Below are 71,157 nucleotides of genomic sequence, written 5' to 3'. Positions count from 1 at the left end.
GAGTTAAATTGTTGATGTGTCCTATCTCTAGTGGGATGTAGCTGGTCCAAAGGACTTGATGAGTCTATTCTCTGTTTGACATAATTGGCCATGCAATTGAGGATGCAGGGTCCAACCATTAGCCCGAATGGCATAAGAATCAGCAGTCCAGCTCATGCTAACAGTAAGGTGGTCAGACTTGGGGACCGGACAATTTCCTTATCTATGGTTTGGTCGTTGTTGTGTTTTGTCTTGTCTTTCTTTCGCTGAGGTTTGGTCTGCCCATGGCAAGACTTTTCCTAATTACCAGTGACTGGTTTATAAAACCCTTTTTTAAGCTTTTGTTAAATTTTAAGTGTAAGTTCTTATTAGCCACGTGGGCGCCATTTGTAATGAGTACGGTTTTTCCGCCTGCCGCCGCTGGTCTTGTCCTGCTGCCGCGCCAGCCCCAAATAATACACAGAGACTCTGTATTTGATATTATACTGTTGGCCAGGTACTGGTTTCTTATTGGCTAGCTTTGTCTTAAGTATTAACCCATTTCTGCTGATCTATGTATTTTCAAATGGCCTTCTCTTACCGGGGAGGTGGCTGGCGTCCAGATCTCTCCAGACTCTCCATCTTGACTCCTCCTTACTACTTCCTATTTCCTCCTTGTCTCTCCTATCTTCCTTTCCTATTGGCCAACAGTGCTTTATTATTAACCAGTATGAGAAACATATACAGAATGACATCTCCCATCAGATCCGAGGCCATCCTTGGAAGATGACTCACCATTAGCAGGGCACGCGTAAAACGGAAGCCCCTTTTCTAGCCAGTCTTCTCCACCACCTGCTTTCCTGGCCCCCATTCTTCCCCAAACCCATATTATTCTACCTGTGTAAGAAACATAAGAGAGCAGAGAGATAGTTCCCCGTGCTCAGCTTTTCTGAATCCCCATATCCAGGTTTGGGGCCGATGGGGGTTTCTGTATCCCAGGTTGGTAAACTCTGGTCTGTCTTATCTTTAAGGGGTCCAAGGTGCGAGTGACTGTCCTGGTCCCCACTGACCTATTTTTCTCTTCCTCCCTCCCTCCCTCCCTCCCTTCCTCCCTCCCTCCCTCCCTCTCTCTTACTTTGTTTTGTTTTTTGTTTTTTTTTTTGAGACACGGTTTCTCTGTAGCTTTGGAGTCTGTCCTCTGTCAATCAGACTGGCCTTGAACTCACAGAGATCTGCCTGCCTCTGCCTCTTGATTAAAGGCTGGGATTAAAGTCACGTGCCGCCACCACCTGGCCCACTGACATATTTTCAATGGATGACACCAGCTATTGTAAGACCCTCAGAATGAGGAGTCTTCCAGGTTCGGTCGATACCCCAAGAACTCAATGTCCAGTCCAGTTGCTGCAAAACGCAAGAGGCTTTAATGAACAGGAAACGTTTGCGCAAACGGGCTCCTCCAGCACGCAGGCTAGAGAGAATCCCCCTCCCCTGGGCCCAGGTGTTTTTAAAGGCTTAGGGAGGGGGTGGGACCCTCTGTCCATTGAGTACGTGACCCTTGGAGGCCGGATGGTCTCGATATTAGGGTCAGCAGGCCTTAGGGCTTCAGGTGTGTTAATTAATCTTGTCTGGGCAAAGCAGAGTTACAACTATCTCTTGACCCTATTTACCACCTGTTGACTCACAGGAAAGGAGGGACAGAAAGGAGGGGCAGTGTGAATTCTTCTTATCTCAGGGCCTTGTGAGAGGAAGCTAGCAAATTCCAAGGAACAGATATTGATTTCCAGGTTAGTCCATCATTAACATTACTTTTTAGGTCTTTCATTCCCCCCTTTTTCTCTTGTCAATAGTTTTAATCTTATAACTATGGAATTAAGAAGCAGCCTCCTCTTGGCTCCGGAGGCTCCTGTACTGCTATCTGAGCACCATAATCTGGACAGCACTCATAACAAAAGTCATAACAAAAGTAACAATTTTTCCAATAGTAAGCAACAAGAGAGAAATTAAAATGGGCAGTTTAAGAGGCTGTCCCTGGGTCCTATAACCTGGAGTGGCGTGGGGGTGGGTCTAGAGGAGGAGGACCGAGTCTCAAGGTTTCTGTGCGGTGACATCTAATGTAATGTGGATCTCCAACTTGGAAGTGATGTAAAACTTCCGAGTCTCCCGCCGCGTAGGTCTCTCAGAGTTGCTTCCATGCTCGCTGTCTCACCCACTCGAGCACCTTAAGCCTAGCAAACAGGCTTAAGAGAACAGCACATCAGCACTATGTACAGAGGTAATTTCCACCAGTGGAGGGCCCCCACAGAGCCATTTACAGGGGTTCAACCTAAATGGTCCAGGGGTGTTTCTAACCCTGAAAAGCATAAAGGGTAGGAGAGCTATCTGATCACTAACGCCAGTCTCCGAGGTCAATTTAGTGAATGGTTTTATTTATGCTTTCTACCTGAGCTTTGGGGTCTGTATGCACAATGCAATTTTAATCAATCCCCAATATCTTGGCCAGTGACTGATTTACCTGGGCAACAAAAAGCTGGACCATTGTCTGTTACGTGAACGTGATGGGGTAGGGTCCTGTCCAGACAGGTTCCCATGTCTAGGAAGGGTTGCTCTTTGTCAAAACCGGGTCTCCTGGCTGGAAGTGGTGGGCAGGTTTGGAGCTGGGAGATGACAGGGTCCCTTCACAGTCTGGCCAATGGCCTGGCCAGCATCCTGAAAAGCCTGCAAGACCTCGAGAAGGGGAGGTTAGACATTTGTGCCCGAGGAATGTCCTAGAGCTCGGAGAGGATAGGATATGTCTCCCAAACATAACTTCAGAGGAAAAAGCCTCTCCTTCCAGCAAGGAGTACACTGGACCCTGAGCAGGGCAAAGGGGAGGAGGTTGCCCAATTTTTTTCACCAGATTCTAAGACCAATTTGGTTAATTTCTCCTTAAGAGTTCTGTTCATTCTTTCTGCCTGATCTGAGCTCTGTGGCTTACAAACACAATGTAATTTCCAACTAATATTTAATGCCTTTGTCAGATTTTGATACACTTTGGCTTTGTCAGACCTCAAAGATAGGGGCAATCCAAACCTAGGAATTATTTCCTGAAGAAGTTTCTTAGTAACCATGGGGGCAGTTTCTGTTGGGGTGCAGTAGGCCTCCACCCATCCTGATACGGTGTCTATAAACACCTGCAAATACTCATAGCAGAAAACATTAGGTCAGATTTCAGTAAAGCCCAAGTCCAGAAGTCCCCCCAGGCCCATTTCCTCGAGCTCAGATCCCTTGTGGGGGGGTCTTCCTTTCCTCCTTTGGGGGTTCACCTCAGCACAGGTGGCAGGCACATCTAAAAGTAATGCCTTTAACCAGGCTTTTCAAATTTGGAAATAGTACCTGGGTCTGAGGAGTTGGGCAGTTTTTATGGTCCCCTAGGGAAGTGGCTCGGTGGGGACCAGTTGCCTTCCCAGACTCAGCATCCACGATCCTTGTCTCCTCTATCTGGCAACTTCTTGTTTAGTGTGGCCCTGGGCTGTATTCTGGGAAGTCTGGTGAACTGTCTGTCCTCCAGCAGAGCTACCGACTCCTGGAGAGGCTTTACTGGTTTTAGGGCCTCTTCTGGGTGGCCAGGTCAGCTTCTCTTGGCCTCTGCCTCCTGGGGAGCTCTTTCTGGTGTCCTTTGCAATGGACAGTAGACACCCTTTTAGATAACCAGATGTCCTCCAGTGGGGCTAGGATTTCCTCTCGATTTGTGAAGAGTCTTCTCTGTATAGAGAGAGTTCCATGGGTGTGGGCCGTAGCTAAAGCATATCCGTTATTGGTGTATATGGTGATAGCCTGTCTTTCCCAGGCAAAGTGCTTAACTCAAAGCTGAAAGCTGTTTGTTGAGTTGAGGTTCCCCTGCTCCAAGGTGGCACCCAGGGAGTCTTATCCTGGGCTACCATCACTGCCCCTGCATGGCTGGTCCCGTTTTTTAGGAGAAACTGCTCTAAACTGGAACAGAACCTCGCCCATGAGATGTCCGTCAGATCAGGCCAGTCTCCTCCAGACAGTCGTGCCGGGGACCTGGGGGATCATCATCCAGCAGGAAGCTGGCAGGGTGGAGGGCTGGTGTCTCGTGGAACTGAATGCAGGGTTGATTCAGAAGCAGGGGTTTGCTGGTATTGGGTGACTTGGGAGTTAGACATCTGTCTGTCCGATGCTCCCCTTAAGAGGGCCTCAACAGAGTGTGGGACTGTCAGGAACAGTTTGTGCCATAAAGTTAATTTGTCACTACCTTTTATCAGCACAGTGGTGGCATCTGTGGCTCATATACATGGCATCCATCTGGCCGTGGCCAGGTCAAGTCTCTTGGAACAGATATGCCACTGATCTGCCACTGATCTTCTCCAGGGTCCCAGGGTTTGTATGAGAACCTCCTAGGCAACGCCTCTGGCCTCATCCACGTACAAATGGAATGGCTTAGTAATGTCTGGGAGGACCAGGGTCGGGACAGACGCCAGGGTCTTTCTCAAGGCTGTGAAGGCCCCTGCTCAGTCTCAGACCATTCCTGAGGGTGCTTATCCCTGGTGCTGCCATAGAGGAGATTTGCTATCTCACGAAGTTCCCTTGTCCCCCACCCCAGGAATTCCCGTACTTACTCTATATGGATGCCAGGATTTTCAAGATGGCTGAAACGTGGTCCTGGGCAGGCCCCCTTCCTCCTCCCCTTCGTTATAGCCTAGGGAGGTGAACTAAGGGATACCCAGCTGAAATGTCTTGGCTGAGACTCTGTACCCCAGGGCTGGAGGGTTTTTAGAAGATCTGTTTCCTGTCCATTTTCTTCCTCAGTGGCGGGAGCTATGAGGAGGCCATCTACACATCAGAGCAGGGTGCTTTGTGCATATTTTGTCTATAAAGTCAGACAGATCCTGTACTCGGGGCTTCACCAAACAATGCTGGTGAGTCCTGAACCTGTCTCCACTTGTCTCTTTCCCCAAAGGCAGTGAGCCCAGCAGGCAGGGGGAGTTTCTTTCCCTGTCTCATTTCGGCCGAATCTACATTGTTGTAAACCTTCTGAGCAATCTCCACAGGTTGGGGACCCCTCACCCCTTCAAATCTCTCTAGTTTCTGGAGTTTTTTCCTTATGTCCGGGGCCACCGGCATGACAAAGGCAGTACAATTTCCGGGGCACGTGGGTCTACAGGAGTAAATATCTGGTATGTCTCAGTTTTTCCAGAGACCAAGCAGGTGACTCATCGGGTCATTGAATAACCTGACCTACCTGGGTGAGTTGGCAGGTTTTCTGACTGCTGTTTTTAATCCTCCCACTAATGTTTGACAAAAAGAAAAAAGCCATCCAGTACCCTCTTAACTTAAAACAATTTTGAACAGGATGATCAGGGCGCATGCCTTCTCTAAACATAGAGGGCTCTGAGTCTCAGGTGTACAAGTCATTGGTAGAGAAGGAAGCACTGGCCATGAAGGAAGAAGGAGTTAAACTTGTACTTTTCCTGCTGCTGTGACTCAGCTGCTTTGGCCCAGGGAAGGAGCAGAGGCCTTGGGCTTCCAGGCCTTCTCCTCCTCCCTGTGAGCACCCTGAGACCCCCAACTGCACAGGAAACAGGCCCGGCAGGCCCAGGGCCTCAAATGGGGGTCAAGTAACTTAAACACACCACGAGTTGTGGGGGTGGGGGAGGAAGGTGGGGGGCTCCGGAGGCGGGTCAGTTTCCTCTGGCTAGTGCTGAGAGAGCAGATGGAGATTTTGGGTTTCTCTAAGCAACCTGACCAGGCCAAAAGTATCCAGGTCTCCAAAAAAGATGGCGTAGGTCTTAAGTCAAGTGTGTGTGTGTGTGTGTGTGTGTGTGTGTGTGTGTGTGTGTATGTATGTGCGCGCGCACGCGCCCTTGGGGCAGCTCCATAGGATACTAGACAAGACTATTGGAAGCTGGGTGAGATGATGTGAGCGAGTGGATTAGCAGAAAGCAAACTGGCTGTCACAGGTTGGCCTTGAACAATTGTCACAGGGCAAGGCTTGGGTACATCTGGGTGATGCCCAGGAGCTTGGCACCCCCTAATTCCACTAGGGCTGAGGCTGGGTGCCTACCCAGCTGTGGTGGGGGTCCAGCAGAAACAAGGCAGAATTGCCACAGCAATTGGGGGGGAGAGGACATTTCTTTCTCATGTCCATAGAAGATGCTGGGCCTGTGGATTTCATTCAGAGTGCATGAGCTTGCATGTTCCGGGGACCACGAGTTGGAAACTCCCTTTGGATCGGCCTGCCCCTACCCTAGACATATCTAGATCCCATTTGACAGAGAAAGCCAAGGTCTGGGGCACCGCCGGGACAAGACGGTTGTACGCCATTGGTAGAGTGCGTGCCTAGAACACAGGAAGCATAAACTAGGAGTGGTCCTATAGGACTGTATGTAATTCCAGTATGTGGGGGGTAGAGGCAGAAGGATCAGAGGTTTAACACTGTTCTAGCTACATATAGAACTCGAGGCCAGCCTGGGATATGTGAGGCACTGTCAATAAAACAAGATAAGACGATATCAATCCCTCACCGGGGAATGGAATTCCCCACCTCACAGACCACTTCTGAGGGGCCCTTGTAGTAGCTGGGAATGAGAACTATCCGGCTTCCCCCAGCAGGAGGACCCCTTATGGGAGGCCCACCTGTCACTAGCAGACTCTACCAGTGTCCGTCCAGAAGTTCTGCAGGTCCCCGAGTCCTAGTGTGTAAGGTTTGGGGGGTCCTCCTCCTCGTGAGGCTGACCAGAGGTCAGGCTCATTGGGCCATTTCAATGGATAAGGCGACCAGAGAGACCCTGAGCCAGGGAGACTGGTCCCCTTTCAGAACGGTCAGTGTGCAGAGGGCTCCAATAGAGCAGGGTATGAGGACAGGCTAAGGTGGAGAGAAGGCAAGACCCAGCAGATCCAGTCGAGGACCTGGGGCAGGGCTGGCTCATGGGTTGGTGGCAGCTGGCCTTGATGCAGGAGTGGAGGGCTGTATTAATGGGAACTCAGAGTCTTAGTGGTAAAGAGATGGCTTCCAATTTGCTCAGATCTCATCCCTTTCGGCTTCTCCAGGGGACCATGTCTGTCTCTCTTGGGGTCCTCCTTGTCTTCTGGCTTCTCTGGGGTTGTGGATTGTAGGCTGGTGATACTTTGCTCTATGTCTAATATCCACTTTTAAGTGAGTACATATCATGTTTGTCTTTTGTATCTGGGGGTGGCCTCACTCAGGATGGTTTTAGTTCCATCCATTTGCCTGAGAATTTGAAGATTCCATTGGTTTTGTTTTTTGTTTTTGTTTTGTTTCCTCTGAGCAGTACTCCACTGTGTAAATTTTCTTTACCCATTCTTCAGTTGAGTTGCTTCCAGGTTCCGGCTATTACAAATAATGCTGCTGTGAACATAATTGAACAGATGTCCTTGTGGTATGAATGTGCATCTTTTGGGTATATGCCTAAGAGTGGAATTGCTGGATCTTGTGGTAGACTGATTCCCATTTTCCTGAGAAACCATCATACTGATTTCCAAAGTGGCTCTATGAGTTTGCACTCCCACCAGCAGTGGAGGAGTGTTCCCCTTTCTCCACATCCTCTCCAGCATTAACTGTCTTTTGTGTTTTTGATTTTAGCCATTGTGGCAGGAGCAAGATGGTATCTCAGAGTTGTTTTGATTTGCATTTCCCTGATGGCTAAGGATGTTGAGCACTTTCTTAAGTGTAGCTAGGTCATGGTGGGGCTCCTATCAGGCCTTCAGGGCTATGTGACAAGGCAGGTAAAAGCTAGGCTGGGGTGACAGGAACCTCTTTTGTTGGACATAGGAAGACTTCATAACCCTCTGCTTTATAGTAAGGAGGAATAGTTGGGTGAGCCCTCCATCTTCAGGGGAGGAGTTCAGGTCTGATTTTACGTAGAAAGCTGAGTAGGACCACCAAAAAGATGAAGGGCATTTTCATCCAGGGTTCTCCGAAGAGGAACCAAGCTGAGAGGCTTACTGTTTACTTAAGAATTCTCCAAGTGAAATGTTTGGGTGGGACAAAGCTGTGGCGAGCTTTGAGAGCATCCAGTGCAGTTTCTCTTAGTTTTTTTTTTTTTTTTTTTTTTTTAAATGATTTTTCTGAGCTGGGCATTGAAGGGACACTAGCCCTCTGGAACACAGGCTTCTCCTTCTCCCCTGTTCCCTTTGCTTTGCTAAAAACCGATTACATTCTTGAAGCCAGCCCACAAGGTCCATTTCCTTATTTGTTGGCCACTTCTTCCTCCTGAGGCTGACTACCAAAGTACAGCTATCAAAGTGTTAAAGTCTCCCAGTCAGAAGCCCCCTTTGGCTCACCTAATCAACAAGCCCAGTCAAAGCATTCCTCCACACCCTAGTCCATTCTAACAGACCTCCCTTCCCTTCTCAAAAACATACCTGCAAGGCCATTTGCTGCTGTTTCCTGCCCGAGCCAGAAAGCAGCCACTTTTACTTTCCTTCCCCACTTAATAAAGATAATTTGCCAGTCAGTGGTGGCACACGTCTTTAATCTCAGCACTCGGGAGGCATAGGTAGGCAGATCTCTGAGTTTGAGGCCAGCCTGATCTACAAAGCGAGTTCCAGGACAGGCTCCAAAGCTACGCAGCGAAACCCTGTCTTGAAACAGACAAAAATAAATAAAGAGAAAGAAAGACGTGTGAAAAGGGATATTTGGGTGTGGTTTGTGCCTAATTTGGAGTCGGAGAGAGTCCCCTCTGCGTGTGGATCTTCTTCAGGCATAGTGGCACACGCCTTTAATCCCAGCACTGAGGGTGAGGAGGTGTAGAATAGAGGCAGGCAGATCTCTGTGAGTTGGAGGCCCGACTGACCTACATACTGAGTTCCAAGCCAACCAAACAGACTGTGCGATCTGTCTTACTACTTTTTGGCTTGCTGTGTGTAGCCCAGAGGTCCGTGTTAGAAAGTGATTGGCTGTTTTCCTGTTGCTGTGACAAACCACAGCCAAAGCAGCTTTACAGACGGAAGAGTTTATTTGGGCTTACGGCTCCAGAGGACTAAGAGTCCATCATGGCAGGGAGGGAGGGCATGCAGCAGGTAGGCCTTGCGCTCAGAAAAGGAAACAGAGATCACATCCTCAACTACATGCATGAAGAGAGCGAATCAGAAGGCAAAGCTATATTCTTTCAAAGCCTGGTCCAAATGACACACTTCCTCCAGCTGAGCCACACCTCCTAAGCCTCCTCGAACAGCAACACCACTGGGGAGCATGCGTTTAAACCACAGATGTCTTTTTTTAAGTATTTATTTCATGTACATTGGTGTTGTGGCTGCACGTATGACTGTGTGAGGGTGTCAGATCCCCAGGACCTGGAGTTACGGACGGCTGTGGGCTGCCATGTGGGTGCTGGGAATTGAACCCAGGTTCTCTGGAAGACTGTGAGCGCTGAGCCACAGTTGCCGCCATGGATGTCTTGATTGCTCTCCACGTTATTTTTGTCACAGTTGTTTTTCTTCTTTTTAAATGTGTGTGACCGTGCATGGGCGTCTCTCTGTCTCTGTCTCTCTGTGTATGTGTGTACAACTTTTGGGAGGAAGTGCTTTCCTTCCTTCTACCATGTGAGCTCTGGGGATTGAACTCAGGCCTGCTATTTTAGTCTCATTTAACTGGGAGGTTTCCACTGGGCCAGATTAGCTGTGCACTGACCCCCAGGGGTCCTCTTGTCTCCTGCCCCCAGTGCTAGTGGGTTCTGGGAACAGAGCTCAGGTCCTCACACTTGGATGCCAGGCACCTGAGCTATCTGTCCTTCCAGCCGGGACTCTCCTTAAGACTTGGTCAATCCTTTCCTGTGTGGATTCAGTGGTCAAGGACAGAAACCTTGGGCTGAAGTGAGGCTGGGTTCTCGTCACGAATAAGCTTGATGAGAGGCCCCAGTCAGTGACAAGGGCGGCTCCTTCTGCCAGGTTCTGCAGGCAGAAGTCCCTGGGGTTCTGCAGGGTGGCTGGGGTTCTTTGTGGCTCTTTGCCCTCTCCTAAAGGAAACCAGTGGGGAGGACCAATGCTCAGCGTCAATGGACCCTGTGTGTTGTTTGGGTTCAAGAGGGTTAAATGATTGATTGGGGCGATGGGACGTGGCTTGTGAGTCTTTTAAGGGCTCAGTGCGTGTCTGCCATGCGGGTGTGAGGGCCTGAGTTGTCAAGACTGGACACTTAGTATCTGTCATGCTAGCACTTCTGGGACATGGACATTGGAAAGAGGAGAGTTCCCCCACACACATGCATGGTGGCATTCCTGCCCCTTCAGTCACACATACACAATATCAGCAGTTTGCCGAGAACCAGAGGCACAGAAGTTAGTGCTTGGGTCTGAAGGCATTTGTGGAACAAGGCTGTATTAGATAACAATCCTGCATCTGGGTTGTGCTTGGGGGAAATGGCAGTTGGGCCGCAGACTGTAGTGGAATGCCGTTTCAGTAGGCCAAGGTGCAAGCGTTTAGGGCTAGAGGAGGCTGATATTTCAGAAAGTGTGAGTGTGCGTGTGTGCCTGTATGTAGGAGATGGACGATGGGACACTGAGCAAACATGTGATAAGACATTGCCTCACTGAACTCTTGGGTTTGCTGTGGCTCCGCTGTAACTGTGGTGTCCCCTCTGGCTCTATGTATGGAGTGACCCACAGTGGGAAGTAGTAAGAGGGTGGGGACTCCCGCTGGCTTCGTGACAAGGGACACCTGGGGGTCACAGGCCAGAGTCCCAGGCTTTATTAGAAGACATATACACATGTGCTTTTATTTTATGCATGTGTGTTGTGTGCACCTGTGTGTGTGTGTGTCTGTGCACAGGCGCGCATGTGTGCGCTTGCTTGCTTGGGGAGTCAAGAAGGTCATCCCAGCTGTCTGTCATTCCTCAGGTGCCATCCTTGTTCTGAGCCAGGATCTCTCAGTGGACTCGAACTCACCAAGTAGGCCAGGCTGGCTCTGTGTCTCCCTCAGCAGTGGGATGTCAAGCTGCTTCCATGTCTGGCTTGTGTTTGGATGTAGGTTCTGCAGGTTCTCCAGATCCTTCCAAATACAAGGCGAGCAGTAGCAACCGAACCAGGCTTTCAAGTTCTAGCTGGGGTTTCACCATGCAGCTCAGGCTGGCTTAGAACCTGTCATCTTCCTGCCTGTACATCCTGAGGGTTGGGAGACCAGGTAGGAAACGGGACTGCTTCATGCTGGGCTCACGTGTCTCTCGTCTCCTGTGTCAGGCGGGCGGAAGGGCTCTGCCAGCAAGGCTACCGCAAGCAGCCCCCCTAGTTTGGATCAAAACTGGGGGCCACACCTGGCAAACCTTTGTCATGGGGTTGAGTTACTGGCAACAGACAAGGAACTAACAGAGCCGATGGTCTCTTAGAAAGTTCTTGTGCGTGCGCTCTCTCTTCTCTCTCGTTTTTTGGAGACAGGTTTTCTCTGTGAAACAGTCCTGGCTGTCCTGGAACTCCCTCTGTAGACCAGGCTGGCCTCGAACTCACAGACATCCTCCTGCCTCTGCCTCCCGAGTGCTGGGGTTAGAAGCGTGAGCCACCAACGCCCAGCCAGTTCTTTCAACATGAAAGTTTTTCTTGTAATTTTTAAAAGTGTACATTGGTGGTCTGCATGTATGTATGTCTGTCTGTCAGTGTCAGGTCCCCTGGAACTGGAATTACAGACAGTCGTAAGTTGCTCTGTGGCTGCTGGAACTGAACTGGGTCCTTTGGAAGAGCAACCAGTACTGTCCCGGGTCCTGAGCCATCTCTCCATCCCCCGGAATCTTTTCTATTAACTTGTAGTTTCTTATAATGAAGAGCATGCTTAGTTTTATCGAGACAGGGTTTTATACAACTGACTTCAGACTTGCTGTCACCAAGGATGACCTTGAACTGATTCTCCTGCCTCTACCTCCTGAGTGCTGGGACTCAAACCTAGGCTTCCTGCATGCTAGACAAACATTCTGCCAGCGGAGCCACACCCTTATAGGCATCTTTCCCTTTGCCATTTGAAAAATTTCCAAGTTAAAGCTGAGCAGCAGAGGAAGTGGTGACAGATGGCAGTGACTGCTGTTGGTGACAGCTCCCTTCACCTGGTGTCACCTGCGCGCACGCTGTAGTAACTGACAAGTGCGTCTGGCCGCTGTGCTTTGGTTTGCGCGTTTTTACCTAGCAGCTCACTGCGTCCTGGGGCCACTGTATGTGTGCAGCCGGCACTCCCCATGCTTGGGAGGGATTAGCACAGACCACAGCACACGGTGACCTTTTCAGGGTTTATTTCATCTGCTAATGTTCATTCTCCACCTAGACAAAGACAATTAGAAGACAACCAGTTGCTTTTCCATCATCAAATCATTGCTCTGTACGAATAACCGAAAGATTCCTTCTCCACACTTTTTATTTTTTAATAAGAAGCTATAAATAAATAAAGCTTTAAAGCTCCCGGGTTCAAGTGGAAGAGTTTCCAGTTCAGACGCGTTGCCTGGACAGTTGTGTGGTCCCCCGCTTCCCACTCCAGGAGCGAGCATCTGCGGGGCAGCAGGGTGCCTTGGGACCGAGTTATTAGCTTGCTGCACTGGCCTTTCAGCCCCAGGAGATGCCCCTGGGTGGGCAGAGTCCCTGGAGCTGTAGGGGCGGGGAAGCACCCTGTTCTGAGATGCTGTCAAGTACCAGGAAGCTGTGCCCCAAAGCTGCTGTCTTGAGCCTTAGGCAGGGGTGGACAGTCAAGGGACTGAGGATTCCTCAGCTGGCGCTGGCCTGAGATGGGAGGGACTAGTTTTCAAATGCAGCAGCGACAGACAAGTGACCCGTGCTTCTGGCCAGGGTGGCGGGGCGTTAAGTTAAAACTATTCCAATATGTATAGAATGGGGAGTGGTGGAGAGGGGCTGTGTGGAGCTGGGGTACTTCCCGACAGGAGCTGGCAGCAACCAGCATGACCTGTGAAAGTCCCCAGGGCTCCCCGGAGATGCCCCACGCTCCTCTGAGAAGTATATTTGCTCTAAACCCAGCATCTGAGCCCATCCCTCACGCGGTGACCTTGACCTCCTAACTCATCTTGCTACCCACCCCCTCCGTGTGGTCATGCACCAGGAAGGTGGCCCTGGGCTGGGCTGGGCAGTGCCCACTAGAACTCATCTTGCCTGTGGACCCCAAGGGCAAGTGCCTGGTGCCAGAGTGTAGGCTCTATATTACACACACGTGAAGATTAAGCCATTGCTCTGGGGTAGCAGCTACGCCTGCCCACATCTATTATATTGCTATGCTACATATGGCACCCACTCTTGTCTGTGGTGACCCACCCTTTCTTAGCCTGAGTGCTGAGTGAGATGGAGACAGGGAGTAGCCCCCCCCCCCACCTCTGCCCTGCCTCAGGGTCAGCTCACAACCCTTGTCTGCATGCATATGGACTGAAAACACCATGCCACCTCCAGTGAGTGGTGGGCCCGCAGGCCTCCTAGAGAACACAAGGGATAGGGCACCAGGCAAGTGCTTAAAAACAGATACTCAACATGGCTTCTAGTAGGGTCACTGGCTGGCCCATGGGGCTGCCGCACGTAAGCCTGGTCAGACTTTGAAGGGCAGGAAGATGCAGGGAGAGCCAGGGCAGGGAGGGTTGTGCATACAGGCCCTAGAAAGGGCATTCAGAGCTGTTCCTTTTAACCTGAGCTGAGGCCGTTCAGTGTCAGCTCAGGTCGGTGTGGCCCTGTATCCCAGCCAGTGGATGCTGGTATGGTGAGGACAGTGACACATGAGCCCTTGTATAAACGTCCCAGGGTGGGTCAGAGAGCACAGGGATGGATGGGGGGAATCTCTCGGTGTCCATCTCTATCCTGCCTGAGCCTGGCTCCCCAGGGCCAGGATGGGCTGTGGATTTTGATCATGGCCCAGAAGAGTGCAGCGGCTGGGTACCAGACTTGAGTCTTTTCTGCAATAGCTGGGGCTGGCCCTAACCTTGGAAGCAGCTTTGATGGGGGCGGGGGGGGGGGGGAAACTCCAGGTCTGAGGATGTCTCAGAGATAAGCTTATATTCTCAAGAAAAACGCTCCCCAAGATTCTGGGTTATTAGGGTCCCCAGAGGCCAAGGAGCTTTAGAGGAACTATTAGGAGCTAGTCATGTGTTTGTTCCTAGAAGGGCTGGTCATCCGGGCCAGTGCGTGCATAGTAGGCGTGCGTGCGACTCGCGGCTGAGCAGACTTGTCCCCTGGGCAGTCTTTTTCAAATCTTCATCAGTTTAAAGTGTGACACGGGGGCGCTGTGGGGAGGGGGGGCAGGAGAGTAAGGAGGCCACCTGCCTCAGACAGAGGTCCCACCCTGCCCGTCAAGGTCTAGGGTACCCTACTAGCACGCTTCCCTCCACACCAGACAGCAAGAACTGTTGGCCCCATTTCTTTCCCCGTTAAATCCTGCCCATCACTCTCTGCACCTGCCACCACTACCACTTCTCGATGATATGGCTCATGTAGTCCTCGGTGGGCACGCGGCCAGGTTCTTCCGCGTCCTCCCGTGGCAGCGCCTCCTTGGAGCGGTGCAGGAGGCGCTCTTCGCGACTGCGCAGGCGCTGCTCCCTGCGCTCCAGCTGCCGCTTGTACTGGTAACGCTGCTGGAAGAGGTCCTTGGCATAGTCATAGAGCTGCATGTCCAGGTCGTTGAGCTCCTCGATGTGCCGGATAGTGCCCTCATCCACCTCCACGCCGCCCGCCCGCGTGCTGTTGTACTGCATGAAGGGCCGGATGAACTTGAGGTTGAACGTCCGCTCAAACAGGTACTGCGTCTTGCGTTGGAACTCGGTGAGGCCGAAGAAGGCCATGCCGCGCAGGTTCTTCTTGGCACTCTCCAGCAGCAGCTGGGCCCGCTTGCTCTCGGGGATGAAGGACAGGTTGTAGCAGCCCACCAGGCTGAGGTCGGCCAGCATGCGCACCTGCCGGTTGTTGGCCAGGTTGTAGGGGCAATCCATGAACTCCTGCAGCGTGCAGCCTGACCAGTCTGTGCCCTCGTAGCAGGGCGGCAGCTCCTCTGGGGTTGGCGTGCGCCCATCGCACATGTGCAGTGAGGTCTTCCACGTGGCTCCACGCTGCACATGTCGCCACTCACTCAGGTAGCGGGATACTGGGTCTCGCAGCAGGGTGATGTAGTAGAACTTCCTACAATGAGAAGGGGGTTAGAGCTCAGTACTGTGCGTGGAAGAGGGGTGGGGGGGGGCGGAAATCGAGCTGTGCCTGCTGTGACGAGTGTGGCTCTTCAGCCTGGTCCTTTGGGCAAGTGACACTTGCCGATTCCAGTTTAGAGCACAAGCTCTCAGCTCTAGCACTCATTTCTGAGTAGAGAACCCTGTGGTCTGAGGGAAGGAACTTGCCAAGGGCATGATGCCTTCCAAGACAGAATGACACTTAGCGCCTTGCCCCAGTCCCCAGCAGCTGCCACGGGGTATCCTGAAAGCCACAGGAGTCACAGTTGTGACAAGAGGGCTGGCCCTTCACTATAAGCAGAGGCTGCAGAGGAAGCCCCCACAGTAGCTCTTGGGTCCTCCAGTGTCTTGTACCCTGGAGCTCCCGAGGGCTGACAAGATGCTGGAAGGAGGTAGGTCAGATGGTAGCTGCAGCCCTGAGAGGCTGGAACTGAGTGAGGCCCACCTGGCCTGTGCTTGGGACCTACACACCTTGTTGTGTGGTGGCCTCTGCCCTCCGCCAGCCTTTTGTGTCTTTGGTGTCTGACGCCCATCAGTACTGAGCAGATGGTAGCTCTCGGGTCAGGCTGTGGCACATGGACAGGCCTGCCTTCTTCCAGGATGAGTCCTGTGCAGCTGGAAAGCCAGCCCCCAGGCCTGTTTACTCACCCCAAGAGTCTACCACAGCCCATGCCACGGCTCGCGTCACCCCAACTTCAGAAGCAGGCCAGGCACCCTGGGAAGTCCCACCATCCCCTCTGCTGAAGTGCGACAACGCCTTTCCGCCTCGTAGGGTTATTGTAGGACTGGTGTCAGAGGCCAGGTTTACTCACTGACTATAATAACAATGTTTATCAAGTTTTCAGAAATAAAAATCCTGGGGTCAGAGAGATGGATCAGTGGCTAAAAGCATTTGCTGTTCTTCTAGAGGACCCAAGTTCAGTCCCCAGGACTCCTGTTAGGTGGCACGTGACTGCCATTAACCCTGATTCTGGGAGTCCTGAGAGCCTCCTCTGGTAACCCACCCACACAGGTACCCGTATGTACTGAGACAAATGCATACACGTAAATAACAAAATAAATCTTTAAAGAAATTCCCAGAAACTATCCTTAGTGATAGGTGCTTATGTTGAAATGATTGTAAGAGATTTCACTGTAGTGAGATGTACACTTGGGAATTCAAGACAGAGGCTAGAGCTGGTGTGTTTCAGGTGGAGGCCCAGAGTATTTATAGTGGCCCTAGGACACCATCCTCATGGGACGCCCTCAGGACAGCAAGGGCACAGGTCTTCACTACTGAGTTATTTTTCAGTCATGATACAAGTTCTTATGTGCGCCAAACACTTCAGGAAAAAAAGAGAAGGAAGCAGGCAAGAGAGACGGCTTAAGAATGCTTGCTGTCCTTGCAGCGAACCTGATCAGTTCCTAATACCAATTTCCTGGCTAACAGCCAGCCCCAGCTCCAGGGGTCCTGGTACCCTCTCTTGGTATCAGTGGACACCCACACATAAATATAAAAAAAAACCAAAACAAACAAACAAAAAAGACAGGAGTTCGAGGACAGTCGGGTCTATAGAAAGAGAATTAGTTCCAGGTCAGCCAGAGCTGTTACACAGAGAAACCTTGTCTTGGAAGAAAGGAAGGAGGGGAGGAAGGAAGGAAGGAAGACAGGCTGGAGTGGAGAGATGCTCAGTGGTTATGAGCATATATAGCTCTTCCAGAGGACTTGAATTCAGTTCCCAGCACCCACATCAGGTGGCTTACAAACTGCCTCTTGTTTCTGGCCTACAACATGTACGCACGGATGCACGCACGCACCCCCTCCCACCCCCACACACATGCACCCATACACATGTCACATGCTCTCTTGAAAGGAACCGAGTTCCAGCATCTGGATGATGGTTGGCTTTGCCACAGGGAGCTTTGGGGATGTGCTCAGAGGGCTCTGCTCTCAGGGACTCCCTGACAGGTGGCGGGCCACTTGTGCTGTTGTGAGCACAGTGCACTCCATAGTCCTAGCCTGTGAGGTGTGTCCACGGTACACGGACCTCGAGGGCACATCTCTGGATACATACTCTACACACTGGCAAGTGTAGGGCTCAGCAGACTGGGGCATGTGGTGGCCACCCGAATGACAGGGAGGTAAGAGGCTTTTCTATACCATTGGCTGCAACCACGAAGCCACAGCCAGGCCCCCAGGTGGGACCTGGCAGCAATAATGTGCCATGGAGCCCTCTTGGGACAGCACCTCTGCAGTTAAAGGCTGCAATTTAAGGTTTCCAGGCCAGGCCCTGCTTATCTTGTAATTCTGGGAAAGTTGGTCTGTTCCCACCAACCGAGGTCGTTCTAGGCAGCTGACACTGCCCCGGGGCCATGGGGTGGGGTGGGAGGGGCCAGAAGACCGAGACCATCCTTTCCTTCCTTGTAGCCCAGCCCACACCATGCTTGGGCGGACCATCACTGCAAACTCCAGCCCCCACACTCCCAGCTTCCTGGTGCCACCCAGGATCTGCTGGGGGTGACCCCTGGTGGGACTAAAGGGAAATAGTAAGCTTTAATATTAGTATGACTGGCAAGCTTACTTAGGAGATATTAAGGGATACCCGGATTAAGAGCATGCAGAAAAGGAACCCCGCCTCTGCTGAGACAGCAGAGGGAAGTCCACCCTGTTGCCTTCTGCCTGTGTGAACCTGCTTGCTTGACCTTTCTCTTTTCTGTGTGTGTTTTCTTGTTGTTTGTCGTGTTTTTCGAGACGGGGTTTCTATGTGGCTTTGGAGGCTGTCCTGGAACTAACTCTTGTAGACCAGGCTGGTCTTGAACTCACAGGGCTCCACCTGCCTCTGCCTCCCTTTTCTGAAAGCAGTATCTTTTCCCTTGAACAATGACCACCACCCATACCCACTGACAGCAGGTTCTTCTAACTAGAAGCCTGCAAATCTCAGCAAAACTCACTTAGCTCTGGGAAAAATCACCTCCGGAAAAGTCATGAAGGCTCAGTGGTCATTTAGACACAACTATGATGATGTTTACCTCTGTACAGACCATGAAATACTTCTGACTGATGCTGGGTCTCTTTAAGTAACAGCTAGAGGCTGCAGGTGAGAGCTAATTAGAGTTTTGCCCTTATCTCCAAGGACAGAATTCCTCACTGGAGAAGGGCGAGCTCCCTTAATAGGATCCGGGGGTCACTGTGTGAAGGCTACTCAAATCTCTACAGAAATACTCGATGGACACGAAAGGGCAGTACCTGGCCTGGCAGCAGCCATATTGACACCTATCCACCGAGGAGTTGTCAAGGATTCAGAAGGAACACTGGTTCCTAACTAGTACTGAGTTCTCCAGCCTGGGCAGGTAGGTCCAACGATATGAATTGCCAGCTCTGATGGTAGTCAGTCCCTGGGCCTCGGCGGCAGTCCCAAACAGAGCAGGGCAGAGAGGCTTCTTAGAGGGCTGTGGGCATATGGTTTTGATGTCGAGGGGCCTGTGGTGAAGACCAGAGATGAAGGCAAGGCCACGGCACAGAGTCGCTTTCTAGGTTATAGAAGAACCAGGAGGGCTTGCTGTACGATTATGAGAATTCAAGTCTGAATCCCTAGTACCTACATTAAAAGCCAGGCGTGGCAGCATACACGTATAATTCCAGCACTGGGGTCATGTGCTGGAATGGGAGAGAGACAGGTAGAGCCCAGGGCTTGTGAGGCAGCCCGTCTAGCCGAAAGGATGAGGGGCCCTATCTTAAAATGTGATCGTGTCAAACTCTGGCCTCCACATGTCCCATGCAGCTGAGAACACCAGCACTTACCGTGATGTGGTTGGGGGTGTTGGAAAGGGACCAAGGGAGAATTAGAGGCGAGGCTGGAGATGTGGCTCTGGGTAAATTCTTTGCCAGTTGAGGACTATAGGACTATCCATAGATCACCAAAACCCACACAGAAAAGTCATAGGCCAGGCCACCTGTGACCCAGCTCTTGAGAGGTGGGTACAGGAGACCCCTGAGGTCAGCTAAATCAGCCAGTCTGTGAGCTCAGGGTTCAACTGACAGACTTTGTCTTAACAGATGGAGAGAGAGAGACAGAGATCAATGAAGACGCCGGATGCCAACTGGAGGCTTACACACACGTGTACACACCAGCAAGCAAGCACGCACGCATGCACACACAGAGACACGTTGCATGCACCCACAACAAACAAGGCTCCCTTTGCCTCAGTCTTCAAAGAAAAGTAACCCAAATGTTTTGAGGCCAGCCGGCGGTTAGGTAAGACCGAATTCCAGGGTTAGAGTGCATGATACCTCCTATTGCCCCTGTGGGGACAGAGCAAACCAGGATCTGACCCCGAAGCAATTCAGGCAACTCTCACAATAATCACAAATGATTGGGGACTGGGCCTCTGCTGAAAGCCATGAGGAATAACAAACCCCAACAGGTCCTAAATCTAATTCCAAGAGCTGGATGAGGGCTGGGAGAAATCAGAAAAGGGGGAAGTGAATTGGGTAACAGCTTAGGGGTGACCCACTGTGTTTACATTTCTGAATGAATATTGAAGTCTTGACTCAGATTTCACTGCGGAGATGACAGGTACTTGCTACCATGTCTTATTTACATATAAACCCCAGCACTACTGACCTAGGAGTCCAGCAGCAGGAAGCAACAAGCTCTTGTCTTTATAGGCTGCCCTCCGGTCCTATAACTCCTCTAATCAGTTTAACCCTGCCCCTCTTATCTAGAGATAAGGTAGGTTGTTGACAATTTAAGTTAGTCTCTAGCCCAGACTGGCTTCAAACTCCCTATGCAGCTACAGATGGCCTTGAACTGACCCTGCCCCCCATGCTGGAATTCGTGTATCACTACATCTGGTTTATAGGGTGCTGGGCACTGAACCCACACTCTTCTGCATGCTAGGCAGGCACCTCATCAACCGAGCCACACCCCAAGCCTTCTGGCAGTTTTCACTGAAAAGACACTCAGGGTTGGTAGACATCCACCCCTACTGTCTTTACCCAGCGGCTGAGAGAGCTCACTCAGGACCAATCCCTTATTGATGTGTCTGCTACAGCTCCAGGAACACGTGGTCTCGGGGATTTCCTTAGTGGAGGACAGTGCTTCATGTCCCCTCCTCTGTTTCAAGGTACTGAGCTAACCCATAATTGTGCCCGAATCTACCCATTCCTCAGCCTTCTGAGATGCCATTCAGAGAGGAGACTAAGGCAACTGCTTGAGCCCAGCAGTTTTGAGACCAGCTTAGAGAATACGTTATAGATTCCATCCCCAACCAATCAACAAATTATTCAAATACTCAGCCAGCCCACCAACCAACTAACTAACTTAGCTAACTAATTAACTAACGTAGAGCCTGGATGGAGGAGGGACAGGGTGCTGTGGCTTGGTAATTCTACCTCCAAAACAGTGCTTACCCCGTAGAGGGGTGTGGCAATGCCTCCTGTGATGGTTAATATCAGTAGTCACTTTGTCAGAATCCAGAATCACCGAAGACACCATCTGGGTAGGGCAGTGGCGGTGTGGTGGTGAGGGATGTTTCCTAGATCAGATTAACAGCACTGGGAAGGCTCATAGCAACTGTGGTGGTACCAACTGATAAACACACGGAGGAAGTCACAGAGCATCTGATCATCTCTGCTTCCTGACTGAAGATGCATAGTGAACAGCCCAGTACCTTAGCACACTGCCTTCCCTGCCGCAATGGATCATGACCTGAGAGCCAAAAGGTCCTCCCCTTTATAAGTAGTTAAGGTAACAAAACCCTCTGAGGATATTCATTGACGTTGACTCTGTTTGTCCTGGAGAGAGAGGAAACAAGCCAGAGAGCCCCAGAGCAGAGACTCCTATAGCCTGGACACACACGCCCTCGGCAGCCTGAGCATGGGTCACGGGGGTCACTGTGGTCACAGTAAAGACTGCACACGCTCAGAGGAAACACCGCCTAGAAGGGGAGTGGCTTATTCAATGGGTGTCTGAAGACAGTGAGGTAAGGGATTTTTCCTCAATAATATTTTATCATAAAACTTTTCAAACTTACGTAACTTTACAGCTCAGTAAAATCTGGTAATTACTCTTCTTTTCCCTTGGAAACAGGGTCTCACACTGTCGCCCCTGGCTGGCTTCAGATTCACGGTGGTCCTTCTGTCCCAGCTTCCTAAATGCTTGGATTACAGACAACGCAATCAAGCCTAGACAGACAGGGTCTATCTACTATTCAGTCCTAGGCTGGCCTGAAACCCCAAATCCTCCCAGGGCTGGAACTAAAGGTGTGTGACATCTCACTGGCTTCTTTAAAAAAACAAATCGCCCTTTGACAATGAAAACAAACGTTGTCATTGTCACGGCTCCCTAACCCCTGAATTTCTTCTCCCCAGTCCTCTGTCCTACCGTTTCCAAGTGTTTCTCCGTGCATGAGCATGGGTGTGGACAACCGACCAGTGGCTACACCACCAATAGTTCATCAGAGAGGGTGGGGCTTCATGGCTCTTCCACACGTGGAGCGATGTGTTTAGTCTGGTGCAATGGCCACGCCATGCTGAGGACCGTGTTCACTGCGCTCCTCTCCAACCTCTTAGATGCTCCGCCCCTCCCCTGTTCCCAGTTTCTTTATATTTCTGTATTGTTTGCTGTTATGCATTACAGACTGAACATCCAGATCTGAAAATCTGCAATGGTCTAAAATCTGAAACAGTACTGGCATGACACCACACTTCCAACTTGATGTTAAAAATGTAACACTCGATTACCTCCCACATTACCTGTACATAAAGGGCAATGCATGCCCTTAGGGCCATGGTCAACATCCTTTTACCTATTTATGTGTTTAGTTTTTTTGAGACAGTTTCTCTGTAGCTGTGGAGCCTGTCCTGGAACCAGTGTGGCCTCAAACTCACAGAGATCCACCTGCCTCTGCCTCCTGAGGGCTGGGATCAAAGGTGTATGCCACCACCGCCCAGCCCGGCATGCTTTATTAATGCTTATACAGATATTCTAAAATCTGAAAAAAAAAAAAAAAAAACTCCCACAAAATCCAATACCCTAAGCATCTGATAAAAGATCCTCAACCTGTAAATAAATAGCTGAGTCAGTGTCACAGTTACAGAATCCTGATCGTCTAGGATGAGGTGTTGGGGTGCAGAAAGTTCTCAGAGAAACAGCGTTACAGGGGCTGCCTTCTCTTGTCTTCTGTGAGAAAAGGCGGCCTGGCCAGGCAGGAAGTTGCTTGCCGGGCAAGCATAAGGCCTTGAGTGTGATCACAATGGCACAGTGACTAAGGACACTTGCTGCCACACCTGGGTTCGATTCCCCAGAAGCCACGTGGTAGGAGGAGAAAACTGTGTGTCTGGTACACTGTGGCATGCCTGCACACCTTTTCCAGCACATGTGCTATGGTAAAAATGCTTTAAAAATTAAAAGGCTGGTTCCTAGATCTGGGGCATGACAGGTAGCCAGTTTAGTCTGCTTGCTAAGTTCCAGTCCAGTGAGAGAACCTGTCCCAAAGACCCAAGGTGGACACCACCTTAGGAATCATACCTGAGGTTGATATCTGGCTTCTACACGCAGTGTTACATGTGTATCCATACACATATGAACATGCAGACACACATGCACACACACACACACAGCCACAAACACTCCTTCTCAGGGCACACTCCTGGCTGGCTCCTCCAAGGCTGAACCTCTCTATAAGACCAACCAGAGGTGTTTGAACGACAGGCTGTCTGTCAGCCATGAGTCCTAAACCTCATAGTCTGAAACAAAGGGAGGAGGTTTTACCTGTGCCAGCTCAGTTGTGGTACCCTGAATGGGAGTGAGGGTACCTATAGTCAGAAGGATGCTACAGTTTAGGGCTGCAGGCTGGCTGTCAAATCCTCCTGCCTCATCCTCCTGGGTGCTGGAGTTCCAGGCATGTGCCTGTCTAATTCAGTTCTTAAATATTACAGAACCATGTTAGTTCCCACAGAAGCACTTAGGCAGTCTCTGCACCAGCAGGTAGTGCCCACGGCTAACAGCCCATGCAAAGGCAGAATGGAACCCCAACTTGGTTGAGGGCAGCTGAGCCCTAGATGGCCCTCTTTGGTGACCTATACAATCTGCTGATGCAGCTAGGGGGGAAAACAGGAAACGAATACCCAAGGATGCGAGTGGCTAGCCCTACTTGGATCAAGGCTACAGGGCCTGTGGGGTATCAGGGCTTCAGCAATAATCACGTAATTAATTTAGTGAACCAGAAGGCCAGGTAAATGTGTCCACCTGGTATGTGTACCTGGACAGTTTGCTGACAGCTGTCCAAATCGCAGCCTGGGCGGCAGTGCTTGTAACTCAGCTCTGAGCAAACAGTGATAGACAAATCCACCACAGGTCAGTTCTGCTAAGGTCTATCTATTAGCTGTAAGCCAGCGAGGGCTTCATGAAAGAAACTGAGTCAGCCCTGCAGGGAAAATGCAGCATCCCAGGTGAGTGACTTCAAACAGAAACCGGCACTGTCCTAGGAGCCAGGCCAGAAACCCTGGACACCTCTGCCCATGTGTAGACTGCTGGACAGGTCTTCCCCCCCACCCCCCACCACATCCCCTTCTCAAGCTGAGGACAGGCATCCTAATCGCTTCTTGCTAGGAAGAGAAGATGGACACAGGGAGGCAGTGCTGACCCTTCCAGGGATGGAGTGGGGTGGATGAAGGAAAGGGATCCTAATGCTGCCAGGAAGGGACCACAGATCCAGGGCAGAAGTCCTAGCCATCTCAGGATGCAGCAGCTGCAGCTCAGCAGCTATTTGAACACTAAGGACCCACTCCAATAGACCAGACCTGGTGTCCAGGGGGCGTCTCCATCCAACACAGGAGAGCCTGGATTGTCTTTAATCTCACTGTGTAGTTGAGAATGACCTTGGCCTTCTTGAACTTCGGGCCTCCTCTTCACCTCCCGAGTGCCGGGATTACAGGCACGCGCCACTAGAAACTTGGCTCCCACTTCTGGTTAACTTCTCCGGAAATATCTAGCTATTAAACCCAGGGCATGGCTCCGGGCCTTCAGCTACGGGACCCTGGGCCCATGTTAACAGTGTCCTGGTGCCCCTTGGTGACACCATCGGGGCTGTCAGATACACTGGAATCTGCTCACAGCATGGGAAAGTACAGCCTGTCTCTGCCACACTAATAGCTCAGGCTTGGGGCGGGGGGGGGGGGGGGAGGGGGAGGGGGAGGGCTTAGCCTCTGCAATTCCGCTGGGCAGTTCCACAGTGACAGAGCGGTCACAGACCACCCCCACCTGGAGACCCAAGCGTTACTGTGCAACTACAACTGTTGCAAGCTTTGCTGTAAACACAAAAGCAGGAGAAGGCAGGATCTGCCCCCATCTTGGCCCCTGAGACAGAGGCACTCACTGTAATGTTGTCGACTGAGTGCTGGTCTCTCTGTCAGGTCCTTACTGCCTGCCCTGGGCCTTCCTCCAGACTTGTATGGCCAAAGCCTGCAGCTGGGTGTTCGGAGGATTCAAGGGTCCATGATTGTAGCCATCTGTGCGCCCCATGCCCGGACCACCAACACTGATGCTCATCCTCCATCCATCCCCAGGGCCTCCCCTTGAGTCCTTCCTACCTGTCCCAGCCACACTGGGCTCCAGTCTGCCATCTGCCTTACATACCTCGGCTGCTCACCCAGCTGTGCACGGTGGTCCGTCTGTCAGTGCCCACCTTTCCTTTAACTCAAAGTCCTGACAGGTGTGACCTTACCACGTTATGGCCAGGACACGAACGGATGGCAAGGCTAGACCTGTCGCTCCCTCCAGCAAACTTAAGGATAGCCCTTCTGGCCACTGGTGCTCCGGCTAAGTGGGCCTCAGACACTTGATTCAGTAAAGGCATCTCTGATCTCCAGGAGACACAAGCATCCCCCCACAAAACATGACAGAGTGCTCACTCACGGCTTGCTCCCTCAGATCCGAACCGGGGCCGCTCTTCTGCCAACACAGGCTCATCTGAACCTGGTTCACACCGTTTTCACAGTGCAGCAGGGTTGGTGGTATCAAAGGTCCTATAGGGCATTCTGCCAAGGTCCAGGGCCAGTGCAGCTCCTTTCCAGGAACGAGTTTCCTATGCTTCTCTCTTGTGTGTGTATACATGAGTGTGCACGCACATGCATGCCACAGCACATATGTGGGGGTCAGAGACGACCTCAGGTGGAGGCTCTTGTCTTCCAGACTTTTAGTCTCTGGAATCACAGCCAAGCTGCTTACCAGTTAGGCCCCAGGCTGGGGAGGAGGATGTTGCCCTGGCTTCCAGTATACTGCCTGTCCTGTGCTGGTCTCTCTGTGGAGCAGAGGCCAGACCCTGGCTGAGGGGGAGGGGGAGAGAGAGAGGGGGAGAGAGAGAGGAGAGATGATAGGAGAGAGGGGGAGAGAGAGGCAGAGACAGAGAGGAGGGGGGAGAGACGGCTGGCCTGCCGTCTCTGTTTCTGTGTGTGGCAGTTTAAATGTAAGTGGCCCCCATAATCCCAAAGGGAGTGGGTGGTACTGAGAGGGCGTGGCCCTGGCGGAGCCCACAGGTATTTCCTTTAGCAGCCAGGGAAGCAGCTAACAATCCCTGTCCATGGCAGCCTTCCTGGCCTGATGGGCCCTGGCTGGCCTCTCTCTGCAGGGGTACAGGGTGGGGGGTTCACACCTGCCCTCACACTCACAACTGCTTACCGGCAGACCCCACCCCATCCCTGGAGTTCTGGCATGGGGAGTGGGCAGCAGAGCAAGAGGTCCCAGGGTTTTAACTGACAGGAGGGAGCTCTCCTGGTTAGCTGTCCTCCTACATGGCTTGGGGGACAGTCCTCAGTCTCCAGGTCTCAGCACTCACATCTGTTAATCAGGCTGAACACAGAGGAAGACTTGCTGGAGTGGCATCCATTAAAGAGCACTACAGGCGGGCTGGGGGATGAGTTCAATCCCCAGAGCCCACAGCAAAAGCTGACACTGGACACATTTGTAACCTCCATGCCGCTAAGATGGGAGGTAGAGACGGGAGAGTCTTCGAACTGGCCAGCTACCCGGCGAAGGGGCAGGTGTGGCTGAGTCCTGGGGCACGAGGGCTCATGCAGTCTCAGGGAGAACTACCCTCTCAGCTCTGACTTACTGATCCCTATTTCATAGGAGTCATGGAGCATCTCCTGTATTCGGGACAGGATAGGGCCCTGTCGTGAGCAAAGTGAAATTTCTCATTCTTGTTTCAAAATGCCAAACTATTAAAACAAAACAAAAAAAAAAAATACTGAGAAAGTGTGCTGTTACTCAGTTAGCTGTAGGAACCTTGATGCTCAGTGGGAGTGTGAAAAATCTTTGCTCACTTTATAAATGAGGTTGGCTGCTTTACCAAGAGGCCTTCCTGCCAAAGAGCTGCACCCACAGAGAAACTGAGCTATTGTGTGGGCGTCTGGGTGGCATAAGAGGCCCCAAGTCCCTCTTCTACCCAGTATAGGGCAGGTAACTGACTGGAAGTCGTGGTCCCACCCTGAGAGAAAGCTCACGCTATTTCAAAGCTCCTAGAGCCACGCAGATCCCATGAGCCCCAGACAAGGTCCAAGCGAGGCCCCTTCTCCATGACATACTTCCTGGTTACCATTTCTAGTCCCAACCCTGCGTGATGGCAGGCCCGCAGCAAGCTAGAGGGAACCTAGAGGACTGGGCGGGGCTGGGCCATTAGGCCGGTCCATGATACCTGGCTGGTGTCAGTATGGCTAGTAGGGCTCAGGGGAGGGTCTGAAGGAGTAGACCCTATCAATGCCTCCCAGCAGGACATCCCATTGGACCAGGCCTGTGAGCTATCAGCTCTGGAGGGAAGGGACGATAAGTAGCTGCGTGTGAGGTTCTCACTGCCAGTCTGGCTGCAGGGTTACTCTGGACACCCTAAGCAGTGCTACTTGTGCCCTCCTACATATAGGGAGGGACTTGTCCTGGCATCGATCTGAGGCGCCTGGGCCCGGCTCCAGTGAGTGGGCCTTTCTATGGAGGAGAGGCCGCCCGGGGCCTCATGCCAAGGAAGAGGGGAAAAGGCGTTGCCTGGTGTAACTCATTCACATTTCACGCCCACCTGCCTGGTACTCTCTGGCTTTTGATGCTGGGCAGGCAAGATGTCACTTCCGCCAGACCGCATGCATGCAGTCCTACTTTGGGGTCAAGGGAAGGCGACAGAATACTGCTCCTCTGCTGGGTGTGCGCAGGAAGGAGGTGGGCACGGACCAGGGCCAGGGGAGGAAAGGCAACCCAACTCCTCCTGCCTCTTCACCTCTGTGAGGGCTGGTGCTCAGAATCCAGACTTCACATCCCCATGGCCTGAAACTGGCTCCTACCCTCTTCCCTCACCATGAATACCAGGCCAAAGAGTAGAAATGGGGCCTGCAAGGAGGGGTAGTTCTGGGCTCTGCCGATGTGTGCAGTACACATGCTTGGCTAGGCTGAGGTCCCACCCATAGCCAGTCCACACCTGCTTCTGCCACGAACCAGGCAGCGCCCAACTCTGGTTATCTGCGCCAGGCACACATGCTACACATGGCCAGGCACCATGCTTATGCCACACCTTGACAGAAACCGCCCCTGCCAGGACTAGAAGGGCTCAGGGCATACAAGCCCTGACATACTGAACCTGGACTCTGGACACTACACGGCAGCCGCGAGGCATAGGCCTTAAACTGGAGTCTTTGTCCAGAGTCCCGGCTGGATTTTCCTTTGTTTTCCTTGTAGTTTTCCCATTTCTTTCTTTTTTTTAAATCACCAAAGAAACACAAAAGTGTGTACAATCTAAAGTGACTCCAGTAAGTTGTCCTCTGATTCACATGTGCGTACACACGCACACACACACACACCCCAAATACACAATGAATTAAATGCGCACCATAGATACCATGTTCAGAGCTGGAAGGCGACTCTGTCTTTACCTTTCTGGGGTCACTCTCCAGGCCCAACTTGCTGAACTCAAAGATGGTGGCTGGTTCTTTCCCACAATGCTAAGCAACATCCTATGAGCAGTTCTCTTACAGCCGCCATAAGCAGTCTCCTCAAAAGGATGCTGCCACACACCTCCACACCACCCACCTCCACCCAGCCCACTGCAGACCTACCTTCCCTCCAAAGAAATCAGAGCCTTGACAGCCCTTCTAGAAAGAACCACAGTGTATGACCAAATTACCTGCAGTCTCCTATTTGTCAGCCTGTGGCCCTGTTGGCCCAGCTCTGTCCACTGGGAAGGAGCTGACCACCTTTGGCGGCTACAGTGGGAAAGCTATCACTTGTAATGACCCTGGCCCTGAGGACTACTGGTCTTTCTAGAGACAGGAACCCTCCCCTACCACATCTGGCTACGTCAGCGTCTCAACAAGTGTTCTTCCGCTGTACAAGGGTAGAGGGCAGGTACTTGCTGGCCATGCTCCTGGTGGGTTGGTAAACTGAGGTTCCCAGAGGCATTTGACCTAACAGGCTATATGTGCGCTATCACTGACCGTCTTCGCAAGGCAGCCGGCAGGAACTAGGTGTGCCATAGTCAGCATTGGGCTACAGATCTACCTGCCAAGGGCTCTGCCACTGAGCAGCTGTGTGGCTGCAACAGGGCCCCCATAAAACACCTCTGGCTTGTTTCTACCTTGTGAAATACAGATACTGCATCTCCTGAGGTTCACAACATGGCCCGGCAGGAGTGGTCCAGGCAGGCTCAGCCCAGCCCAGCACAGAAGGAAGGAGAAATGGCTGAAATACACTTACCTGTTTTCACCGATCACCCATCAAGGCAGAGGTAACAGGCCATGCAAGAGAAAGAGAGAAACCATTTGTCAAATATTGTGTAGAAAATGTGCAAATGTAAGATCTCAGGCTGCCCTATGACCTCAAAAATAAAGTCAGAACTGGGCTGTGCAGGTGCCTCGGTTAATAAAGGGTTTGTCTCTCAAGCACGAGGATGTGGGTTCTGTCCCCAGAAGCTACATAAAAAGCCAGTGGGGCTCAGTGGGTAAGAGCACTTGCTCTGTAAGCCTTGGGACCAGAGCTGGACTCCCTAGCACGCATGTAAAAAGCCAGGCAGGCTATAACTGCAGTATTGAGGGGCGGAGATGGTGAGCATGGGCTCATTGAGAGACCCTGTCTCAAGGCAATAAAGTGAAGCGCTATAGAGAGAGATACTAATGTCCTGCCCTGGCTTCCACATATGAATTCATACATGCACGCCTGTATACTTGTGTGTGCACATGGTGGCATGCACACGCATACGCGCACACACATAATCTCAGCATGGGGAGACAGAGACAAGTGAATCCCTAGGATGCTCTGGCCATCAAGCTTAGCCTACTTGGTGAGTTCTAGGCAAGTAAAAGGCCCTGCCTCAAAACCCAGGGTGGCTGGTGCCTGAGGAGCGACATCAGAGGCCTTCTGGTCTCCATAGCACACGTGCAATCTCATCGATACGTGCACATCCGCCCACCCCGACAGGCAGCGTGATCGAAGACATCCCTCCCTGCACGGGCTGGGTGTGGTGATGCATGCCCGCAATCCCAGCACTTGTGAGGCTGAAGCAGGAGAATCGGCAGTTTTGAGGCCAGCCCCAGCTAATATACAGGAAAGAATCTATTTCAGAACAAAACTTCCTAAATGTCTAACACCACGTACCAAGGAACAGCCACGGCTTACTGTCGCCTAAAGCAACCACACACACACACACACACACACACACACAGAGAGAGAGAGAGAGAGAGCCACGTGCTCACACATGCACATGCAAGTTCACGCGTGTGTTTAGAGATTGAGGAGTTTTCATGTACAAGGACAGATGAGATCCTGACCGTCAGGACAGCCTGAAGATCCGAGTGTGTGTGCGCGTGCCTGTGTGAGTGTGCGCGTGCCTGTGTGTAAGGAACAGGTGTCTCCCTCAACCGCTTTCTACCTTATTTGAGGCAGAGTGTTACACTGAACTCAGAGCCCACCGATGTGGCTAGACCAGCTGTCCAGGGAGCCCCAGGGAGCAGCCTGCCTCAGGATTCCCTGTGCTACTGTGCTTAGCTCTTTATGTGGATGCCGAGGGCAGGGACTCACTCAGACCCTCATGTTGTGTGGTGGGCACTTCACCCACTAAGCCATCTTCTCAGCTCTGGTTTTCTTCAAAATAAAAGTGTGTGTGTGTGTGTGAGAGAGAGAGAGAACGGGAAATTCATGCCAACTTATTTCTATCAAAACTTAAAATAATCCATAATCCAACACTTTGGTGCTCTATCCCAGTCAGGAAAGGAGATGCTCAGGGTCAGCTCTCTCCCAGTCAGGAAAGGAGATGCTCAGGGTCAGCTCTCTCCCAGTCAGGAAAGGAGATGCTCAGGGTCAGCTCTCTCCCAGTCAGGAAAGGAGATGCTCAGGGTCAGCTCTCTCCAGTCAGGAAAGGAGATGCTCAGGGTCAGCTCTCTCCCAGTCAGGAAAGGAGATGCTCAGGGTCAGCTCTCTCCAGTCAGGAAAGGAGATGCTCAGGGTCCTATCACAAGGGCAAGCGGGGGACTGCAAGGAAAGCTCAGACAATCCAAGAGTCAATTTCAACACAACACAGATTTGTCAAGCACGCAGAACCAAAGTCTGGCCCACTCATCTCCATCAGAACATGCTGACCCTGGGCTGTGACTGGTCAGGTTCCAGGCAGAAGCAACTAAAGGGAGAAGGGTGGCTCTGCCTCACAGCCCGAAGGCGCAGTCCACCATGGTGGGGAGGGCATGGTGTCAGGTGTGCGAGGCAGCTGCTCCCGACACACCCACAGTCCGGAAGCCCGGGCCTGCGGGATGGAGCCACCCGCACTGAGGATGGGTCTTCCCCACCTGGACTCCTAATCTAGAAACTCCCTCACAGACAGGCACAACAAACCACAGGTTTCCATGGTGATTCTAAATCAACAAGGTGATTAATGGAGACTGAGTATCACACCAGGCAGGCATGATGATGCAATGAGTAAACTCGGCTGTGGTTGGCACCTCACCTGGATTACAGACCTCCATAGGCATTCAGGAGCATCTGCTATAGAGGAATGGCCCTTCAGTTTAAGCCCCCAGTAAAGTAGGAATGCAGAATTCCCGTCACAACAGCCCGAACATGACCACGCTCCCTGCCCACCGTCCACAGGTTCCCTTTTATGGGTACACATTGCTAGGCAGCCCGAGGACAGGGTGGGCAGCGTCAACCCATGTCCTTGCTGGGTATGCGGTCAGGGAGGGGAGGGGACGGCAGTGGCCTTCTTAGCCACTTGCACTGGCCTGGCCTCTTGGGTACAGGGGACCTCAGCAGTGCGTCAACTGGGGCACAGTTCAGCACCCTCAGGGAGGCTCTGGGGCCTCCAGGGGCCAGCACCCTGCCTGGAGGAGCGTGGGTGTCTCCCAGAAGCAGTGCTGTGTGCCTACAGTGTTTATTCGTGTGTGTGCGCGTGCGTGTGCAAGTCAGTTCTCCCCTCCTACCATGTGGGTCCCAGGGATCAGATTTAGACCATTAGGCTTGCCAGCCAGCACCTTCACCAAGCCAGCCACCTCACCAGTGCGTGGCGGGGTGCTTAAGGACATCAATGAACAAGGCTGGGCCTCTCCAGTCCTCTGCTGCCTTCTTTACTTCTGTGGGTGGCTTTGGATAGATATGAGAGGGCCATGGCCCCTGGAGCTTGGCTGCATGCCCACGGGGTTTCCTGCCTGAGACAAACCGAACTGTCCTCTTAGCTGCCCTCGGTCCCTGCCCAACCCTGGCCTGGGCTGTATCACAAAGACCTCTCTTAAGCTCCTTGATCCAGGGTGGGTAGGGGGGACAGTGCAGCCAGGAGAAGTCCCCACAAGGAAAGGGTTAACAGGGAGCAGCTAGAATCGGGAAGGGGGAGGAGGGCTGAGCAAACACAATAGGGATTTAGCTCAGTCAGTGCCCGGGCCCTCCTACTGCACTAAGACAGGCCAAGAGGATCTAAGGGATCATCCAGGCTGGCCTGGACAGGCGCAGGCTTGGATGGCTCTGGGCACCGTGGCTTTGACCTGCTCTGGCTGGGAACAGTGAGGTTCCTGCAATGGCAGGAATGTTCCAGGCTTCTGGCCCACCAATTCTTTAGACATTTCTGTCACAACCGCACCCCCGGGGTAGTGATACCAGGGGTTGTGGCTCACTCAGGAAAAAGGGCCTCCCCTTCCAGAAGCTTCGGAACTACACTTTCTGGGAGTAGCCGTTGTGGGAGTGCACTTTAACCAGGTATTTGGGTAGGACCCTGGTGTGGCACAGGGCTGTGTCAGCAGGAAGACAGGATGATAGTAAAGAGGCTTAGCCATCATGCTGGGTATGGGGGAGGTCAAGCATTGGGGGCTAGACCGCAGACATGGGGTGCAGAGGGGTGCTGGTGACTCAGAAGGGGGTGGGAGGGGCAGCTGGTGTAGTGTCAGCTGACAGACAGGTTCCAGAGGAGGTGACGGCTGGACTCACCCAGGAGATGCCCCACACAGGAGGTGGAAGAGAGGGCCACGCGCGACCGAGCGAGCGCTGAGGCCTGGACTTCATCTGTCCCTGTCACTCCTGCCCACCAGCACTTGCAGGGTGCCACCATGCCTCCCGGTGGGCAGGTGACAGCCACAGGAAGGGGCCCCTGGGCTGTGTTTGCATGTGTGAGTTCTAGAGAAGGGCACCGCAGAGCTGGGGCTCAGGGTTCCCATGCCATGCTCTGGCCACGTGGACCCAGCGTGTGGGTCACTGGCCTTGTCTTATGTTTCAGGGTAGGGGCCTGTCCTGGCGGCCCAGAAGATCTGTGTCACGTGCACAGGGTGTGCCCACGGGAACACACACACACCGACCCGACCCTTCGCGCCTGGGTGCAGGTGGCACTGAGGTCACATGCCCATTTGCGGAAACACTGCCCCGCTAGCACTGGTGAGGGGTTCCGGAAGGAAGCTTCCGGTCTGCCATTAGGACACAACTGAACCTCGGGCCATTGTCCTTTTTAATTAAACCTATGCTATGGTCATGGTGTGCATTTGTGTTCGGATCAGTGTGGATGTGCCGTGGCATGTGTAGGAGGGCAACTCTGTGGAGTGAGTACTCTCTTTCCTGCCTGTATGGTGAGCACGCGTGTGTGGAGCCCGCGCTCTCCCTCTCAGAGCCCTGCAGATTCCCCCAGGGAAGCCCCCTGCCCATGTGCAGCCTCCATGCTCTCCCTCGAGGGTCCATCCCCCCCCCCCCAGCCTGTCATAGCAGCATACCTCGGCACGCTATTTTGAAGCCTGCGCAGGCCACACACACCAGTGGTCCACCCCACCCCGTCTATGCGTAAGGGAGTGTGCTGCTCTTAGCCATGGCCTACTTGAGGGCCCTGAGCATGCCAGGCAGGGCTGTGTTGTTTTCTCTCTTGCTTTGTTTCTCTACTGGTCTGGCCCCACGGGGCCTGGGCAGAATGAGGCCTCGGTTAAGCCTCTGAGGTGAGGCTTGGCATGAAGCCCACTGGCCAACAATCCCAAAGCCACTCCCTAAAACTGAGAGCAGATGACTGGCAGAGATCGCACTGTGTTCAGCAAGCACTGGGTGGGTAGGTGGGGGTGGGGGAGGTAGGGAATCCAGGGTGGTTAGAGCAGCCTAGATCTGGAGATCAGACACCTGGGAAGGGTCTATATGAGTGCTTGAGACACTGCACCCTGGGGGAATGGCCACGCCTCCTAAGGTCACAGCCTCTGGGCCTATGGGGCAGGCTGGGTCTGGAGGTGGAGGTAGCTCAGGAGTAGAAGACAGGCTGCAGTTAGGTGTCAGATTCCCTCCCCTGAGATACCCTTTCTATTCTGTGACCATCCCTGGCCTGAGGCTCTGAAGGAAGCAAGAACTGACTAGCTAACACAGACACAGACGGGTGGGCAGGTAGGCACATCACCCCTCAGGAGCTCTAGGGTCCTCCTGGCTGGTGGGGGTCCCCCAACCCCACCTATGGGGAGTACCTTCTGTGCGTGTGCAAAGGGGGCTCTGCACCAACTCCTGACTGCCCTGGGCGGTGCTATAGGCTGGGTTAGAGACCCTGGGTGGTGTCCAGGCCAGCAGCCCAGGACTCGGGGGGTCTCTCCAGCACTTGCCCACCTGGCACAGTGCTCCTTGATCAAACTAGGTCTCTGAGGTTGAGAACAGAGTCAGCCTGTCTGTGTGCAATTCTAGCCTCTGGCCACCAGTATGTTAAAACATCTACGTACCTTCATACTGGCCTCTGCTACTGTTAGCAACCAGTTAGGGAGAGGGGGAAGCGGCTGGGAAGGGACTGGGGTGCATCAAAAGTAAACAAAAACACCCACTTGCCCCATTAGTCAACATAACCCTAGAAATAGAGATCCTGGAAATAGGAAAGAAAAAGAAATAAAAGACATCCAAACAGGAAAAGCCAAGTAGTTACACATGCAGAGTAACAAGTTTGTACGTATAAGACCCCAAACAAGGGAAAACTACAATTAATTAACTTAGCAATGTTGTAGGATACACATTTAAAAATCAGTTGAATATGGTAGCAATAAACACTCTGAAAAGGAGATTAACAAAAGAGCTACAATTTTCAGCAGCATTAAGGGTAAACTTAAGCAAGGAGGTGAAAGATTTGCATACTGAAAACTGTGATACATAAACGGAAACAAACGGACCCTGACAGATGTGAAGACAGACGCTCAAGTTGATGGGTCAGAAGACATAACCAGGAACTACAGAACTTCAGATCTACAGACGGCAGAGCCAAAAGGTAAATTTTAAATTTCAGTTACTATGCCCTACAGATCCATGAAACAAAACTGCCTGAGATCTTCAAGCCCCTCACCCAAGGACGGATAGTTCCTAAAATAACGGAGGCTAACGCTTATGGGCGATAACAAGCCACATTTTCAGTCCCCTAAACAAGTTTGTCTGACCTATCTGCACTGGATGTGTCTGATCACATGTGGGCGGGAGGTTCACCGGCAGGAAATACAGTTGCCCCTGATTGGACCCGATGGGAAATACTTTAGCCACCTCAAAACTCGACTGGAGTCATTTCCCAGAATCAGGGTATGGACCTGCCCAGAATCCATTACCTGCCCAGTTTTTAATTAAAGCTTGTTACAAATTTGGCTTTAAATTGTAGTCATGGTCTTATTTTTCGACCGGTGGGATTAACACAGATCATTACAGCTCTCATAACTACAAAATATTTTCTACGTATATAGAGCTCATCTTAGAGTCTTATGGAAGGGATCTCAAATAACCAAAGCATGTATGTCATAAAGAGCAATGTTAAAGGACGCATTCCAAAATTTACTACAAAACAGTGGTAATCAAATGAGTGTGGTAGTGAGCATGGTGGCGCACACCTTCAATCCCAGCACTCAGGAGGCAGAGGTAGGCTGATCTCTGTGAGTTCAAGGCCAGCCTGGTCTACAGAGTAAGTTCCTGGAAGGTCAGGGCTGTTACACAAAGAAACCCTGTCTCAAAAAACCAACCAACCAACCAACCAACCAACCAATCAACCAAACAAAAAACAACAACAACAACAAAAAAAACCAACACCACCACCAAAAAAAGGAAACAAAATTATAATTTAAGAAAAGCAGTAGGAAAGATGCTATGAGACAGGGTTCAAGCAGAGGGGTTTTTATTAGGGAAAGGGAAGGGGAGGAGACAGGCCTCAGGGGACAGGAGCAGCAGGGGAGAGGAAAGAGGGGGAAGTGGATGGGGGAGGGAGGGAGAGGGAGGGAGAGGAGGGAGGGAAGAGGGAGAGGATGAGGGAGGGGGGAGGGAGGGAGAGAGGAGCAAGGCAGGGCTCTTTTAAAGGGAACACAGTGAATGTGCACAGGTGATGCTCTTAGTGGCTGCAGCTGAGGGCGTGTCCTGTCAGAACCCCAGCACAAGCTGGTACAGATGCCCGGAATACTAACAGGTTTGGTACTGACACAAAGATAGAGACAAACAAAACATGAAGTCCTTGAAATAAGTACTTGCACATTCATAGCCCCCCCCCTCCCCCCCGCCCATTTGACAAAGATGTCAAGACCATTCTACAGGGAAAGGAAGGGAGAGCTAGACAGACATTCATACAGAATGAATCTGAAACCTATCACCCCACCTTGTGGTGGAGAGACTGGACCCAGGGCCTGTCCCTACAGGCTAGACAAGGGCTCCGTCTGTACCTTGAGCCATTGGTCGCTTGTCTTCCAGCATCAAAACCAATGCTGAATGGGTCAGTCAACTAAGCAGAGTTAAAAAGTAAATGAGCGCTGTAGAAAAGCTTTGAGGTTGGTCTGGAGGAGGATTTCTTTGACAGACAAGGGAGACAAACTGGGCAAAGTCATCAACAGAGTCAAAAGACAGTCCACAGAACAGGAGAAATATTTGCAAACAGACATTCAAGATATCCATAATATATAAAGAATTTTTTTTTGCTTATGTGGTTTTTTTTTTTTTGTTTGTTTGTTTTTCAAGACAGGGTTTCTCTGTGCAGCTTTGGAGCCTGTCCTGGAGCTCGCTCTGTGGACCAGGCTGGCCTCAAAGCCTCTGAACTCACAAGAGATCTGCCTGACTGCCTGACACTGCCTCCCCAGCCCTGGGATTAAAGGTGTGCACCACCAACACCGCCACCTCTCGGCTCCTTAAAAAAAACTCTTATGACTTAATAAAACACCAAATGGTCCATTGAAAAGTAGGTAAAAACATTGACATTTTCCCAAAGATGCTCACCACCGCTCAATACAAGAGGGCTGCAACTCTGAACTACAATGAGGCGGCCGGGGAGATGGCCCAATGGTAAGGATGGTGGCACATGCCTGTAACCCCAGCACTGGGAATGGCAGGGGGTTTCTGGGGCTTGCTGGTTAAGACAGTCCATTCAAACAGGTGAACTCCAGAGTCAGTGAGAAATCCTGTCTCTGAAATCGAGGAGGAGGCTGGGCCTGGTGGCACACCACTTTAATCCCAGTACTCCCGAGTGGAGGCAGGAAGCTCCATGAGGTAGCCTGGTCTCCATAGTAGGTTCCAGCTCGCCAGCAACACACACTGAGACCCTGTCTCGAAAGAGCAAAACCAAACAACGACAACAAAAGTGAACAAATAAACAGAACATCGGAGAGGGCGGAAGGAGACAGTGACGCTGACTCACGGCCCTCACATTTGCGCACACACGTGAAATCACAGACTATGCTCAACGCCACTGATTAGGCACCTCGTATACATCAGTGCAGCCACTGTTAGAAACCAACCAAGGGGGATGGGAAGGCACTCCGCCATCGTCCCAGCTACTCTGGAGGCCAAGGCAGAGAGTGAGGCTGTAGTGTGCAATGCTCGCCTGCGGTGGGTAACAAAGGTGGGTGGGATTAGGCTATGAATAGCTATTGTACTCCGGCCTGGGCAAGGGGAGACGTTATCACAAAACAAAGCCACCCAGAAAAAGAGAACTGGCAAGTAGGAGGAGGAGGAATTAGAACCCTGTACATTCTTACTGGGAATAAGATGAAGACCTTCGAACGAACAGATTTACCACATGATCCAGCATTCTCCTTTTGGATATATACCACAGAATAACTGAAGGCACAGGCTTGAGGAGACATTTGCACGCCCGTGTGAACGACAGCATCATCCCCAAGCAAGGAAAGCAACTGCATAACCACAGACGGATGAACTAACTAGCAAGGCGAAACACACACACACAATGGAGTATTAGCCTTAAAAGGGATTCTGGGCCGGGGAGATGGCTCAGTGGATAAAGCGCTTGCCTCACAAGCATGAAGATGAGTTCAGATCCCCAGCAACCACATAAAAAGCTGGGCAGGTGGCAGTGTGGTCTATACTTGTGGCGCTTGGGACGCGGGATCCCTGGATAGGTTGGGTAGGGGAACTAGCCAAATCAACAGGCTTTGGGCTCAGTGAGAAACCCTTGAGACGGAGTCTGACTTGGTTGCCAGAGGCCAGAGTGGAATCCCAGAGAGTAGGGTTTGAAGATGGAAGGAGGAGGTGTGTGCACAAAGACACCCAAGTGCCAACGCGGTTGACACAGCTGTATGCTGAGCAAACGGGTCAAAACCAGGCATTCCCAAAGCGAGTGGCTACAGCCAGGCCTGGGCAAGATCTGTCTCCAGGAGCACTCTGGGTGGAACAGGAAAGGAGGTCCCCTTCTCCAGGAACTGCTATCCCAGGGAACCGCAGTGACCAGGAACACATGGGACCTGCCCGGTCTATGTGAGCTCCCACTCCCGTTCTCTAACACAGGAGAGGTGGCGGACTCCTGGGACCAAGCAGAGGCTGCACAGGATGCCCTCTCATACACACATCTGCACAGCCCCATTAGCTTGCTCCTGGAGGCCACTCCCCAACGAAAAAGAAGGGCAGCAACTTCCTGGGACTCGACACCCAGGGTCCCATGGGTGATGACTCTGTGCAGGGTAGAAAATGCCTGGAAAGAAGGGGCAGGTTGGCACAGGAGAGAGCACCCTGACACTGTGAGCCACACCCTCCTCCTCATGCCCATGCCCAGGTCTGTGCAGAGCGCTGCCCTCCGATCATCCCAATAGTAGGAGCCAGAGGTGAGACCTCAGGCCTGCCCTCTGGACTGCCAGGGCCAGGCTCAGTGCCTTCTTCAGGCTGTTCCAGCTGCTGGTCCTTGTCCTTCTCAAGGGAGGGTCACAATAAGCATTGGCTGTGAGGAGGGAAAGCACATGCATGTCACCTACGACATAAGGTCTGTCACCCTCCTGGACGTGTCTCCCTCTCCTGGGCACAGGGGAGGAAAGAGCCCTTAGCTCACAGCATCTTAGTCCAAGCTTTCAGATACGGAGACGTATCACAATCGTCTTCTGTATGGCCAGGGAGCCTGACCCTGGACTGAGGCTTCAGTCCGCCTCTGCAGTGAGAGGTCACCCTTGAACCGCATCCTCCCGCATCCTAGTCATTCACGGGGCTCCTGAAGGGTCAGGCTACAGAAACTGCCCAGCCACCACGTGGAAAACTGCTCAGCTCTTAGCAGGCACTGGAGAGAAGGAATTCCAAGCAGGAGGAAATGTTGGAGTGCCAAGAGCTTGGAAGGAGAAACGGGATTCTCGATCTGGAATGTGTGAGTCACCACTGGCCGCAGAGCATGAGCGGATGAGGGTGCGTGCATGAGTAGGCGCAGACACACTGGGGTGAGGGGGACGGCGTATGCTGAGAGCAAGCACCCGGTCCTGTCGCCTGCTTTATCCCAGGACTCTCACAGACTCCAGACTCTTGCACTGGGGCACATATGTATAGGAGAGACCTGTGGCTTAGCTGCCATAGCCCAGCATCCCAGGGAATCACAGCTGTGCCCTCGAGGCTGGGCAAGTGTATTTCCACGCCAGGGCACCGTTCTGGCAACTCATGGGTCTTGGCTGGGTCTGAAAGGATAAAGGCAAGTACCCACGCCCCAGGTCTAATCATCCCGACAGTAGGACCCTGAGGTGCCCCCCCTTAAAGAGTCAGGCCACACTGCAAAAAGAGTGGGCGTCCTTGTGTATAGCAGGGGTGGTGCAGACGCTGAGCACTGGGCTCCGGCCAGACCTGTGTTGTTAGTGCTGGTTCCTCAAGGACCTCTTATGCGTGGCAAAAAGGGGCCTGCCACTCAACGGCTAGCAGCTGCGCTGCAGCACCCAGGGTCGCAAATGTTGACCGGGAACTGAGGGTGATGCTGGGTGAGGCAGGGCTAGGCCTGTTCCGGCAAGGCTAGGAAAACGTGCAAACATACTTCCTCACCGAGCCTTCCGTTGAGAATGCCTGCACCCACAATACCCTCTCCCCAGAATTCCTCTGTGGCTCCTCCAGAATGCATGGTGGCTTCATAGGGGTAATAGTCCCTCTCTGGTTCGGGAAGGGCACTACAGAGGCTGCTGGTGACCAACCAGAAGCTCTCCAGAATGCACACTATTTCCACTCCAGCTTCCTCATTCAACCCACCTCACAGGGAGCCACTGCTCTCCCTTGAGCTTTAGCAGCAGAGGGCCAACCTCCCGACACCTGATAGCACTTAACTCCATCGGCTCAGCACGGGACACACACACACACACATACACACACACAGGTGCCCTGAGCAGGTCTGGGGAATGTCTGTACCGGTAAGGCTTGGGGTGTGTAAGCCTGTCCTGTGAGTGCCAGCACCCATGACAAAAGTTGGGGGTGGTATCTAAGTAGCAGCAAGCAGCCGGAGGGGCAAGTGTGGCTTGCAGGGGTTACCAGGGTCTCAGCCTCCTTCCCCAAACACTGCTCAAGGAAGGGTAGGCCTTGTTCTTTGAAGCTGCTCTTCCCATCTCTCTCCTCTTGGGACCTGGATGTTTGGGCATCTACAGCATCGGTAATTCAGTCAGCCTGGTTGGATGCACATTTGTTACTTGTTAACTATTAAATCAACTTCCAACTGTTCTGCAATGCCCAGCTGGTCCTTTAGGGATGCACCTGGAAATAATGGTTATTTTGATTGGGTACTTAACATTGCATCTGGCCTCGGGTATGTGTTAAAGGGTACTTTGATGGCTAACTTTGGGTGTCACCTGCTTGCACTAAGGACTCGCAGAGGACTGGAAAAGAACGCCTGGCATTAGAATCAGGGAACTAAGTAAGGCTCCCTCTCCAGGTGTGGGCAGACGCCACATGGACAGCCAAGGAGTCTGCACAGAAGGGAGTGTCACTCGGGGGTGGTACCTGCTCTCTGGCACCTGGGAGATACCGTCCTCCCGCCCTTGGGCATCATCAGTTATCAGTGTCTACTACAACTCCACTTTCATTAGCCAGCCTGGCTCCCTGCATCCTACGGGTTCCGTTCCTCTGGAGCGTTAGTGCAGCTACCCTTTGGGGACACTGCTGGCCACGCCCATCTCCCCAAAGTTTACCCTGCGTTCTCCTCTGAAGAGGAGAGGGCCATGAGGCCTTCAGGGCAGAGCCCACTGCTGTCCCAGGTGGGGGTGATTTGTCGGATGTGGAGTAAGAAAAACATGCGCCTCCACAAACTGCAAAGGCAGTGTCCCTCAGGGGTGGCCTTGGAAACAGAGGCCCCGGGAAAGACCTGTGGGCTAGCCCATCTTCTGATGACCGTTGGGGAGTCCCTCAACGCAGTGGTTTTCCTGCTTGCAGCTGGGACACGAAGTGCCTCTACCTCGGGGCTGTGATGAGGACGCCTGTGCCCTAGGTTAGCCCCCTGCAGCTGCACGCCGATGCCCAGCTCAGTTAGAGGACCACACACTGCAACAGCTCAGCATCTGTCCCAAGGGATGGCCACCTGCTTCCTTTCTCAGGGTCAAGCACCACGCCCTACAGGGCATTACTCCACGCTCTGCGGTAGCCCCTTCTATTGACCTGGCAGAGTGCCTTCCGTGTGTCACAAGGATAGGGCCACTCACAGGTCCTCCTCCACCCGTCCGCTGAACGCTGTGAAACCGGGCTAGAGCCAAGACCACACACACTTCCATCTTGACCAGCAAAAAGACACAGGGCAATGGGCCAGGGAGGGTACAGAGAATGAGGGTGGGTGACAGGGTCTGGAGGGGCCTGCTCAGCTGAACAGTGAGCTCAGGTTCAAATCCCCCAAGCACAGTTTCTTGTCTGGGAGCCGGTGCCAGGTGGAGATCACATGGTACTCACTCATAGATAAAAACAAGTGTGGAGTCCAGGGAGGATGCTGCAGTGTGGCAGGAGATCTACAGCCCTGGCCGCATGGCTCAAGTCTTCTGGACATCTGTGAGCAAAGAGGAACCCACAAGGCAGGAGGGGGCCTGGCCCGAGGATGCAGGCTTGAGCCAGAAGACAGACACCTGTGATGGCATCTTGATTGTCAACGTGATTGCACCTGGAGTCAACTAAGAGACAGACCTCTGAGTATTGGCTACTGAGCTCAAGTTGGCAGCATCCATTTGAAAAGTTGAAAACGCAGGCACACGCACATGCATGCACACACACGCATGCGCGCACACACACACACAGACACGCGCGCACGCACACACACAGAGGCACGCACGCACACGCACACACACAGACACACACACACGCATGCATGCGCGCACGCAGACACACACAGACGTGCGCGCGCACGCACACACACAGACACACACACACGTGCATGCATGCGCGCACGCAGACACACACAGACGCACACAGACACACACACGCATGCATGCCCGCACGCAGACACACACGCACACACACAGACACGCACACGCGTGCGCGCACGCTCCTCTAACCCCGGCACTGTAGAGGGTGGAGACAGGGTCACCAAGGCTTGCTGGCTGGCAGGCTCACTGGGAGTACCTGCCCTAGGGGAATAAGTGCAGGACACCAGATGTCGTTCTCTGCCCTCAGCAGTGAGCATGGAGACATACAACTTCCACCACACACACTTTTTTCTTTTTTAAAGCCAGTTTTGGTGGCTTGTAATTACACACTTGCAATCCCAGCACTGGGGAGGTGAGGTGGGGACGAGCAGATCCCCGGGGCTCACTGGTCGGCCAGCGTAGCCTACTTACGGGAGCTACAGGCCAGTGAGAGACTTTATCAATTAAAAACCGGCTAAGGCAGAAAGAAGCCAAGGACAGCATCTGAAGTTGACCTAACTAACGCACACACCCGACCTGCAGACTGAGCCGGAAGATCTTTCTTCCTGTCATGGCCGTCTTGACGGTCAGCTTGATTGCATCTGGACTCAACTAAGAGACACAGCTCTGGGTAGGTCTGTGAAGGCGTTCCCAGGAACTGGGGGAAGAAGACCATCCCCCAACCCCCATCCCCCATGGCTTAGACGTGAAGGGGTGGGAGGGAAAGCATGGCTGCTCGCTGGTCTGCCTCCTTGGTCAAGGGTACACGTGTCCCACGGGTATTGTATTCCTGGCGGGGCTGCCACTCTCCAGTGACGTCGGCACCCAGCCTGATGGCCCGGATGCTCTAGGAATCTTCTAGGCCTTCAGAGGCCTGTGCCTCGTAGACTCAGCAGCAAGTGGGCTACTGGGTTCTTAGCCTCTCCAGCATGCACACTGTCTGATGTCAACTGCCCAGACATTCTAAGTAATCCCCTCCATCACACACACACACACACACACACACACTCACACACACTCACTCACTCTGGCTCCTCTAAAAAAACCATACTAATACAACAACCCCAGGCTGCTGGGATGCACTCTGGTGGCTCCAAGGCCGGTGGCCTGCTGTTATTGCATGGGTCTGAGTCCACCTGGGTCCCTCTCCAAGCCAGCTCCCTGAGAGGTGTGCTTCAGATAGCCTTCAACCCACATCACTAAAACCGGCAGGTCTCCTATAGAAGCTGCATTTTCCGCTGGGCATGCTGCCTGCCCAGTTTCCAGGAAAGCGAAGGCACAAACCTGTCCTTACAGGACTCAACTTCCTGATGGCTATAAACGGCACGATGTGGGAGGGTGGCAAGCCTCCTCGGAGTTCAGGAGGTGGTCTGGCAAACAGCCTTGCACGAGCGAAACCACCCACACCCGCCACCTGCCACAGGGACAGAGGTGGCAGAGGACGTCTGAGCCCCTCCAGGCTGAGTAGGGCATGGCCACCAAGTCTCTGTTCACACGGACCAGCCGTGTCTCCCTGCAGCCCATCCTCTCTCTCCCCACCCCCTGCCTGGGCAGGGTCTTTCTTCAATCAGAAACCTCTAGACTCAGGCTACCAAGGTGACTCAGCAGGCAAACACAGTTTCTACCAGGCCCAGCTGGAACCCTCAGGGTGGACGGAAGGGACCACTTCTGCAAGCTGTCCTCTGAACTTCCCATTCGGCACACAATTAGATTAAAAATTAAATTAGAGGCTAGGGATGGCTGAGTGCTTAAGAGCCTTTGCTGCCCTTGCAGAGGACCTGGGTTTGGTTCTTGGCACCCACATAGGGCAGGCAGTTCACAATCACTCCAGATCCAGGGGGTCCAGTGCCTGCCTCTGGCCTCCAAAGCCACTCGCACATACCAGCATACACTCACACAGAAACACACATGTCCATACGCATAAATAAAAACATCATGAAAATAAATCTTTAACATTACACTCAAAAAGGCCCCTAGATACTAAGGAGACATCTGCTTATCCCACTCCCCCCTGACTTTGACCTCTGGGCACTCACACTTAATGAGCTTGTGCAACCACTCATTTCGTTAGACTATGGGTAAACCTGGTAGTCTCTCAGAGACCCCCACCTAGGTCCTTCACGCTATCCTGGGCCTCTGACAGGCCTACCATGACCAGCTACATTTGCCCCCATTGCAGACAGGCAGCATGAGCCAGACTCCAAGATCCCCTGGTGCGGAGGCCACCTTGCTGCCTGTCACTGGGGAGGGGTAGGAGGGGGATATAGGGGACTTTGGAACCATAGGCTTGTGGCTCTTTCACAGGTGACCTTATGTGACAATTTATTCGTGCCCTCCGGTCCTCAGTTCACTGTCTACAGAACGGGACGCCTACTGATGACTGAATGAAGAAACCCTAGCGTTGAGTGAGGGCTGAGTGAGTTACCATAGGCCCTGGCAAAAACTGTCTGTCACTCTCCAGACCTCCATTCCAGTAGCGCCTGTGACAGTCTCTCTGTGGTCTAGGGTTCAGGAAGGCTCACACTGTACCCCACACCTCCAATTTCCCCGTTTGAAAGGACACTCATTTCTCACCATGGTGACAGGAACACCAAAGCTCCAGAGAGGTAAATATTTACATGGGAGTTTTAGTGCGAACTTGGAGGGAGATGCTCGCCTTTGCTGCCCCATGAGCTAGAAGCAACCGTCTACATTTGTCCCCTGGGCTCTATGAGCTCGGGAGTGTTCTAATTCTCAGTTAGAAAGATACTCAGGGGGGTTACTTTGTCCCATGCTGGTGGGGTGAGGCATCAGGGGCTGGGGCTGAGTATGTGGGGGCGTCCATGATAAGCTCCTCCGCTGGGAGGGCAGCACTAGGAGCCTGTCCACAAAACAGCATCATGCAGGGGACAGCCTTGGGTGTGGCTGCAGCAGACTGTGGATGGGGAGGGAGCAGGGCTAGGTATCAGATTCAGACGAGCAGTGTCCAAGGTCAGGCTGTGAGTAGCAAGGCCCAGTTTCCCACGCATAGAGATGGAGCCTGGGTGTTTCTCAAGCAGCGGCCTCTTGGCTTCTGCTCTGAATTGTAAGGCCCTTTCTTCTAACTCAGCCTCACAGAGACCTTGATAAATGTGTCTTCCAGCACCTGCCTTCCCGGGCTCAGCTTGTGTACCCTAGCCCTGCTGAGTACATCTGAAGGCTGCCTCGGGGGATTTACACTGTTGGGAGGACAGTAACGAGACAGCCATCTGTCCGCTCCCTTGGCTATCTAGGCCTATGGCGGAGACGGCCTCTATCAGCGAGGTCTCGGAGGGAGGGGTTCAGAGGTCAGCAGCCCCACCCCATGCCGTGTATGCACGAGGTCTTGGGGTGCATGAGCTGGCTTGACTCTAGCCACTGCAGTGTGTATGCAGAGCCACATTAAAGGTGAATGGGTACACTGGAGGTGACATCTGCTGGGCAGATGACCCTAAGACACACAGAGGACCCTACCAGCCAACAGGGAGAGGATAAACGACCCCACAGAGGACAGCCAAGGCCAAATGCACTAAACAGGTTAAGGACAGAGAAAGCCTCAGCAGTCAACACACAGGACAGCGCCCTGCGAAAGTCAGAAGAGTTCCCAGGCCACCAGTGCTCACGTCACAGCAGATAAACTGCATGCCTGAGTCTGCAGGGCCTTCTGGGCAGAGGCTGTACCACCCTGTCTTCTTAGACAGGGCGTATAGCACCCCGAACAGGTACACTTTTAATAACTCGGACCGTGGCAGGCAACATGATGTGAGGCTCCCTCCAGGCCGCTCGCAGAACAAAGCCGGGAAAACAGGAGCTGTGTCTAGACAGCCATGGGGCTGAACTGGGAGGTGGACGGATTATATATGCATGTCATGGACCGGCAAGGATACACCTCAGAGACAGGCTGAGCAGAGACAGCAGGCTGCAGGCCAAGTATAGGCCAAGTACAGGGCCTAGAAAGTTTGCCACGTCGAAAACAGCTTAGTGTTTGGTTTAAGGGAGCCGCTAGCTCCTAAACAGTAAAAGGAGGGGACACGGGGTGGGGGCAGATGCGGAGATACTCCCCCTTGGGCCTACAATGGTGGCAGAAGTGGCTATGCCCCCAGACTCCGCACTGCACCCCTGCACACTGCTGTGGGGGTGGGGTGGGGTTAGAGCCTGGGTCTGACCCTATGCCACATTCCAGTGAGCATGCTCCATGGCATGTTCACCCCTCCAGCCCCTGCCCTCCAAGTGGCTCAGAGGAAGAGAGGGGAATCAGTCCACGGGTACCAATATCAGGCCCACATTTGGTCTGGGGATGGAGTACTTGCCTAGCACCCAGAGCCCTGAGTTCAGTCCTCAACACTAAATACACCATGCATGGAGGGTTCTAGCTGCTGGTCTGAAGTCCCACCAGGTTACACAGCACGGCTGGGAGCTGGCTCTGAATGTCCCCCCCCTTTTTCTTTTTCTGTCCCCAGAAGTGGCAAGACTCACTGTAATGGGGGATTGTATGTGCAGGTCCTGGCCTCTCCCCCTGTGGCAGGCAGTCACGTGACCTCTTACAGAAGGGAAAACTGGGCACGGGTGTCATAAACCCTATGAAAGGCACGGCTGGGTTGCACCGGTTGGACCAGCTTCAAGCCTGGGCCCTCACTCACTCTGCTGTCACTCCGGTCCCGGTCCCGGAGATGCTGCCACTCCAGGCTCCTGCTCTCTCTCTCTCTCCTGTATGTCCCTAGCTGGCTTCCTTGCTCCTGGGCAGAGCCAGTACCTTCTGTCCTCACCAGGCCTGCGGCATCGTGGCGCTAACCCCGAGGCCTCTTGGGCTCTCGACTCTCATCAGTCCACAAGGGGGTAAGTGAAGGCAGCAAATGAGGTTCTGAGTGGCCCAGGAAGGGGACAGCCCAAACCGGACTCCACATGCAGGCCCAGCAGGGTCCCCAGGAGGGGCACAGTTTCTAAGGAGTGGCCTGGCTGATCCACAGACAGAGGCAGAGGCTTGGGTCTGCTGTGAGAGGGAAGGAGCCTGCTCATGACCAGAGGGGTAGATGACTCTGGCCACTGACCTCTGTGCTTTACAGATTAGTAAATCATTAATTCCCCAGTCTAATCTGTGCACTGACTATCTTCCCAGACAACTGCTGATTTGTTCTCCTGTCCCCGCTACCGGGCCTTTTAACATTCTTCATGTAAACAGAGGCGGTAGCACAGCTCAAGGCCTTCAGAGCTGAGCCACATGCTGGGCTGTGGGGAGTGGCCTCTCTCTGAAGCTCTGTGCATATATGCAAGGCCCAGCTCAGCAGTGCCCACCAGGGTACCGCAGACAGCCTGCTCTCCAGAAGGGGAGCTGGGACCTCCCTGCTGGCGGGACTGGGGAACTCAAGTGGTCATGAATGGCTACGGTTCCCACATGGCTTGGGAACAATCTGGAGCTGGATGCACCACAAGGTCACCTGTCTAGACCCCAAATGGTGGCCAGACAGTTCCATCATAAAGATGGGGTCAGAGTCACACTGGCTCTGGCTACAGGGCAGCAGAGGCTGGCTTGGAGGTTCCCGATAGCCTGGAGGGTCCAATCTGGAACACATGCCCCCAGGACATGAGCAGGCAAGGGGTACATGCAGGTTACTGTGTGTTCCTTCCCCTGCTGCCCAAGCCCTGTCCTTACAGGGGATCTGAACACTCCTGGAGCTTGGGGCTCGTTCCCTGTGTCGGGCTGCCCAGGCCAAAGTCTGTGGCTCAGTGAACCCATGAATGAACAGCTGGGAAGCTGGGAGTCTGGGTGAAGCCTCCAAATGGTCCAGCTGCCCCACGCTCTCTCACTCAGGCAGAGCAAGTCAGCCACAGAGGGTCGAGACGCCTCCACTGCATGGCAAGTTTTACAGGACGAACAGGAGTGTAGACTGAAAGCAGGATTAGTCTGCCAGAGGGTGTGGATCAGCCAAGCTCCGGGTGCCCACAGTGGGCCTGGCCTCAGAAGGGCCGGTGGTGGGTTTGCCAGGCCCCAGCTTCCCACCAAGGATGAAGCAGGGTGTACTGTCTGCGGTGGAAACTATCTGGAAGCTGGAGAGTCTTTTTCTGGGTCAGAGGTCAGGAACGGCTGGCTGGCTTTTAGCTTTCTCTGTGTGTGGAAATGTGCATGCCATTTCTGCAAACTGACAGACCCTGGGGACTTGGAACAATACCACAGCAGGAAGGGGCACTTTATTCAGGGACAAACAATACCACAAGTCCAACAGCCAGCAAATGACAGGCCAGAATTCTAAGGCAGATGAGGCACTAACACCTGGGCTATCTCTCTCTACTTAGGCTATCTCCAAATACCTCTTTTGCTCCCATTCATCTGGAACCAGATGGAACCAGAGGAAACGGCTCTCTGGAACCAGTTATACCCTGCACACGGGAGGGGGTTTCCCACCCAGTCGGATGCTGTCCACATCCCTCCCGGCTGGCTGGCACTCTACACAACCCCTGCCTGTCCTGGGGTCTTGAGCTTACTCCTCTCCTCCCCCACCAGTCTAACACACTCTCCCTTCAAAATAAAAGCAAAGTAACAAAAGTCTTACTTGGGACAGGAAAAGGCAACTGAGTTCCCCAAAAGACCAAAAACCAACAACAATAACATAACAAAACAAAAAACAAGAAAATCCCCTACCCCCCCCCCAAAAAACCCAAAAACAAGAAACGAAAACCCAGTCCTGTAAGATGACAGATGCTAAGCAGTATATGTCACATCACTTTACTGATGGGTCCTGAAAAGGGGGCAGAGGCTTCCTTACTCTGTGTGTAGAGTACCAGACAGACAGAGACAGGTTGGCCATACCCTCCCCCCCCCCCCCCCCCCCCGCTGGAGAACAGTGGCGTGCAGGGGAGGCCCCTCGAAGCTTCCCTGTGCTGCTATGGACTGTCGTCAGACCTTGTCAGTCTCTTTCAGAGCCAAGAGAACATGCTTGATCCCTGCCCTGCAGCTGCTATAGGTGAAGGCTGCCGGCTAGTTTCTAGTAAGCCTGACGACTCAGGTTCCCTGTAAAACTGTACATTTCTGGAAAGCCTGTACTGCCTGAATCTATGGCTGCCTTTCTTACCTGGGGACAGTCATTCCCCCTGGGGCAGGAGACAGAGGGCTGTTTGAGGCACCGGGCTCCAGATGGACAGATAGCATAGAGCTGCCCTGCCCGGGGCCTTCCGTCTCAGGCACTCTGGTGAGTTTAAACGGGCCGTCTTCATACACCTGCTTTATGGGGGTGTTGAGGGCTATCTCATACTTTTTCCATCGTTGTAATGAAATCCCTGAGGCTGGGAGCTTTCCAAGGCTGACTAACTCGCTTCTTAGAGGTCCAAGGACATGATGCCAGCAGCAGCTCAGATTTAGTGAGGGCCGTGTGGAACACAGATGACATCAGGGTGACACAGTGTGCAGGAGAGAGATCACATGGTTAGAGAGGAAGCCACAGAGCAACCATGGAAAGGCCCAGATTCAGTATTTCAGGAACTAAGTGCAATGGCTCTCCCTCCCTCCCTCAGGTCTCCCCAAATAACTAACTCACCTAGGCTCCCCTCCTAAAGGCTCAGAGCCATCACACTGGAGACTGAACTCCCAGCAAGGCATGGGGCAGACTGAGATCACCACCAGCAGCTCAGGGACAAGAGCTACCCGTGACCAGCACCCCAGCCTGTCCTCTGACCCCCGCTGTAGACATCTCGAAGCAGGTGGGGTGACAGGACACAGCCATGTCCTGTTCCTTACAAGGCTGTGCCACCTAAATGGTATGAGAGCAGGGCTTTGTATTAAATAAGTACCTTTCACTCACACAAACAAAAAATCCACACAAACACGCACTCGGGGGGGAACCAGTAAGACGGATGCTTCAATAGATAAAAGATGCCTGCCATAAAACCCGATCCCCTGGATCCATGTGGTAGAGGAGAGAACTCACTTACACAGCTGTTCTCTGACACACAAACACTCACACATACTCACACCACACACACAATACTCACTCTCTCTCTCACACACACACAAAAACACTCTCTCATACACACTCACTCACACAAAAATGTAATAATAGGTTCTTTTAAAATAAGAGTAGCCTAGATTTCAAGTGAAAAAGACGGAAAGATAGAAAACAAGGGGAAAAAACCAAAAAACTTGGTTGTTGTTTTTGAGACCTGATCTCGCGTAGTGCGTGCTGGGGCTCACTCACATAGCCAAGGATGACAGTGACCTTCTAACCCCCTGTTCCCACACTCTGCAGTGACAAAGGTACACCTCCATGACTGGTTCAGTGTGGTCCCGGGGTTAGAACCTAGGGTCTCCTGCAGGCTAGGCTCTCACTCTACCAACTGAGCTACATTCCTAGCCCAAGAAAACTTTTAAAACCTCGACTGTGATCCTGGTGAGGTGGCAGTTGGCAAAGGCTAGACTACACGAAGCGTGGGTGTCCCCAAGGGTGGACTAACACATGCTCTGCGGCGCCGCAGAATGTTCAGATATTCCACGCTGACGATCTTCCAAAGGAGACCAGAGCTACGTGAAATATCTGTACAGAGCGGAGTCTACTCAGCATTCATTCTTTACACAACCGAAACAAGGGAGCCTCCCAACTCCCCACGTGTGTGCCCAAAGCAGGGCTACAGCAGACGGGACACAGGAGAGGCGGACTCTTACTATAACGGACGCTGGAGGGCTCCAGACCCATTAGGTACCACCCCAGAATGGCATCCCAACCTCCCATCCTCACCCCTGGCTGCTAATGAAGTCATAAATGGAGCCACGAGCTACCAACTGTAGGCTTCGCTGGTCCCCGGAGACACGCTGTGTTTATCAGAAAGGCTTTTCTGACGCAGGTGGACACGTCCTCGGACCAGAGCTGGTCCGGGTGCCGGTGGTCCCCGGTAACAACCAACCCCTGGCAGCTCCATCTGTGCCGGGCCCAGCCAGCAACCCTTACGTCTCTCTAGGCCGGTTTTGTAAGTACACAGGCTTACACTAGCAGATGTGGAACATCTGCAGTACACAGAGGCCACAGAAACCTCCAACGCTTTGCTCACATACCTGTCCCCCAACCAAGGCAGGAAGTTACAAACCTAGGGGGAGCGGAAGCCCTGCCCAACCCCTCCAGTCACCCAAATGTGTGCCCAGTTCAGAGCAGCCACGGGCGGTCATCTGTCCAGGCTCTACCACAACGCTGAGGGCAGAGAGAAGAGGAAGGCTTACCCCATCCAGTTCACAAAGGGAACAGCCTTCAAGGGTGCCAGTGAGTTCCACTCAACGCTAGCCACCCCGCCATCAAGGGCTCTGAACCTAGCCCGGCAATGCATAAAAACCTCCTGAGCTCGTTTGGGTGGCGGGGGGTGGGGGTGGGGGGGGAGTGTGCGCGTGTGGGGGTGGGGGGCACCCAATGCCTAGAAAAGAAACAAATGGGCGAGATGGAAGAGAGCGGCACAGAGGAACCCAGTGTCACCTACTGGGTGGCACCCTTAGAGGCTCTGGAACCAAGGGCGCTGGAGGCCCCTCCCCTCCCTATCCGCTGCTGCTGAGTCAGCAACTTCTTGGCTGGGGGGGGGGGAGCAGTCCACACAGTACTTTCAGCCTGGCCCTTTCCAGGCAATCCAGGCCTATGCAGACATCTGGTGCCACCCCCTCCCCCCACCTCTCATTCACAGCTGGGAGGCCACCTGAGCCTCTGTGCTGGGACAAGTCTAGCCAAGGGGCACAGGGGTCCTTCACCCTGGGAACCCATCGTAGGTCTGCAGGAAGAGTACTCTGGTAACAATCTGCGGCCAATGCCATCCATGGGGGGTGGGTTCACTCCAACAGCAGCACACACAGTTTGCCTGAACCTCCTATAAATAGGATGCCCCCCACCCCGCCCGGTCCCACATCCTGCACACAAAGAGGACCCTGCTGGGGTTCCGTCAGTGCCTGGGCACCCACAGCCTTGATTGATTGACAGGTGGACAGGTGCTATGGCCAGAACCGGCTCCACCTAGCGTAGCACGGCTGAACCATGGCAAGGGTCCGGTACCTGCAACATATACGCGTACACAGCAGAGCTAGTGATGGACAGGAAGCAGTTTCCAGGGCCTGGGAAGGAGACTCTGGGTCCAGGTTAGGGTGCTGGACCACCTTTGAGACTGAGAACTGCTAGGGGTGGTGTGCTGTGCGCATGGCAAGAGAAAGTAGACCTATCAGCCAACTCTGGCGTCCTAGTATTCTGACAGTTTAGGAAACGGACTGGGGGCTGTAGGGCAAATGGACCAAACACAGCTCCGGGCTGGCTGAACCCTGCAAGGTCCCAACCCCACCAGAAAGCCAGCACTTGCCTGCCCCAAGAGTACCAAAGAAATAGCAACATCAGTCAAGACTTGTCCCCGCCCATTTCCTAGCTCATCTGTAAATTTAGTCCTACAGTAGATACAGAAAAGAAACAAAGGCAGGCATGAAAAACCCTAATTCCTGGCCCCTCCAGGGGTGGGGGTGATGATCCCAGAAGGACCGGTGCACACCAACTGGAAGAGGACTATGATCTCAACTTTACAAAGTGCTTCCTGAGGGGCTGCCCCAAACCCCACCGGCCCCCACCCCAGCCCTCAGGCGAGGAGAAAACTCAAGGGCCTTGCAGCACAAGTAGCCCTAACTGCCTCGGCTATCTCCAACCTGGATGGTGGACAGATTTCCAGGGAAGGCAGTCCCAACCACAGGCTTTGTGCCTAGGTAGAGCCTCCTTCTCCCCGCCTTCAGCCCGGGTCACACAGGCCTTTGTTCTAACCTGCACACACCGGCAGGCAGAGCCCACCCCTTTCCTGGCAGCTCCTCCCCAGGCTGGCAGGCACCGGAGGGCCCGAAGACTGCACAGGTGCAGGGGAAGAGGGACTCACGTCTCTCGCTCCACTTTCGGCGCTAGACAGGTATGGACTACACACACACACATACACACACACCTGTTTTTCTGCCTCTAGATCCAAGGCTGGACCTTTGGTCCCCGAGGTTTATCTTTTAGGTTAGTTAGCCAGCAGCACACCGCAGGTGGGGTGGACAGAGGGCAGCCGGCCGTGACCCAGGAGGAAGTGTGGGCACTGCGCAGCCAGGCCAATGGTGAGGAGAGAGTCACAGAGGAGCCGGTGAAAAGAGGGATCAGAGGTCAGGAGTGGCAGCTGCAGGGACAGACGAGCCGGCAGATCGGAAGGGGCCCCGAGAGAGCAAGGAGGGCAGATCTGGACCGGGGTTGGGGGTACCCCCTCTTCCCCCCGCGCCATCACACTAGCCCGCAGCGGGCGCTCACCTGGGCGAACGCAGACCCGCTGGGTCGCGCCGGTCTAGCACCCCGGGCACACAGTTGGTGAGTTCGGTCCAGTCAGCATGCAGCCCGCAGCTCCAGCCGGTGGAGAAGCGAGAGAAGAGCCACGTCTCGCGGCGGTTGGGCCGATAGCAGGTGCACTTCTTCTGGCCGGGCCGGCAGTCGCAGGGCACCTCGAGGCGCACGTTCTGCACAAGGTGGCGGCCGAAGGTGGTGCCGCCGGTCTTCTGGATGTGCAGGAAGACGATCACATCGTCGCCCTTCATGTCGAAGCGCAGCGAGCGCTCCAGCTCGCGCACCGGGAAGTAGTACTTTTTCTCGTAATGTGGGTCCGGCGTGGGGAAGAGATCCAGGTCGTCGGGTGGCGCACGGCCCCCGGGCGCGCCCAGGCTCAGCCCCGGGCCCGCGTACTGGTACAGGATGAGCATGAAGCACGCCGAGCCCGCCACCACCAGCACGAACTTGCTGGCGCGCTCAACCATGGTCCTGCCGCCGGCGCGCCGCCGCCGCATGTGTCACCATCGCCGGCGGCCCGGGCGCCGGGCCTGGGAGGGCGGGGGGCGCAGCTGCTCCGCCGCCGCCGCCGCCGCCGCCGCCGCCCGCACTCCGGCCCGGCCCGGCTACTCGGCGCCCAGGCTGCGCGCAGCGTCGCGGGCCCCGGGCCTCCGCGGCGCCGTGGTTGCTCCCCGCCCCGGTGCCCGGCTTGGCTGGCGTGCGGCCCGGCCCCCGCCACAGCGCCCCACAGTCGCGCGCCCGCCCGCACCGCCCGCACCCGCCCGCACAGCCCAGCGCCGAGAACGCTCTGCGCCGCCCCGTGCGCCGCCGCGTCTCCGCAGTCCGTCGCGGCCCCGCCCCGGCCCGCCCCCGGCCCGCCCTCGCGGCGCCTCTTGCCGTCGCCGCCCGCTCCGATCCTCCGCTCCGCCTTTGGAGCGCCCTGGGGGGGGGGCTGGGGAGGGGGGGGGGACGACGCCGGGGCACACGGGCCAGCGCAGGGCGCCGGGTCGCGCGTCTCTCACACTCTGTCTGCGCCGATCGCCACCGAAAGGGAAAGGGTTCCAGCTCGCACGCCTGTAGGTGGCGACCGGGTTGTCCCGAGCTCGTGAGTGGGTGGATCTTTTGGGCCTTGGCCGTGGCTTTGGGAGCCTTCTCAGGACATTGGTGTCACCTGCGCTCCCACGGGAATACCGGGGGTGGGGTGGACGCTTTGACCTTCACACTGAAGGATCTGAAGTGCCCAGTTGGAAATCGCTAGGAGTTGGGACCACCATGCGGTTTGGGGGCTACCAGCAAGGGTGGGAAGGAAAGAAGGGTTGAGGGCATGGACTTCACCCATTACCCTGGTGGCGTTGGGACGATGACCCGAAGCCCCAAGTGAAGATAAGCTAAATGTCTGTAAAGACCGGAGGACCAGCTGTTTTTGTCGCTCTCCTCCGGTATGCATTGTTTTGATCCTGGTCATACTCCAGAACACAGTTTTGTCTTGTTTTGAGGTAAGGCAGGACCTGCAGCCTTGACCAGTGTTCTTTTTCCTGCAGTGGAGGGCAGCGTGGGCCCTCAACCCGATCCCAGGCCCTAGCCTGCAGGCTGGGGGCGCCAGTGAGCGGCTCCAGGCGTCCTAGACAGTACTGTACTCTCTGCACCCCCCCCCCCCCCCGGGCTACACTTAGGCCACCGGAGCAGCTGGAGGTGGGATGTGAGATAGACTGTCCAGAATTCCCCGCCCTAGGGCAACTGGGATGGGCTCTAGTGTTTGGATGCAGGCCAGCACGGCCTCCGGGAAGCCCTCCTGCAGTCAGGTTCGGGTCCCCGCATCAACAATGACTGCTGGGTGATGCTCCAGTTCTGCCCTGCCAAGGGGTGAATCAAAAGGAAGAGGGGGAGGGGATGGCACTCGGGGTTCAGAGCATTTATTGCCTGTCGAAAAAGACTGTTGAAAATAAGGTCAAGCCAGGACCTCCTCCGCCCGCCCCAAGCAAACAGAGAAAGGGAGAGAAAGGGCGAACCGGAGTAAATCCAACCCCGCGGGAACATGCCAACACTGGGCAGATAGCTCAGTTGGTAAAGAGTTTGCCATGCAAGAATGGGGGACTGGGTTCAGGACCCAGGACCCACCTTTCAAATGCCCGACATGCTTGCATTTGTCTGCAATTCCAGGGAGGAAGGGAGCCGGCGGATCCCTGGGGCTTGCAAGTTAGCCTGTCTACCCTATTTGGTGAGCAGCAGGCCAATGTGAAACACTGTATTGAAGAACAAGGTGGGCGCCACTCAAAGGACAATATCCAAGGTTGTCCATTGTCCTCTATCCTCTACACACACACACACACACTGAACATGAAGTTTTGCTCACCACTATGATCAGATAGGTGCTTGGCCTAAACATATTACATATAACATAGATCCTGGGGAAAGGGTTCCCTCGGTGAGATCCAGGGCCCTTGGCCCCAGGCCATCTTATAAGCTGAATTTATAAGTTGGAACTGCCCTGGTCCCAGAGAAACCCTGAAGACGGCCTGTTCCAGCGATGATTTTTTCTGGTTAGGGGCAGGGTCACTAATGTGATGAGTTTCTCCATATCAGTAGATGATCACAGTGGTATTCCTGCACGGGACTTGGTGGACATGGCAGTCAGTTCAGACTTGCAGAACACAGCCCAGACCTAAAAAGGGCTGCTCTGGTGCCGGGCACAGCAGATACGTTATTTCCAAGCCCATAGGAAGCCTTGCAAGCTGAGGCTCTAATAACCATTCTATACAAGAGAAAACTGAGGGGTGATTCCCCTTCCAGAGTTCTGCCCTTGCCCTGCCTGTGTTCATCTCTGTTCCCCAGGCCAGAGACAGAGGCACTGAGGGTCCCAGAGCATTCCAGAGAAAACCGCCTGTGCTTGACTGTGCCTATGGAAAAAACGGAAGCCGCGTGAAGGCACCAGTCTGGGTGGTTGTCGCTGTGACAAACTTCAGCGGCAGCCTTAGCACTCTGGCTCAAGGATCCACAGCATCTCACCTAGCTAGAGAGGCCGACTGTTTATTCAGACGTCATTCTTGCCAAAATGGTTGAAGAGACCCCTCATTCGCCAGGGAGCCCTCTCTTACAAGGAAGGTTTTACTATGTGGGTGCATCTTTTTATTCCTGAGTCTTAAGTCAAGGAGTGAGGCTTTGGCAGCCCGGCTAGCTAGGCTTCAGCAGGCTTTCCCCCCCCCCTGGAAACCTGGCAGAAATGTGACACTGAGGGTTGGCTGTGGATTGTCAATGCGATCGATGAGGTCCAGCTGTCGCCTGGCACTCTGAAAGGGCTCTACTTGCTATTTCCCGTCACTCCCTGGTATCCAGGGTTCCCCCCAAAGTCCTAGGAGAGCACATGAACAGGAGAAGCCCAGCTAAGTGTCTGCTGGAGGCAGTGTTTCAGATAATACTTTGTCCCTATCTTTGTCCTCTGAAGGCATACTTGAGAGCTCTGAGCTAATAAGGGGGAAAAAGAAAAGGATACAGCTAGTGGTAGGAAGGGATGACCCAGTGAAAAGTGTTTACCCGTACTTCTGTTGGAGAAAAGATCAAGATTTCGGTCTGTAGCAAGCTAACATAACGCCCTACCCACCATGCGTCCTCATAGTCTGAGAACCAGGAGATCAATCCACCCCCCCCCTCCATCCGGGAGAGTGCAGTCCCGCGGGCGGACACACGGGGGCACAGCCTCGGGCTGCTCCCTCGTTCAGCGGTTGACATTGTAAAATTGGGGGATTTTCCACCCTTGCCTCCCCGGTTCTCTATGGGCTGTCTGCCCATTGTTTCTGAAGGCGTGGAGGGGGCAGTCGCGTTGTCTTTAGAGCCTCTCCTGGGGCTGCAGGCGGGGAGCCCAGAGAGGTTTTGCTTGAGGACAAACTTTGAAAGGAGACTCAGTGTAGCGATGTATCTCAGGCCCTCCAGGAGCCAATGGACTGAGAGCTAGTATGTAGGGCCCAGGTGAGCCAAGCTGAGCCCACCAGTCTATTTACCCTCGATTGTCCCGCCCGAATGGGTCTTGGTCCCAGCATCCTCCACCAGGTAGTCTTCTCTCCTTTCCCTCCCAAGGCAGAATTGTCTGAGGCCAGGGGGGCCAGCTTTGCAGCCCTTCCAAACCCTCCCGCAAAGGCCTGCCTGCTCAAACCAAGGGGAACATGCAAGACCTAGCTGTCTCCTAGAATATATTCTATCTACTTCCGGTAGATTGAAGGACTGAGACTTGAAGTCACCACCAGAGTCCCTGGGATGCCTACTGCCCCCACGCTCCCCAGGAAACACTCTGCTCCCCAGCCTGCGTAAATCAGATTTGGTCCTTGGTCCTTGACTTTCCTGGGCCCCTCCCCTTCCCAGAGCACATCCCGAGAGTAGCTGGTGGCCCCACAGTGGCAGGCTGGGCAAGGCAGATTCCCACAGCTCCATGAGATGTCAAAGGGTTACCCAAAAGGTTTTTGCCTGTGCCTGTGTGCATAGACTTGTGCAAGTGTGTGTATGTTTTCCACTTATGTGTGTAAGTAGGCATGCACATGTGTTTGGATGTGTGTGAAGGTCAGGGGCTGACAACCGTGTCTGCCTTGAAGTCTTTCTATTTTATTTCCTGAGTTGGGTCCCTTGCTGTACCTGGAGTTTTGCTAACCAGCTAACCCCCTCCCCGCGCCTCCTCCCCCTGGGGATCTCCAGCCTCTTCTTCCCAGGATGGGATCCGAACTCTTGCCCTCACAGCAAGTGCTTTCTTTGTCTGCTGACCCAGACCCCTGACTGCTCCTTTCTTCTCGGAACATCTGCCAGGACCCTGCCTTTCAGAGTAAAATGGAGTCATAGGCCCAGTTGCTGGGGGTGTCGGGGAGGTCCTTTCCCCAGAAGGGCCCTGGCCTAGCTGGGGTAGCGAGAACCGCAGGAGAGGGTAGCAGATGATGTATGATGATGCATGGGGCTCTGTCTGTGCCCCTGGGGAGCATCCGTGGCTCTGGATGGTTGAACAAGTCACCTGCAGCAGAAAGGACTTCTTGCTCTGTTGGTGCCTCGCCTTCCCAGAGCCACCCTGGGTAGGCAAAGAAGGCCTCTGTCCTGGCCTGTGCCAAACAGAACCCGGTGAGGATGGTAGCTGGTGTTCAGCATCCCGAATCAGCCCCCCCCCCAGTTTCCTGCATGGGGGTGGCTCCTCTTTCCTCTGTGAAGCCCTGTGCCTCTCTTGAGGTGGGAGCTGCCCTTCCTTATCCGGGTGGCTCTTCTTAGCCGCTCACCTCCACTGGCGTTAATGGTTGCTTTCCTGATGGGTTAATGGCAGCTGGGACTGAGCTTCATGGGAGCTGTTTTCCCGGGACAGTCCTTTGGGTGCTTCAAGTAAAGAGGGGCCAGTGTTTCAGAGAGGGTCTTTGCCAGCCAGGTCCTGGCTGTGGGAAGGGGTACATTTACACTTACGTGCACATGCGTGTGCGTGCACGAGAGAGCCAGAAGTGAGGGTCTGCACCGTTCCTCCTGGGGCTTGCTCTTAGGGCTGGGCCTGAGATGCCCCCCCCCCAGCTTCACCTGCGTAGGTTTGTAAACAAATGCCACCATGCCTGGCTTTTTGTGGGGGGCTAGAAATCGCAGTTAGGCCCTCATTCTTGGCTGGCAAGTGGTTTTTTTTTTTTTTTTTCTTTCCAATTGCACTAACTCTCTAGCACTCCAAATAGCAACGTTCTTGCTATCCATTTCTGTCCCTTGCCCACATAATCCATCCTCCCCCAAAGGAGGGGATTTCAGGTGACGTGAGCAGGCCCAGGTCCAGGGGCACATAGAAATTTGGGGTGAGGGGGGAGGCTGGCAACCCACTCTGGGTCTAAGAGAAGACTATCAGTAGAGTGGCCACCCATAATCCCACAGCACCCAGGAGGCAGGGAGCCCGCCCACCTGGCTGACGGCCCGTGCCCTTCACAGGTTCCTGTAGCCCTGGCAGCCCCAGTGGGCGTCACCAGGAAGAGGTCAGCTCCTGGCAGGGGTGGCCTCGCTTTCTGCAGCTGGGGATGGGTGCTTAGACCTGTCAGGTCTGAAGGTCGCCATTCAGCTCAGAGCCCTGTGTATCTTGTGACAACATCTGACTCTCTGGTAGGATCGGGCCAGCTGTGTTCAGCCCTCACCCTGACAGTGGCCCCTAACCTTCCTAATGCCCCCCGCCGCCCTTCGTGTTGTGGTGAACCTCCCCCCAGCCATAAGATTGTTTCCTCGCTGCTTTTTAACTGTAATTTTGCTCCGGTTATGAATCGTGACGTAACTATCTCCTACGCAGGACATGTGATATATGGCCCCTAAAGGGGTCCAGACCCACAGGTCGAGAACCCCTGCCTCACAGGTAGCATTATGGGTACTGCTGGGGAGGGCCTTGTTTGTCTCTTCTTTACTAATGGACGAGAGCGCTGTGGAGTCCACAGCTACGAGCTTCAGGCTACGTTGAGTGGTATTCAAGATCCTATAGACACAAACACCTTCTGGCAGGTGCTTTGCCCCCCAATGGCCTTTGAGTGGCTGGGGCTTTGTATCTCTCTTCCACCTCCCCGGCTAGGTTAGAGAGCCCAAGAATAGACTTGGACTGGGATTATGAAAGCCAAGTCTGAGGGGGGTGGGTGGGTGTAGCCCAGCTGGTTCAGTGCTTGTCCAGCATGCATGAGTCCAAGAGGACGGAACACCATGTCCGAAAGTAACTCCAGGAGGAAAGGCGCTGTCTTCCTTACGGTCCCACATCATAGTCTGCCACTGAGGAAAGTCCCCAGAAGATAAGCACGTGGTTCCTTGGTTGGGAGAGAAGGGTCCAGCAGGCACTCTAGGCCATCCCCAAGTCTTTGGTGCAGAGATAGGGCCCAGAGGCTACTATGCCCCAAATGGGGATGCGAAACTCAGAGATCCAGGCTAAGACAGGATGGATGCTGGACATAGGAGCCAAGTTATCTCCATGACAGTCCAATCTGGGGCTGTCCCTGGAGTCTCACACCGGCTGCCCGTACCCCTTGCCCCCCGCTGTGGGCCCACAGCCCCAGTGTGCCGAATGTGGCCTCACACTCCAGGGATGTGCTTCCCCTTAGGCCATACGCCTCTGTCCTGGTGGGAGTCCTGGAAGATCCCCTAAATGTAGACTTTTCAAAGACCACAAGTGCCCTTGAACGGTGCAAATAGACACCAGACTGTCCAAAGAGGTGGGTGGTTGTCTGGACACTGTCCGAGATACGGCGCCAGCACTCTGTGAGAGGAATGTGACAGGGGGTTTTTCTTCAAATGTCCCCGAGGCCTGGGGCTGTGGGAGACCTGATGGGCTTCTAGCTGGGGGAGGACCGGGAAAGAGCTAGTCTGTTATGGTGCCACCTGCTCCATGTCTGTGTGCAGTTGAACTTTTCATAAACGAAAGCTGAGACACAAAAAGAAATTTCCCGCATCAGGTGGCTCCCTGGGTGGGATTATGGCAGGTCTTTTCTTCTTCGCCAGGGACGGATTGGCTCTCGGGCCGGTGGGAGCAGGGAGAGACAGACGCACCCGGGTCCAACTCTGGTCCAGACGGGGTGGGGTAGACTCTTTGCCTCTTGTTGTTGTTTTTTGTCAAGTGCTGCTTGCACCACGGAAATGGTGTCAGAGGTAGGCAAGGGAGGATGATGGGAGGCCCAGGAGAGAGGAGCTGACCTGAACTGGGGCCTGGGGAAAAGGAGGAAGGTGGGTCAGGTGTGCCTCCTCTCTGGGTTTGACACCCTGGGCGTTTCCTCCCAGGTGCCTGGCACACACAGATGGACGTCTGCTGTGTCCTTTCCAGATGGGCCAGCAATGCTGCTGGGAATCCCAGCTGAGCCCTGCATCTCCTTCCTGGAAGAGTTGGGATGGCAGGCTAGACTGAGGGAATTCCTTTCCCTGAGGGTCCAGCCCTGTCCCCACGTGTCACTGGGCAGCGCTCTCTCTCTCTCTCTCTCTCTCTCTCTCTCTCTCTCTCTCTCTCTCTCTCTCTCTCTCTGTGGCCTAGCCTGTAAGGGAGGTAAATCATTTCAGTTCTTTTTCAGCATGAAGTGTGCTTAGAGCTCCTTAAAGAGCCACAGATAAGTGGGAGGCTCTCTGCCCCACACTTCCCAGCTAGTGGCTGGAAGCTGCCGTCTCAGAACTCCAGAAGATGGAAAACTGCAGGCAGTTATAGAGGATAGAGGAAGCCCACTATCAGAACAGGGGACAGTCTCAAGCCTGGAAACATTCGTTAGATGAAGCTTTACATCCTGAACCAACAGGATGGGGAGGTGTGTGTGTGTGTGTGTGTGTGTGTGTGTGTGTGTGTGTGTGTGTGAGTGTGTGACTGTGTGTGAGTGTGTGTGAGTGTGTGACTGTGTGTGAGTGTGTGTCTGTGTGTGTGAGTGTGTGTGTGTGTGTGTGTGTGTGAAAGAGCTCAGACTAACTCTGGGGGAATGAGCCCAGGGGCTTCTCGGCACCAGGGGCTTTTTTCCCCTTCTTCTTCCAGAATTGAATTAAAAACTGTCTCCCTTTTGCCAGTCTCTTGACTTCGTTGTTGGAGAAAGGGGCTTTTGTCTCTTACACTGGGAAGCCCCTTCAGCTCAAGTGACTGGAACATTCCTCCACTCCCTGGAGGACTGACTAGCTGTCTCACTGGGTCCTCAGTCACGAGCAGCAGCCCACAGAAGGACCAGAAGAACCAGATAAACCACACACGGGCAAAAGCAGTGCAGGAAAGGCTTCAGAAATGAGATTCTTATAGAGCCACAGCCCACCACACAGGCTGGAACTTGCCTGCTCAGTCTAGTGGGGACTGACTGCTGAAATAAAATGTTAACTAGCACTCGCTGATCCTTAATGTAACAGAAAACATGTCAGGTACACAGAAAAGCACCCATCACTTTCCCAAACTGGGCAGATTGTAGCTTGAGCATGAAAAGAAAACCAGCTGATGCCAACACACAGTTAAGTCAGGTGCTGGAATTATCTGGAAGGATTTTCAAGTAGCCATCTTAAAAAATGCTTCAACAAGCAATTAGAAATTCTCTTGAAACACATTTTAAAAATAGAAAGTCGTAGGCAAGAAATAGACGCTATAAGGGTTGGGAAGATTACTGAGTGGATGAGGCTCTTGCTCTGCAAGCAGGAAGGCTGGATGTCCATGTCCAGGGTGGTGCATGTGATGTGTCTGTAATTCCACCATGGCTGTGGGGGGATGGGGTGGAGACGGGAGTCAACGGAAGCTGTGGGAACCTAGCTGCGTGGATGCTCGAAGTGATAAAGAGCAAGAGACCCCGTCTCTAACAAGGTAGAGAGCAAAGGCCTACACTGAGGTGGTCTTCTGACCTCCACATGTATACTGGGGCACACGTGCTCACACACACACACACACACACACACAGAAGCATGCACACACACACACACTCACTCTTGAGCACGCGCGCACACACACAGCACATACACATGTGAAATAGTAATACACTAAGGAAATAGAAGTATATGAACTGTACCTGGACCCAGCTAGGCTGTCATCTCCTGTGGACTCTCTCAGTCTTACCTTCTAGCTCGGCACCATTCCCCTGCGTCCACAGTTACACTTTCTACTTGGGACCGCAGTGACCACACCAGGCCGGGACTCAGGTCGCTGCCTCGCTTAGCCTTCATCAAAGAAGCTTCTTCTTGCATTAGATGGGAAATGACACAGAGACCCACGGCTGGACAACGTGCAGAGAGTGAGGGACTTTGGGACACTCAGTCCTAAATGGGATGTCTTCGTTAACCCTTTCCTCAGAGCGCAGGGAGCTGTGCAGAAGAGGAGGAGATGGATTGTGAGAGGCAGAGGTGACTCTGGGGAAACTGTTCTCCAGACACAACAGGACTGATGCACTTATGAACTCACGGAGACTGTGGTAGCACACACAGGGTTACACAGGCTCGAGGCAGATGGGGCCCGGCACTGAGGGAAAATTGACATGGCTTCCCACCCCTAACCAAGAAGCTATCTGCAATTGATACCTGCTGACAAAGGAAGCATTTGTCTTCAGTGGAGTTTCACTGGGCCTACCGCACTTCAGGGTAGGCCTCGTGTCTAGCAGTAGATGAGACAGCCAATACAAAATGAACTCAGTGGTTTTTCTGTACATATTTTTGTCTCAATTTTGCTTTGTCTGGGCCTTTTTTTTTTTTTTTTTTTTTTTTTTTTGTCTTGGTCTTTTGCTTGTATATTTTGTTTTGTTTTATAGTTTTGTGTTCTAAGTTTTTTTTTTTTAGGGGGGCATTGTTTGTTAGTTTTTTTTTTTTTTTTTTTTTTTTTTTTTTTTTTTATTTTGAGACAGGGTTTCTCTGTGTAGACCAGGCTGTCCTGGAACTCAGAAATCCACCAGCCTCTGCCTCCTGAGGTCTGGAATTAAAGGTGTGTACCACCAACATCTGGAGGGTCGATTGTTTTCAAAGAGAAATGGTGTGGAGTTGGATGGTGGGGAGGATCTGACAGGAGCTAGGGGAAGGGAACAGTGATCTGAATATATTGTATTCCATCTTTTAATTAAAAAATAAATAAAGCTAGGTCTGGAGAGACGGCTCAGCGATAAGAGCATTGGCTGCTCTTCCAGAAGACCAAGGTTCAATTCCCAGCACCCACATGGCAGCTCACAACTGTCTGTAACTCCAGTTCCAGGGGATCTGACACCCTGACACAGACACATGCAGGAGAGATATCAGTGTACATAAAGTAAATCTTTCAAAAATAAATAAAGTAAATTTAAAGAACTCATACCTGGGAAACGAGAAGGCAGAAGATAAAGTCAATGGGACGATGGAATCATCCTCAGAATAGCAGAAAGTGGACCTAGGAAAATAAACAGAGCCTCAGAGATGGAGAGACAGTCTCAAACACCCAATGTTGATATCACTGAAGTCCAGCTACAGAAGAAGAGCAGGGCTAGAAGAGAGTTCAAGGCCAACCTAGTCTACAGAGCAAGTTCCCAGACAGCTCCAAATGAACGCTGCTGGTTTTTTACAAGTTGTGAGCATTTCAGACTCCTTTGTTTGGATAGCTCAGTAAATAAGCACTTGCTGCAGGAAATGGAGGAAGGGTTTAAGAATCCTAGTTTCCTGGGGGGGGGGGGTTAAGGGGGATGGGGGTGGGATTAGGGGGTGGGGTGAGGGCTGTGCTCCTTTTGAGGGTTAATGCACTGGTTTTGCATTCTGTATGTGCTGAATCACTTTTCCTGGTTCTGCATCTCATCAGCCCCTGAAACATTTTTGAGGTTCTCAGTCGGTAAGGGTGATGGCCTAGCCTACAAGAATCCCTGGGTTTGACTCCCACAGCCTCATAAACATGGCGTGGTAATACATGCCTGAAATCCCAGCATTCAAAAGTGGAGATAGGAAGATCATGAGTTCTAAAGCCATCCTTGGCTACATAGTGAGTTCAAGACTATCCAGGGTTACATGAGACTGTGTCTCAAAAAATTAAAAAAAAAAAAAAAACTTTGAAAAGAAAAATACTTCAAAACATCTGAGTTTCCTATCGTAGCATTAGAACTTTAGTCACAGAACTTTAGTCACAAAAACTATATCCACTAAACTTGGTACCAAAAAGGGCAAGGGTCCTTCTGCTATTCCCTCATTTATTTCCTTGGTTCATCTGTCTAGTGAATTATGTATTTGTTACAAGCATTCTTTCCCACCAGCTTGGTCCCAGAGCCTCATCAATCCCAAAATAACACACAGAGACTCTATTAGTTATAAAGCTGTTGGCCGATGGCTAGAGCTTATTATTGGCTAGCTCTGTCTTAATTATTAACCCATAATTACTAATATATGTATTTCTACATGGTCTTATCTTACTGAGAATGCCAGCCTCACACATCCTCTCTTCTCGAGATCACATCGAGACTCTGTCCTACGTTTCCCATGTATGTCTACATTTCTAATCGCTTTATTTATTTATTTGGGTTTTTCAAGACAGGGTTTCTCTCTCTGTATTGCTTTGGAGGCTGTCCTGGAACTCGCTCTGTAGACCAGGCTGGCCTTGAACTCAGAGATCCTGCCTCTGCCTCCCGAGTGCTGGGATCAAAAGTGTGCACCACCACCGCCCAGCTTTATTTATCTGTTTACATTTTAGTTATTGTTGTAGTGCGTGTCTTTGTCAGGGTTCCTATTGCTGTGATGAAACACATGACCAAAAGGAACTTGGGGAGGAGAGGGTTTATTTCACTGACTGTTCCACATCAGTGTGCATCACTGAGGGAAGTGGTGGCAGGAACTCAAGCAGGGCAGGAACCTGGAGGCAGGAGCTGATGCAGAGGCCGTGGAGGATGCTGCTTACTGACCTGCTCCCCATGGCTTGCTCAGCTGCTTTCTTACAGAACCCAGGACTGCCAGCCTCGGGATGCTACCACTCATGATGGGCTGGGCCCTCCCACATCAACCATTATAATTAAGAAAATGGCTGGGCGGTGGTGGTGCACGCCTTTAATCCCAGCACTAGGGAGGCAGAGACAGGATCTCTGTGAGTTCGAGGCCAGCCTGGTCCACAGAGAGAGAGCCAGGACAGGCTCCAAAGCTACACAGAGAAACCCTGTCTTGAAAAAACCGAGAGAGAGAGAGAGAGAGAGAGAGAGAGAAAGAGAGAGAGAGAGAGAGGAGAGGGAGGGCGAGAAGACAGAGAGAGAGTTGAGAGAGGGAGAGAAGAGAAAGAGAGAAGAGAGAGAGAGAGGAGAGGGAGGGAGAGAAGACAGAGAGAGTTGAGAGAGGGAGAGAGAAAAGAGAGAGAGAGAGAGAGAGAGAGAGAGAGAGAGAGAATGTCCTTTGCCTATAGCCCGATCTTATGGAGCATTTTCTCAACTGGGGTTTCCCTTCGCAGATGACTCTGGCTTGTGTCCAGTTGACATAAAATTAGCTGGCACAGTGTATGCACATGATGTGTATGTGTGGGCATGCCGGCCATGGGCACGTGTGTGGAGGTCAGAGGACAACTTTGTAGACTCAGTCCTTTTCTTCTGCCTTTGTGTGGGCTCAGGGACTGAACACAAGGCAAGCGCTGTCCCCCCTGAGCCGTTTTCCATCTCTTGAATCGTTTTTTAAAGGTCAACAGGGTTGGAGAGACGACTCGGTCATTAAAGGCTGGGCTCACAATCAAAAATATAAAACATTAATGGTATTAGCCCCTAAGTTGTTAAGATTTCACAAATAATTTTCATAGGTTTTATATGTTCAATTAACTTTGGGGTACCATGTGTAAGTGATCGCCTCCTGTTTAGTCAAATCCATATATTTCCTTCATCTTTTATTACCTTACTGTTATAATTTGACTATCACATAACATCTCATGACTATCCATGTCTTTTATATAATTATTTTAAATAAACACATATGTGCTGATGATCTAGTCCAGGGCAAAACACATCCTAGGTCCGTGCTCTCTTAATGTGCTACACCCTCATTCCTATTCTATCATTTTAGTATTTAACCCTGTTTTAATTTAACCCTGTTTTAATTTACATTTTACTTATTTTTTTCCCGCTATTGTATGCACATAGAAACACACATGCCACAGGCTCCAATCTCTCTACATTTAACTTCTCTTAGTAAATCGCTGTCATCTATCACCGTATGCTCTGGCCTCGTGGTTATGATATAGTTACAGTTCCTCCAGATTTCAGGTGATTGCAGGAAGGAAGGGGGAAATTATAAATAAATCTATGCTGTCTTCAAACTACCTCCACCATCTGCCAACATCATGGTTCTTGTCAACACTATGATACTGTGATCACCTCCACCCATCACCATAACACATCACCGTTATCTTCAACCAGCATCATCAACATCGTTCTACCACCGCCTACATCATCACCGCCCCCCACTCCATCCCCCGTCTAACACCACCACCATCATCACAATACCCCCGCCCCCACTCCTATTGCCTCCAACACCACCACCGTTGTAACTGGCCTGGAAATGAAGACATCCCAAATGATGAAGACACATGTATTCCTCACTTTGGATCTCAGACTATTGAAGACCCCAAGAAATTAGAATTCCACCAGGAATCTCATGCTGGGGGAAGAAACTGTCAAAAGCCTGAGCTGGTCAGTCAGGTAAGTCTTCTCTGGAAGATTTACCTTTTGTTAGACTATCTTACGGAAAAGACAACCGTCTGTCAATGACCACAACTTGCCCAGGATTGCTTAGTTATGCATAACTATAACCCACTACCTAAAACTTGAGCTCCCTTCGGGATCCCAGAGATGCCAGGATCCCACTTCAGGATCACTGGCCTTCTTTCCCTCTTTCCAATGCAACCGTATTGAATAAATTTCCTCTTTCTGTTTTCCACCATTAAGTTTGGCTGTCTTAATTGGCTTATTGAGAACAGATGGCTGAACTTGGATTGTTGGGACCCAATCTAGACTTAACTCTAGTAGCGCCATCATCCCTAACGATACCACCAGCACCTTTGAGACCACCATCGCCATCCTACTAACTCCAACACCACCACCACTACCACCATCAATGACCTCTAACCCCACCATCGCCACTCCCACAACCATCATCTCTAATCTTACTGCCGCCATCATCACCGGTGGTACCAACCCAGCCGTCGCCAGCAGGCTCACCATCAGTGCAGAGTACTAATCTTCCAGTGTCCTCTCTGTATGTGCTCTGAGCCCTTTAACCTGTCCCTTGAATCAGTCACAGAGTGACTGGGTGGTGCATGGGCTGGTCTGAAGTTAAGATTCACACATCTGCGACAACCGGCACAGGAGACGGAGATCCCGCTGCCCTTGCTACCCTCGCCATCCTCTATCACTGCAAGGCCACTTATTCCCACAAGATTCCAGGATGGCAGCAGGACTTGGGTGGGAGTGTTCTTGAATTACAGATACATTAAAGGGACTGGCTAACGAAAGGGAACGAAAACAGCAGGAGATGACCCGAACCAGCCCAAGAAAACGCACTGTTCAGTTGAGCTCACAATCACCATTACACACCCACCATGGGTGATATTTGTCTGACGAGCACAGACAGAGAGCTGAAGACAAACGCTAGAGTTAGAAGCCCACTGGCAGCTCCCAGCTTGCACATGTGTCCTTATTTAAAAGCAATATGTCTCCACCTTTTAAAAGCTGATTAAGACTTCAGATTTGCTGCAACTTCCATCTGGGTAAGGTAAAAGTCCTGGGGTTTGATGATTCTAGGGCTGATGAGAAAGTTCTGGTAATGGGACTTCGGTGACCCTGATGGTAGGAACAAAAGCCATTCCCTGAGTTCATTCCATATAGCCTTTGGTGAAATTTGGTAAGACCCAAAGCTGCTTCCGGGTGTGTGGGAGGAAGGGGAGTGGGGTGACTTAGAAATGGGTGTCAGCCCCTGGCTCATTAACCGGTTTAATCTTTTACAATGCACAGGACACTTTGTTAAAGGGAAAGAGGGTGCAAATGACATCCAGGGAGAAAAATTTCACTTGCTGGATCAAAAAAGAAGAAAAAGAAAAAGAAAGAAATCTGTTAGGAAAGATATTCCCACTTCCAGATTTGCATGCTCAAATCCACTAATGTTCTAAACGCCTACTATTCCCATTTTTTTTTTTTTTCTCCTGTGCTATTCCTACTGGTAATGAGTTGAATTTACTTTCAACAACTGAGAGCAATTATGTTGGCTTTCTGTCACTGTGAGTTAAACCCACTTAAAAAACAGGAGCAGCGGGGTGAGGAGATGACTACATCGGTAAAGTATTTGCCATGCAAGCAAGCATGGAGGCTTGAGTTCGGGTCCCCAGCGCTCCTGGGAGAAGCTCAGCACAGCCCTGCACACCTGTAGTCCCTTCACTGGGAGGTACAGGCAGAAGTGCTCATGGGCTCCTTGCCAGCCAGTCTAGACAAACTGATGAGCTCCAGCTTCCCCAAGAGACCCTGTCTCAAACAATCAAGGTAGGGAAATGATTGAGGAGAACCCTGGCATTGATGTACACACAGAAATGAGCAGCCCGGAAACGTTGGTCTTGATGCTATAGTTGTTGGATGCTTGGGTTTGGACTACGGCAAAGCAAAGTGTCGTGTCTGTCGAGAGTGCCTGGAAAAGGTCCATTTACCTCATTGCAGCCGGGAAACAAAGGCAGACAGGCCCATATGTCCCTTCCAAAGGGACTTCCCCAATGGCCTAACCTCTCCCCATAATGCCCCACCTCTTGAAGCTTTCACCAGCTCCCATCAGGGTCACAGGCATGAGGCAAGGCCTTTGACACATCTTTGGGGGGTGGGACATCGCGATTCAAACCACAGGGTCAGTGGAACTGTTCAGTGGGTAAAGCGTGCCCATACAAGCATGAGACCCATGAGGCCAGATCCCCACTTACGGATGAGTCTAATAGCACACTCATCTGTATCCTCAGAGAGTGGAGGACGAGGAAGGAAATGGAGGCAGGAAAAGCTGGTAGACGGTGGTTCTCGACCCATGAGTCTGAGTCGTGACCCCCGCATGAGTAGCACATCAGATATTGACATTATAATTCATAGTAGTAGAGAAACTACAGTTATGCAGTAGCAATGAAAATAATTTTATGGTTGGGGGTCACCACAACACGAAGAACTGTAATAAAGGGCTGCAGCGGTAGGAAGGTTGAAAACCCCCTGCCCCGGAAGCTTTCAAGCCACCTAGCCTGACACACAGCCAGGATCAAAAGATACCACCTTAGACATGGTAGAAGGTGAGGACCAACATCCCAGCCTGTCCTCTGACCCCCACACAAGTACTGCAGCACCTGCCCACCTACATGCAAACGAGAGAATGAACAGGCACACATCACACACATGCACACAGGTACACACACGCATGCACACTCGACTTTAAAGAGGTGCAAACGACAGCAGCAACTGAAGTCACGGTGACCACAGCTCCAGGCACTGAGAGATGAAAAGGCATACCGCCCGCAGAGGGGCAGAACTGAAGCGGGGTGGGCTTGGGCCTTTTCCGTTTTGCTCCATAAATCCTGACCACTGCAAACACGCAAATGAAGATCTGGGTTATTGCCATCACCCCCAGAAAGTTTCCTCTCCCCTTGCTGCCCACACAGACTCACCCACTGCCTTGATTTGCTTTCTGTTGGTGTGACGAAACTGTAACCAAAAGCAACGTGTCGGGAAACGGTTTGTTTCACCTTACAACCCATGATGAAGGGGTGTCCGCCCAGGAACTGGAGCAGAGGCCATGGATCCAGTTAACCTTAAGCTCTCAGTGACTCGGTCTCCAAGCATGTGACCCCCACATCCATGCATACCAGTAATATGTTTACAGCAATTATAAATATAGTCATACATGCTTCAATAGACCGATGAACCAAGGAAACGAGTGAGAAATTTGTAAAAGGAAGAGAAAAGACGCCATAGAGAGACAGAATGGGTTATAACTTCATGCTCTGGAATCCCTTTGTCTTGGCTCAAAACTTCCTGATTTCAACTATCCTGACCGTAGTTCTGAGGAAATTGTGGCTCTAGTTTATTTGTTACAGTGTCCATATCTCTGTTAAAATACTTGAAACGTATGCATGTGTGTGGTCTCTATTTGCTGTTCAATCCTCTAACATATGTTTCATAACTGCATTCAAATCTGTCTGGTAATTCCAGCATCTGGGCCCGCTTCTGTTTCTGTGGATTACTTCCCCTCTTTGCTGAGGTCATCATCTATTATGTCTTTGTGTCCTCACCACTGGTTTTGGATACCAGATTCTGTCTGTAAAATAATAGTTGAGACTGAAGTTAGCGGTATACAGTGCCAGCGAAATGTCCCTTCTTTCTATGTAGCCACAGCCATGCGGTGGGTGATCAGTGACATT

General features: G+C 52.6%; 1 protein-coding gene across 1 annotated transcript; it reads right to left on the bottom strand.

The window, feature by feature from the left end:
• Nucleotides 1-13,919: 13,919 nt before the first annotated feature.
• Nucleotides 13,920-54,117, bottom strand: Hs6st1 (heparan sulfate 6-O-sulfotransferase 1). The gene is made up of 2 exons (XM_051204276.1): nt 53,358-54,117; nt 13,920-15,048 (listed from the first exon to the last, which is right to left on the bottom strand). The coding sequence occupies exons 1-2, from the start codon at nt 53,882-53,884 to the stop codon at nt 14,340-14,342; spliced, it is 1,236 nt and encodes a 411-aa protein (XP_051060233.1). The 5' UTR covers nt 53,885-54,117; the 3' UTR covers nt 13,920-14,339.
• Nucleotides 54,118-71,157: the final 17,040 nt, after the last annotated feature.

This window comes from Phodopus roborovskii, unplaced genomic scaffold, assembly GCF_943737965.1.
Source record: "Phodopus roborovskii unplaced genomic scaffold, PHOROB, whole genome shotgun sequence".
Classification (NCBI taxonomy): Eukaryota; Metazoa; Chordata; class Mammalia; order Rodentia; family Cricetidae; genus Phodopus; species Phodopus roborovskii.
This window is presented reverse-complemented; position numbering and strand designations above follow the sequence as displayed.

Bases quoted from the DNA above. Each gene is read 5' to 3' on its own strand.
- Hs6st1 (XM_051204276.1), bottom strand. From the start codon at position 53,884: ATGCGGCGGCGGCGCGCCGGCGGCAGGACCATGGTTGAGCGCGCCAGC. The intron at 15,049-53,357 runs GTGAGCGCCCGC...TTCTCATTGTAG, and splicing joins GCGGGTCTGCGTTCGCCCAG to GAAGTTCTACTACATCACCC.